Below are 72089 nucleotides of genomic sequence, written 5' to 3'. Positions count from 1 at the left end.
ATTTCCATTCGAAAGCACTCGTAAATAAAGTATAATTACTCAACTTTTTTTGGAACTTTTTAATGTAGTAGTTATGTTTACTTAATAACTAGTAAACCATTCCTACAATGCATTGCTTCTCCTAAAAGTATTAATATTTTGTAAATAAATTGATTCTACTTCTGTAAAAAGATTTTATGCATTTTCACTAATATAATCAAGAGAATTTTGCAGTTTTATAACATAGATGGAAAGAAAGGCAAATGCTATGAGTATTACGGTGACCAAATGCAATATATATCACATCATGTGTTTAGATACGATTTGTTAAGTAATCAGTAATTTACTCCTGGTCAATATATGATGCATATTGATTGCTTATGAATACGAATATAATTTAGCAATTATGCAGTAACAGTTTGAATGCAATCAATTGAGCACCTGATTCCTTTTTTTAAATAGCTATTATTTATTTCATTATTTAGGTTATATTTTCACATGTAAAATAACAACAATAGCATGCCAATCCTCGAACCAACACAACTTCAATTTTTGTTAACTAAACTAATTCTACATTCATAAAAATTAGTCTACAAACTGAAATGTTAATGGCAACAATTGGTAAACAAAATAGCAATCTTTTATTTTTGGGAAAATAAAATATAACTTCCAAAATATTTCACAAATATTTTTTCCAAAAAAATCTCAACTTGTTAATTACATTCGAACTGGTTTTATTATAAAAAATATTCTTCCTGAAATTAACATCAATGATTACACATGAGATACAATATGAGAAAACAAGAGATTAAAATATGGTAAAATACCTCTCATACATATATCATGTATATTGGAGACTTTTGCCAAAAAGTATTTTTTGTTGTTAAAATAATAGGGTATTGTGGTGTGCTAATTATTTTGGGATCATTTTGTACATGAACTAAATTTAACTTATATGTAGTTATAGATTAGATATGCATGACGTTTTTGTTTAGTGGTTGACTCTTACATTCGTGAACAATCTGCAGAGGAAAAAAAAAAAATTCCCGACTATACTAATTTTGTTATACTAACTCTGCTCCACTTTTCCTTCTTCCAAATTATTATCCCCCACACGTGTGAGATTTACATTTATTATTTGTTAAAATTTCGGTACCTTCTTTACGCACATTTTTTGTCGAAGTCATATGCAACATTTTTCCATTGGTAATTGGTGCATTTGCAAATGCATAAATGCCTCTGGTTCTAACCTGCAATTACCCTTCCTAGCCCAACCTACAACATCGTACGGAAGTCCGTGTGATTTTTTGATTGCATCCGCAGAAGGTGCATGCATATTTTCTCTCCACGCGCTCTGTTACAACTTAACGTCTCCGTTTGGACTCCATTCAACTCCAACACGTGTCAATCTCTGCAGCCCTTCCTACCATAGTCACGGTCAAAGCATTCCTACCATAAAGGCTTCCGAGAGAACTTATAAGTGGAGATTTCTTGTCAAAAAGGTTGGCAGCAAAACCACTGCCGTATCCAAGTGTCTTAAACCTTGTCTCCTTTGAGTCCAGAATTGGGGGATAAGCCGAAGTAAAAATTACCAGGTCATTAGTACGCTCATGCCCCGTACTCAATCCAACAAAATTCAGGATATTTCACTAAAGACAATAAATTGAAGTGGTATTCTAAATTGTGCATTATTACACGTTCGTATATCTATTCTCTTCAGTTTCAAAACCTTTATGACAAAATATATTCATCTACTTCTAGATTGCAACACGAAAATGCTCAATTTGCACCTTTAGTTATTCTCTAAAGTATCAATTATCAACGCCATGCAATATAACCTTTCATTATGGACAGTAAAACTACAATTAATAAAGACCTCAATTAAACCATATGAATGGCATCCTCCTATTACACCAATCTAATCTTCCTTCTCAATTCAATATTTGACATCAATCATTAAGAATATGCAAAAAAAAAAAAAAAAGAGCTGATTCATGTATCATTGCCCATCCACACTTAATTTGACCAATTTCAGTAGTATGAAATCTTTTCCTAATTTTATGGGGTAAATTGTCCAAAATAGAAAAATGAATGAAAGCATAGAGGGTTCACAATGAATGAAATTGTCCATGCATATATAAGCAAAAGTATTTTCTCCCACTTAACTTCCAGCCAAATGGTTGGCAAGACCAATAATCCTCAATATCCCAAGGTGCCCGGTCCAAATTTAACATAAAAAGGCAGTAAGTCACGACCAACAAAATTGACCTACAATAACGGAGAACTTCAGCAATCGAATATCTATCAACAGCTTCATGACAGATTCTCAAATTTATCTTATACCGCCCTTACATCTCCATCTAATACATTTTGTTGAGGAGGTTCGCTATCAAGCTTTCTGCGAATGGTTCATTACATGAAATTAGGGATGATGTAAAGGACGATGACCAACGGCAAAGAATCAAATGTGAACCTTGGTATCCTTATCTTGCAAGCAGGGAATTTCTTAGGCATATTTTCTGATTTTGCCGCGGTCTTCAGCTACCTTGAACAAAACACCTAGTAGTATCAGGCACGGCAGAAAATATACAACAAAGCATCCCAATAAGAGCAGACATGTTAATGGGGATTATACAACATATGCAAACAGAGTGTGCAGAAAGGTCTGAAATAATACAACAGATTTTATAACACCATGTTAACATGCAATAACAACTGCAAAATCCCAAGTGATTCGTTTTCCAAGAGATGCAAAAAAACAAATATTACTGACCAAGAACTAATGAGACCAATTAAAGAACTAGATGACCATAATGACATGTAGAATACCTGCAGTTGAATGAGCACTAAATTTTTATGAGAAAAGGAATGGTCAGTTCCTCTGTACATGGTGCCATAGTAAAATCCTAACCATGAATCACCACCAAAAACGTTAAGAATGCTCATCAGCTTCAGTAGCAGAAGCAGCACGAATATGATGGATGTACAGACCCAGTGAAAAGCAATTGCGGTGATTGATCTCTAACATGTAGAATACAATAAGATGCAATTCATAAAACCAACTCATCCCCAACAGCCAAGCAATCAGTGATACCCATTGTCCACTGCTCTTGACAGGTAAAACTGAGTTTCATGAGGCACACCACAGACATATTGGAAGAACTAGGCAAACCTGCAAAATTAAGCCAAAATCTGATATGTTCCAAAATCCAAATCAGCAGATACGATGACCAGCAAAACAATAGTACTGTTGAGGGATAAGTGCCTGGTTAAGGTAAGTTACCTGAACAATATCTGTGCAGTCAACATTACAAAGATGCTCAAAAAGAGATTTCCTCCTGTAAAACCATGAGTAAGGTAATCAGACAGAAGAGATCTTTGAAGCATGCCTGATAGAACATTCAAATTTTGAAGGTAGCAGTATCTAAAATTACATTGGGAAAAAAGAAGCATAAAAATTCTTAAGCTCCGACTGATAACAAATACCACAAACTACCACTCTAATAGCACAAGCAACCATGTATATTAAAGGAAAGGAAGAATTTATGATGAAAGTGTAAGTCCTAGTATGATCCCCATCACAACTAGATCCATTAAAATAACATATTTTCAGCACACAACAGGCTTTAGGATGCCTTCGGCGATAAAACTACTAGTATCTGATTCCTTCCTTTTCAGCTACAAGTCAGCTTTTCATGCACTAGATACTTAACAGCAGATACCATTATTCAATCACAACTCAAACTTTTTATGAACTAGAACAACTCACCATCTTTCATGAATTTAACAACTTTCTTTTGTTCAGCATATATTACAGACAAAAAATCCCCATAGTTGCTGTCTACTCCTAAAGAATCTTCAGTACAATGTTAGGAACTTTTCTTCTACTGATGCATCGCATAAGTATGCACAGGGAACTAATTCTGCCAGTGTATTAGTTGCAAAGTTGAATTCATTGTTTTTGTTTATGTCCTTATGTCTCCCAAATGATATAGTATGTCACATTTCAACCAAAACCAACCATTCTTATTCTAACAATAAGACTGTAAAAATTGTGCATTAGCATAATGAAAATCAGCAGATTTGCTAGACACTTTGCTTGAGCGGGAAAATTGGCAGGTTGCTAGACGTAGCCACTAAGCTGAGCTAATTTGGTGGTGATTATACACACAATGGGATTCAGGAGGGGCTTAGGTAGACAAGCGTCGGACCAAGTTCAGGCTTCCATGAGCCTGAAAGGATGAGTGCCTGCCAGTCACCATCCCTATTATATTCTTGACCAAATGGAATGAAATTCATTAACTGCAACCAATAAGTTTCAGATCTAAGTAGATCAGACTTGAAACAATTGATGTTAGAACAATCCATACATTTTTGTTGAGCTACGTCTGAGTGCAACTCCAAACCCTTGGCATTTTGATGATTGCAACAGTGGATTATAACATAAATGTATGCAAACTAATCCTACATCTTTACATGGATCAAAATCCTAGTGATGCCCCAGGTAAGCCATGAAAACTTAAATCTTAATGCAACTTCCAAAATGATCTCTTCTGGTAAGTGGACGGTATAAACCACTAACAAAGAAAAATTGCTTTATAAAAGTTTTCCATCCTACCCATAATTAGTACAATTAAGTTTATTCTTGATAAACTAAAAAGATCAATGTGGTGCATCACCTTGCATATTCATGCACAACATAAATGGCTCCATGACATTTCCATATTGAGTAGTAAAACACCGAGACAGAAGAACGTAAACTCAGGTAATTATACATTCCAGTAAAACCAAGAGATATATATACAACCGTAAAGCTGGTGTTGCTGAAAAGGAGATTCACAGCCCTGGATGGATTACCTCCTTGAGCTTGAGGACAACTAGCAAAGTTTGAATCTGTATAATGAAATCTCTGTACGTTCCTACAAACGTCAGCAAAGACATACAAATTGAGATAATAGCTCCAAAAGAGAAAGAAAAGGGGAAGATTGCTATTAATAGTGAAAAGACAGTCTACCATAAAATTCTAAACAGATGGTTGACAGAACAACACCTAAGGCCATCAATAGTCTCCTTTAATCAAACGTGGCATGTGTTTCCTGGTCAGCTTCTCCCAGGGACTATAGTCTAAAGGTGAAAGTCAGGCTGCCTGAGTATGAAAATACAGCCATTCCACAATTAAGCAACGATTTTTTCCATGATAAAATGTAAGAAGCTATAACAGATGCAAGCATGAAACTGCTTGTATAGACACTCAAAATATCAACAGAAATTACCTGAGTTTACTGATTCACTATCTAACTGCACTCTGCCTGGTGTTAACAATATAGCTGCCCGGGAAAACAACATTAGCACTAAAGAGTACAGAGAGATAATTAAGCATGCTAAAGGCAACTAAAGCTAAATAGATATGAAAATGTGAAAAAAAATAATAATAACACCCTCAAGGAACAACTGAAATATAAGGGAAAATGGAAACTTAACCTAAAAAGACCAAAGAATTATCTCGTGTGAGGATTATTTCCTATTGCCACATTTAAAATTTTTCCTGCATCATTGAGCGAGAGAGCCACAGGCTGTCTAGGTGCCAAAGACAGATACAACAACTTCCCAAGAACAAATGACAAGTGCCTCAAGATGATGATGACATGATAGTAATATGACAATACTTCTTAGGGAATTAAATCTAGTTACAATATCAATGTCCCACTAGTGGGCAATTGCCATGCAACACAGCCACCAAAAACTACAAAGCTGTAGCTATGAAGCCAAATTCAGCAAATTTTCAATGACTAGGACACTGTGCCAGAGTCAATGACATCTTAAGACCGAGCAAGAACTATGAGGAAATCATGATAAATAACCAAAGTAACTCCATGAAAAGGGGCATCCAACCATATACCACAGGCACCAGCTAATTTATACACCACTTCTAAAGGGCTTTTTCTTTGGGGGGAGGGGGGGGGCATATCTGCAGAAAATAGAATATAAAGAACCTGAGCAGCTCAATCATATGGAAGATCTCATAAATAAGTTTTCAATATCCATTCACCAGTGGTTTACAAGGTTGGTTAGCACAAATGTAATGGGTACACAAGCAAACGAGAAAATCACAAAAAGGATGGCTTCACTTTTAACCCACAATCACATGGTGGCTAGCACGATTACCAACAATGTTATTGCTGTCTTGTTAATCATCCATGAACAAAAGATAAAGTAAATCTAGTAGATGTGATACAAATAGTATACATAACCTGGTTAACCATTGGTTCTTTACGACTTATCATTGTCTGAGAATCCACTTTGTTTTGAATTGGTGCAGTTCAGCTAATTCAATCCATCAACTTTTGATTAATCAATCAAAATCCTTAGGAAGGATAAGCATATAACTGGTATCAAAACACCTGATCAATGAAAACCATATCTCATTTTTCTTTACTATGACATGTGATTGCTTCTACATTTCTTTGCTTTAATCTCATCCACCATCCTGTACAAATTTCACTTATTCTCAGATGAAAATGAGTTAATTACAGGTTTCAGCTCTAGTTCATCTTTAATTAGCAACTCAGACGCCCAAAGAAAAACTGGAAGACTAATTGTCTTTGAAGAGTGTGCATATTTGGATCCATGAACAAAAATGTCTAGCTATCTAGAATATGTTCAAAAAGCTATATATGTAACGCAAGTCAATGGACTGACAGATGCATCAAAAGAAACTGGGTACTAAATGTTGAATTCAAAGCCAAGCCTCAATTGATGACTTTTTCAAGCCAAAATTGAGGACTTTGAATTCTTTGGCCTAAGTTTCTAAATCCCACATCGGTTAAGTTTAACATTTGAGAGGTTGTTTGAGAACTATAAATAGCTCTCAAACAAACCAATTCAAGTACACCAAGCAAGAGCCAATAACTTGCTTTCTTCTCTCTCTTTGTAATATTTCTTCTAGTGAAATATTAAATTGTCGGTAGTGTCCGAGGACGTAGGCAAATTAGCCGAACCTCGTTAAATTCTGGTGTTCTATTTTATTGTCTATTTAGTAGCTATATTTGTAGGTATATTTGTAGTGAGTTATTGTGCAATTAAGTGCATATATAGGTGATTCTGTCTAGGAAATTGGTACTTAAACAGGCCAGTGTGCCTCACCAAATATTTCCTGGGAATTACCATTTTGCAATTTTAGGTACAATAATTTACTCGTTATACCTTAACTTTGGTAGGGCTTCCGCAACAATTGGTATCAGAGCTCGAGGTTTCTTAGTATGCTCTGTGGTTGCAGCATGGTCTGATCTTCCACATCAGAAAAGATTTCTTGGGCTATTGTTACTCTACATTTAGGAGCTACTAAATATAATTTGTAGAGATGGCCGAAAGTAGATCTTCATCTACAATGCAAGCATCAACAAGCTCGTCATTATCTATTATGGCGAGAAATGTTATGACGAATACAAAATTAAATGTGGAGACATTTGATGGTACCGGTCATTTCGGCATGTGGCAAAGTGAGATTCTAGACGCGCTCTTTAATCAAGGTCTAGACATTGCCATCGAAAAAGAGAAACCAGAAGAGATTGAAGAGAAGGAATGGAGGACGCTAAATCGTTTAGCGTGTGGTACAATTCGATCGTGTCTTTCAAGGGAACAAAAATATGTGTTCTCAAAAGAAACCTCTGCAAATAAATTATGGACTGGATTGGAGGAGAAGTTCTTGAAGAAAAATTGTCAGAACAGGCTCAACATGAAGAAGCGTTTATTTCGCTTCACTTATGTTCCTGGCACAACTCTAAGTGATCACATCACTAATTTCAATCAGTTAATCACTGATCTGATGAATTTAGATGTGACATTTGAAGACGAAGATTTGGCTCTCATGTTGTTGGGATCTCTTCCTGAGGAGTTTGAGCATCTTGAAACAACTCTACTCCATGGGAAAGCTGAGGTGTCCCTCAGTGAAGTTAGCTCTGCCCTGTACAGCTATGAGCTCAGAAGAAAAGACAAGCAAAATAGCAGAGATGGAGCAGCAGAAGCTCTGGTAACTAGAGGACGCTCACAAAACCAGAGAAAGGGGACGAGAAGAAGATCCAAGTCAAGAGCCAGACTAAGTAAAGATGAGTGTGCCTTTTGCAGAGAGAAAGGGCACTGGAAGAAGGACTGTCCAAAACTGAAGGGTAGACCTGACAAAGAAAAAGCTGTTGCGGATTCAAATGTATCTGAGTGCATTGATCAAAACTCAGATTTTTCATTAGCTGTCATGCCTACTGGTCATTCTAGTACATGGCTATTGGACTCAGGTTGTAGCCATCATATGACGTCCAATAGAGAATGGTTCTTTGATTTCAAGGAAAAAGAAGGTGGAGTCGTCTACACGGCAGATGAGACCACATTAGCAACAAATGGGGTTGGTTCAATTCGGCTGAGGAATCAGGATGGATCAATTAAGATTCTAACTGATGTCCGATATGTGCCAGAATTGAAAAAGAACCTCATTTCTGTGGGAGTACTAGAATCAATGGGCTACAAGGTGTCGGCATATAATGGAGTGATGAAAATCATTTCAGGTGCATTGGTGCTGGTGAAAGGAATCCGGAAAAATAATAACTTGTATTACTATCAAGGTAATGCAGTTGTTGGAGTAGCGGCCGTGGCTTCCAGTGATGATCGAGAATTGAAAGTAACCAGATTATGGCATATGCGCTTAGGGCATGCCGGAGAAAAATCTTTGAATCTTCTGATGAATCAAGGACTATTAAAAGGAGCCAGTGTTTGCAAGTTAGATTTTTGCGAGCATTGTGTCAAAGGAAAGCAGACAAGGGTAAAATTTGGCACTGCAATTCACGATACCAAGGGTATTTTGGATTATGTGCACTCTGATGTGTGGGGACCTTCCAAAACAACTTCTTTGGGAGGCAAGAATTATTTTGTTACCTTTGTCGATAACTTTTCTCGAAGAGTATGGGTGTATACTATGAAGGCGAAAAGTGAAGTATTGGGAATTTTCATCAAGTGGAAAAAGATGGTGGAAACTCAAACAGAAAGAAAGATCAAACGCCTTCGAACAGACAACGGAGGTGAATACACTAGTGATCCGTTCATGGAGGTCTGTGAAAATGAAGGCATTGTTCGGCACTTCACAGTCAGAGATACACCACAGCAAAACGGGGTGGCAGAGCGTATGAATCGGACATTGGTGGAGAAAGTTCGGTGTATGTTGTCCAATGCTGAGTTGGGCAGACAATTTTGGGCTGAGGCTTTAGCATATGCAAATCACCTCGTTAATCGCTTACCATCAACTGCTATTGGCGGCAAAACGCCATTAGAGAAATGGTCGGGAAAACCTGCTACAGATTATGATTCCTTACATGTGTTTGGTTCTACTGCATATTATCATGTTAAAGAATCAAAGTTGGATCCAAGGGCGAAGAAGGCGCTCTTTATGGGGATCACAACAGGCATTAAAGGTTATCGCCTTTGGTGTCCCGAAACGAAAAAGATAGTTTTCAGCAGGGATGTCACCTTTGATGAATCTACCATGTTAACAAAGGTAGATGTACAGCAGAATGATAGTACTCCCCAACAGGTGGAGAGCACTCCTAAGCAGATGGAGTTTGAAAGAAGCATTATCAGACCAGCAGTGGATATCGGAGTAGATGAAAGGACTCCTATGGTAGAAGAAGAATCAACTGAAGAAAATGTTCCAGTTGAAGAACTTTCACAGCAACATGAATCAATTGCAACCAGTAGGCCAAAGAGGACAATCAGAAAACCTGCTCGTTTTGCTGATATAGTGGCCTATGCATCCCCAACCATAAATGTTGATATTCCTGCCACTTTCAATGAAGCAGCTCAAAGTTCGGATAAAGAAAAGTGGAGGATTGCAATGGATGAAGAAGTACATTCCCTTCATAAGAATCAAACATGGAGGCTAACCAGTCTTCCAAAGGGAAAGAAGGCAATCGGATGCAAGTGGGTATATGCAAAGAAGGAAGGATTTCCTGACAAGTCTGGTGTTCGCTACAAAGCAAGATTGGTGGCTAAAGGCTACGCTCAGAAGGAGGGAATTGATTACAACGAAGTGTTTTCTCCAGTCGTGAAACATTCCTCCATCAGAATTTTATTGGCTTTGGTAGCACAATTGGATCTGGAACTTGTCCAATTAGATGTAAAAACTGCGTTTTTACATGGTGACTTGGAAGAGGAAATCTACATGACTCAGCCAGAAGGATTCAAAGTTGCTGGTAAAGAAAAGATGGTATGCAAGCTTGACAAATCGTTGTATGGATTGAAGCAGTCTCCAAGACAGTGGTATAAGCGATTTGACAAGTTTATGATGGGGCAAAGGTACACAAGAAGCAAATATGATGATTGTGTATATTTGCGCAAGCTACGAGATGGATCCTACATATATCTTCTTCTTTATGTTGATGATATGTTGATAGCTTCCAAGGATCAAGGTGAGATTGAAAAATTGAAATCTCATTTGAGTCGGGAGTTTGAAATGAAGGATCTCGGCGAAGCCAAGAAAATTCTCGGCATGGAGATAAGTAGAGATAGAAGATTGGGGAGGCTTTATTTGACACAGAAAGAGTATCTTAGTAAAGTATTAAAGAGGTTTGGTATGAATGAAAAGACTAAACCTGTTAGTACTCCACTTGCTCCTCATTTCAAGTTTAGTGCATCGTTATCTCCAAAGAATGATGCAGAACGAGAATATATGGCAAAGGTACCGTATGCAAATGCGGTGGGTAGCTTGATGTATGCTATGGTGTGTACAAGGCCCGACATTTCACAAGCAGTTGGAGTTGTGAGCAGGTACATGCATGATCCTGGCAAGGAGCATTGGCAAGCTGTGAAATGGATTTTACGGTATATTTTGAACACCGTAGATGTTGGATTAGTATTTGAGCGGGATGAGAAGATTGGTCAAGGCGTAGTTGGATATTGTGATTCCGACTACGCAGGAGATCAAGATACACGTCGATCAACGACTGGGTATGTTTTTACACTTGCTAAGGCACCAGTCAGTTGGAGGTCTACCTTACAGTCAACAGTTGCTTTGTCTACTACAGAGGCGGAGTATATGGCAGTTACGGAAGCTGTTAAGGAAGCAATTTGGCTTCATGGATTGCTTGATGAATTGGAAATTGGACAGAAGTCTATCAAAGTTCATTGTGATAGTCAGAGTGCTATTCATTTAGCAAAGAACCAAGTTTATCATGCAAGGACGAAGCATATCGACGTACGGTATCATTTTGTGAGGAAGATTTTGGAAGATAGTACGATACTACTTCAAAAGATTCAGACCAAGGAGAATCCTGCTGATATGCTTACGAAGGTTGTGACAACTATCAAATTCCAACATTGTTTGAATTTGATAAATGTTGTGCACGACTTGAAGATTGGCGCTTGACAACGCATTTGAAGACACCACCGAATTTGAGGGAAAAAAAATTTGTATTTTTGGTGGGATTAGAAATTATGCCAAGGTGGAGATTTGTTGAATTCAAAGCCAAGCCTCAATTGATGACTTTTTCAAGCCAAAATTGAGGACTTTGAATTCTTTGGCCTAAGTTTCTAAATCCCACATCGGTTAAGTTTAACATTTGAGAGGTTGTTTGAGAACTATAAATAGCTCTCAAACAAACCAATTCAAGTACACCAAGCAAGAGCCAATAACTTGCTTTCTTCTCTCTCTTTGTAATATTTCTTCTAGTGAAATATTAAATTGTCGGTAGTGTCCGAGGACGTAGGCAAATTAGCCGAACCTCGTTAAATTCTGGTGTTCTATTTTATTGTCTATTTAGTAGCTATATTTGTAGGTATATTTGTAGTGAGTTATTGTGCAATTAAGTGCATATATAGGTGATTCTGTCTAGGAAATTGGTACTTAAGCAGGCCAGTGTGCCTCACCAAATATTTCCTGGGAATTACCATTTTGCAATTTTAGGTACAATAATTTACTCGTTATACCTTAACTTTGGTAGGGCTTCCGCAACACTAAATTCCAACTATGGTACTGACAAACTCTGTGTGAACCCTTAATCAATAAAATAGATGTGAAATGTTCATTTTTTTTTACAGGAAATTCTTTTCCTTCCTCGAAGGAGTTTGTTCTATTGGAGGTTATGGGGAGAATAAAGAGGATGTGGATAATTTGAAAACTAATTTAGAAATGGTTTTGTGGAATAACATTAAATTACAAGAGGAAGTTACACCAAATAAGCCGTAACAAAAAGATAGGAGGGGAATAGGAGATATTTCATCTGCTAAGATAGCTAAATATAAAGGGGAGCAAGGAAAGAAAAAAGAAGCAAAATGGATGGATAGTAAAAGCCTTTAATGATTCAATATTAGTTCTCGCACTATAACTTTCTCATCCATTTTGTCATTCAGCCCAATTATTACTGGTTTATAATTGAACCTCTATCTGCAATGGTGGAATTATTCAAAAATATTCAATTTATGTAAATGAAGTATCTGACTTCAAATTCATGACAAGAAAAACTACAAAAAATGCATTCTTTACTAAATCAATTACTTTCTTGTGCAATATTTTGCAAGAAATTATCACAATATATCATTATTTACATCAAAAACAAAATCTTCAGAATCCTACACCTCCAACTTCACCAATACAAATAGAAAAGTGGTCAAGAAAATCCAGATTAAACACTACTGGACCACATGGAGAAATCACACAAAGGTGCAATACAGAACTGCTAGTCTCTCCGATTAGCTTCATACAATGCCTGAAGGCAACTAAAAAGTCCACAATTACATTCTGACAATTCAAGGACCAAAGTAGTCTAGGTATGTCTAACGCTATCTCCTATTAGTACCTAAAACATTACCAGTTGATAGGATCTGATTCTTTGATTTAAAATGAGTAAATGCCTTCTATCAATAATGTATATTGTTCAATAACATTGATAATATCTATTCCAAATGGCAACTTATGAACTAAGCCAACAACGATCTTCGGCATCAGAAAGATTTTACACCAATAACTCTAAGTCAGCAACCGATTTCTAATTCCATTAAATTCCAGCCTTAACCCATTTAAAGACAAAATTCACAAATAGCTCTGTTGGCGGACTTCAAAAGAATAACTCAATCATACTCATGGTAAATTCTATTCAACAAATATCCATATTTCTGTTGTGCATTGAAACTGATGGACTAAACCAATAATGATCTTCCACATCAGAAAGTTTTTGCATCAGTAACTCCAAGTTGGCAACCAATTTTCTAATTCCACTAAGTGCCATGATACTCATCAAAGACATTATTTGTACTTGCATGAATTTCTTTTTCAGTTGAAAGAAATTTCTTCTGTTTTGGTTTATTTTTCACTTGTGTTCATGGAAAAAACTATTTCTTCATGTCAAAAACAAACTTCAACTATTTGAAACAGCAATATGTTATTTCGACTAACAAATTTTGTCATAGTGCCACACCTTTGAAGCACTAAATATTGAATTTATAACTTTGGAAATTTGGAATTCAAACAGAATTCCACACAAAAAACTGCACAAAAATATGTTAGCGAAGGCATTTCGACCTCATTTAGAAAACCGAAAGGGCCTATGATTTAATTTTTTATTTTATGTATATTTTATTGGAAGATGAAATAACAGAAAATCAGTTTATAGTAACTTTCAACTTCTATAAGAGGCAAGCATATGAGTCAAGGAACTTGAAATTCAGAAGCTGCAATCAAAGAATTTTATGAGTCCAAAAGAAACCAATAATAATTTATACTCAGTCAACAATACAACTAAAAACTTATCAAATTTTATGAGAAAATCAAGTGCAAATGCACTAAAATGAAAGATTATGGAAGAGGAGGTATCTTAAATATCAGAAATATAAGGAGAGGTCACAAAGCACAAACCTTCAAGTGGAGATCATCAACTTGCAGAAGATATCAACCATCCTTCCTTTGAACAGATAATGAATTAATGTAATGCATGAACTGTACTGCCAGCAGGGAGCTGTATTGATCAGAAAAATTTTTGCAGCCCAGAGTACCAATTGATCAATACTAAAGGTATTCTCAACTCTTTCTGAATAACCACTTCTGATAAAGTTCAAATGCTTTGTCTAGCTCCCTCATCTTGCAATACTTTTTCATGAGTATCAGATATGGAACATGGTCAACCTGTAAATCCAAAGCCTGTAACTTTTCCAAGAGTTCTTCTGCCTTCTCTGTATAGCTGACTCGTCTTCCCTTCATTTATGTAATGAATATGGATTTGGTTTGCTTTAAGAGACAACTTATTGATGTACTTTCGCGAGAACCCGAAAATTATTTTTAATTTTCTCCAATTTTTGAAAAATTAATTTATATTTCCTTTTAATTTTACTTTACTTACTTATTTGCTTATCTTAATTTCCTAGATATTTTTATAAGTGAATCAAGTTTTTTAACCATTTTTCTTGTATAAATTAGTACATGTTAAGTTCGTAGTGCATTATGAAAGTAAGACCCACTAGTGAGGTGTGTGCGATAAATTTTTGAAGATTAGGAGGAGTTTTGTGCAAAGGGATATTATTTTATAAGGTGTTAAGAGATAATTAAAAGTTGGTTAGATATTTTAGCATTTGGAAGACAATAGGATGAGGATTAACCTTAGAATGCCACTTGTCACAAAAGCCATAAAGCTTGGACTTTGACTAAGGCCTTTCTTAGCCTTTAATTAAAAGAAAAATTGACCAAAAACCCTTCATTCTTCCCCTTCCCTTGGCCGAACTTCATGAGAGGAAAAGAGAGAGAGAGAGAGAGACTTCATCTTCAACCTTCAATTCTTGCTTAAATCCTTGAGTTTTCACCATAAACTTGCAAACTACTCCATAAAATGTGACCTTTAGGAAGGATTAAGGACTTTAGTGGAGAGATTTGGGAGAAAGAAGCTCTTGGTTTCCATTTCTTCATAGGGTTTCAAAGTAACTACATCAAGAAACCATCTTTTCTTTTATAACTTGCATATGAGTGGATTTAAGGCTTGATTTTGGTAGTTTACATGGAAAATTTCAGGTTTAAGTGGTGATTGGCAAATTTCAACTTTAAGTGAAAAATTTCAGCCTTGACATGATGGTTTGAGTTTGGCTATGATCTAGTAGTTTTGCCATGTGAATTTTCTAGTTTTTATATGTTATTTTGGCTTGATTATAGGAAATTTCAGCTTGTAGTTGAAAATTTCAGCTTAGGGTTTCAAATTTCAGCTTTGTTGTGGTTGATTTTGGGCTAGATAAATTGGCTATTTTGGATGGTTTTGTGGCGTTAAACAAGTGTACTTTATAGCCTATAACTTGTGGTTGTGATTGAGGTTGGATTGCTATGAATATAGGTGTTGAGTTTGAATGGAAAAGTTAAGAAAATAAGGGGAAATGCTGCTGAAATTTTTATTACTTTCTTTTTTGTGTTATGAGTGATGTTAGAGGGGTGCTTTTGGGTTGATGTGGACTTAGGTTACTTGCGTTTGCTTGATTCCACCTTGGTAGTGACATATGAACTGAAATTTTAACAAAAATCATGTGTAAAACAAAAAGAAAAGCAATGAGTGTGTTTGGATTGCATAGTTTTGAAACAAAATAATTTACTTCACAAATTTCAATTACCTTTTTATCTTTCCAATCACCTTTTTATCTCACATACATCACATCACAAAAAGTGCTACAGTAATTATCTCAAATAAATCATCCAAACAAACCCAATGGTTTCTTCTATCATGCTCTCTAGTTTCGTTTGCCCAACTTTAGACTCGAGGTTGGTTGTTTTTTTCTAAAAGTCGTGTGTATATCTTACGTATGTTTTGCTAAACTTCATAAGTTGTAAATATCCAATTTTCCTCTTTTGGTTTCTTACATCTTGTAAGTCTAAGTGCTTTTCATTTTAGACTAATAACTCACTTGAACCAAAGCCCTAGAATGCACTTGGATATTCTTTGATTGGGTTTCAAATTTGTCTTTGAACTTTGTGTTTCGAGAGGCCAAACTTAGATAGGCGTATGGCTCATAATTAAGTCTCAAGTGAGCACTTCATTAACCTAAGTTTTGAATGGTCGGACCATGACACCTTGTCTTGGTTACTTTTAGGGTTTGACGCCGGAAACGAGCACAATCCGGGATCGAACTTTTAGCGTTGCTCTACTTTAAAAAAAGGTGAGTGTTCCTTGCATGTTGTGCTACCAATGACTATGTAGAATGTTGCGAACGTTTGTTTGAATGTTAAATGCTTTTCAATGATTGTTAAATGGATTTTCAATGGGCGAGTGTGTACTTTATCGCACTCGACCTAAGTGAATGTGAATTTTCAATGATCAAGTGATTGAATGTTACTTGTGCATGAATGTAAGCCTTTGACTGAATTGGGCCCTTGCCCTTTGTTGTCAGTCGACTCGAGCCAGAAGCGAACTCAGTCGGACGGCTAGTGACCCTGGGACAGTGTTTGGTATACTCGAGTATGATCATGAAATCTGGTGGAGAACTTGCCAGTAAATACAATGCAATGATTGAAATGAATGAAATGAATACTGAAGGGGTTTTCACTGTTAAATGTTTTCAAATGTCGAAGGAATAAGGGAATTGGTCGGCGACTGAATGATTGAATGAATGGCTCCAAGTAAGCACATATCTTTCCAATGATTGAATGATTGTTTCTTGAATGACTATTTATTACTGTGAAAAATGTGTACATTGTTAAATGTGATACTTTCATGTTTTATCTACCTGATTGCTTGCTTAGGAACCTCACTGCGCTTTTAGCTCATTTATTTAGTTTTGTTTTCCTTACAGGAGTGAAGGCCGGAGCAAGTAAGCATGAACTAGTGTATATAATCTTCATGTACTTGTACTTTTGTAGATGAAATGTATTTGGGATCTTTGGCAATGTACTCCTATGTTACACTTTTGGGTTGTAAATTAAGTTGAAATTCTTGGATGAATGGAACTTCTATGCTTATCTAGAGGCGTGAAAGATTATTTCAAGAATGTAAGTGAGTAAGTCCTAGCGAGAGTTGGGCAGGCGGTCCGCCAAACCCTTGGATTTGTCCTAAGGTGAGGTGGGGTCGTCACAACTTTTGTCGAGCCTTGCATTATTATTTATTATTTATTTGTTCATGTGCAAAAATTGTACAACTACTACGCTAAGTTTTATTATTTTAATGAATTAAATTTATGAAAAATACCACTTCGTTGTAAGGTTAGGTATGTGTACTTTTTTATAATTTATTTCTTTTAGGATTATGAAAAATACCACTTACTGTGGTGATTTTTGGGATTTTCATAATTGTACTTTTAGGATTCTTCTCACCTTTAATTATCTATATAGCAATACATTTTGGAACTTTTGTGCTACCAAAAAATCTAATTTGGCAAACAAGATAAGCTCAATTCAAGATAATGTGTATTTTTACTACAGTTTGCCATTCCATTTGTTGATATTAATTAATAATAATGAGATTACTTAAATGTATCGCGAAAGTTAACTAAACAATATTTATTATGAGATTACTTAATAATGCAAGGAGAAAGTTAATTATGAGATTACTTAATGTATCAAGAAAGTTAATATTGAGATTAGTTATTTACGTGATATAAATTTGCAAATCCGAAGTTTTCAGCCCATAAAAAATTGCACATACAAGAAAATGGCTGCCAGGCAGGGAAATCTTTTGCCATTTTGGAAGGTCCCAATTTGGTAAATAAATAGCTGATTGGGTAACTTGTCATTCATGAAAATATCGGATAATCCTTTTTAAGAAACAAACCCATTGTAAGTGCTCATGCACGTGAATGGTTCGGCCTTTGTTTGGAAATGCAATTTTTCATAACTGATTCACATCCAAATGTTGAAATAATAAATTGGGCGTAAATAAATATCAACCAAATTTAGGGAACAATTTAAGGATGTATCCAGGTTAGCTTCGAACGGGGGGTTCCCCACAACCTTGATGTTGATGATATCCTTATCTCAAGATAGCAGGAATTAATTAAACCCAACGTTTAGCCAAACCACAAACCAAAGGCCTCTGATGCCAGCTAAGATATACTTTGCCAACTTTTTTAACAATCTTCCAAGCTTTATCGGTAAAAAATTGGAGTAAATTGCATAAGCCTATGTCGAATGATTGCCGAAGGATTCTACTCGTAAAACGTTAATTAACTATGGGCTAGACGCATGGCGCTATATAGGGCATGTGACTATGCAACTATTGAGCATAAGTCCCATACGATTTGATGTATCGTGTAGCCTTGCTCGTTTTATCTTTTTGCGAACATCAGCTCTTGTTACTGACACACTGCCTCAAGCAAGGCTGCAAAAATTTGCTGGTACTGACAAAGATGATCTGACTCATAACCTAGTTAATAGTTCCCACAGGGATCACGTGTACCCCAATTTATCTATGTAACGAACAAGTGGCATGGAAGGGTTTTCTTGCCTTTATAAGGATTGGCTGAATGTATCCCTCCATCATATCGACATCTCATTTCTATAGTTAGTAGTATATGATCTACAACTTCTCTCTTGTTTGCCCGAAGGACAAATGGATGCCTTCTATCATGGCCAAGGCACTAGCTCGTCATCGGATGAGGATGATATTCTATTTATAGCTAGTGCCGCCCTATTATTCGGTCCAAATGCAAAACCATACAGGGGGCTTATCCAGAAGGTACCGTGTAGGACATCAGCATTAATTGGTCGATATTGAGTTAAAGAATTAATAACAAGCCACCATACCCGAATTATGGATGCAACAAGGTTAACTGTAGATTCCTTCATGAGATTGTGTCACGTATTATCCAAATGTGGATTTGTCCCACAGAATCATTAGAAATGGGTTACAATAGAGAAGGCACTGGCGATGACTTTGGTCATGATGAGTCACAACATATGAATGCGAATAATTGTTAACCGATTCAACTATTTGACGGAGACAGTATACCAAAATATTCACGAAGTCATTTGGGGGCTATGCACATTCGCTCAGTTCATCATTACTCCAAAACGGCAGGAAGAAGTCCATCCAAAAATTATAAATGACAACAAATTTTATTCGTGGTTTGAAGTACGGTTAGTTAAGACTGTCTAAACAAAATTGATATTAACAAAAATATTCATTTATTTTGTTATACCATGCTTTTGCAGCAGGTTCTAAAATTCAGAAATATCTCTAACTGAAATATTCATTTATAGAAATTCGTTTCTTAAAAATTTAAATATCGCTCACTGAAATATACAAGTTATGGGGACATTTAAATATTCGTGCCCTTCACAAGAATACCAATTAACAAATGAGCTCTACCATTCTAATTAACAACTGTGTGTCTGAAATTTCGTTACGAGATGGCCTATGTTAGGGAAGGGCTGTTTAATTTCTAGGCAAGGGTGGGAACGTGTTCCACCACCCTAGTATTGTCTAAATACATCTAATTTGTGTTTTTTATTTTGATTTTTAAGGATGCAGTTGGAGTCATTGACAAGACGCACATACCTGCTTCTGTCCCAAGCGTACGGCAAGTGGCATACACCAATAGGCATAGGGTTCAGTCACAAAATGTGTTAGCCGTATACGATCATGATATGCGATTGGAGTATGTGCATACTGATTGGGAGGGAAGTGCCTGTGACGCCTGAATTTTGAATAGGATTCTGACGGGCCCAAACTATTTTCCAATGCCATCCCCAGGTATAATTTAAAATCCCTGTATATATATTCAGTAGTAATTTCACACAACTAATTCAAAAGACGAAAACTAATAGACAAATACTACTTGGTGGACTTAGCGTATCGAAACTTGCCCGATTTCTTACCACCTTATAGGGGATGGCAAGCAAATGTAAGTGGACGTAAGCGGGGGAGATTTGTCATTGCCAAGGCACTGTTTAATTACAGGTAGTTGGCTCTATGTAATGTCATAGAACGAACCCTTGGTGTCCTCAAGAGGAGATATCCGATCTTACAAAGAGCTGTGCCTAACTACATGATGACAACTCAAATAAATGTAGTTATTGTCTGTTGTGCCATGCATAACTTCATAAGAGATCAACAGCCGAATGATATGTACTTTGCAAACCCTGATATGGGAGATCCAGATATTCACGGTGCAATTCCTCCTTATCTGAAGATGCAGCCGTTGCATTCTCCCCTCGAAGTTAATGATCAATGGATTGCCATGAGAGATGCAATGGCGGCACATATGTTCAATGCCTATAGAAATATGAGGCATCGTTCATGAAGAGCCAGCACTCCTATCCATAGAAATTCGGGCCAGTTGGTGGATTGTGCTGGGTCGCCCACACAAGTGCCGATTTGGCTTTTAATATTGACAAACATGACTAGCTTTTATTAAGGTTGTTGCGCTTTGCTTGTGACCGGAGCAGTTTAATCTTATAATTAAAATGGGTCGTGGAAGCCAAATTTTGCTCATGGTTGTGGCCACCAATCTAGCTATTTGGAAGACTAATAAATTAAAGATTTTTTGTATCAAAATTCCCACACAATAGTAGAATGTTTTAGGTCTTATCTTGCGTCGACATAAATATGCTTCTAATTACAACTTCAAAACCCAGGTCAATGTATCCATGTGATGACAGAGATTGGTGATAGGGCAAACTATGGGACCTGCATCTGTGTTACAAACTTTAAATGCCAGCTTTGTGTCTATGTTAGTCATAATCTGGCGTATTCAAATTTCAATTCGGCACATATGTTCAAAAAACCCAAATCATGGAAATCTTTTTTTCCAAGAAAATTATCCAAATTTGGGGTCTCCAAACAAATCTAGTGTAAGTAGCTGCTGGAACTTTATGTTGTGTCCTTTGGTAGACACGTGTCCTCATTCAATTAGCTGATAAGAAAAGTAGCAGCTGGAACTTTCTGTTTTGTCCTTTGTGAACACATGTCCTTAGTCAATTGGTTAAGAAGGAAGTTAGTTAGAGCTATATCAACTGCAAGCTCACAATTGTTTTTATCCAGATTCAAGTTATATTTTGTTAAAGATAGAATTTGCTTAGCTAAGCGAATTCCTTCTTCCTTTCTCTCCAGTTTCCTTCATAATTTTTTTCACCTCCTAATCTTATGCAATTTTCTATTTCTCTATGTTTTATGAGTTGATTAATGAGAATTTGAGCTTCCAGTTTAATTATTTCACTGTTACATCAATTCATTTGGTATTTGCTTACACGATGTCCTTTCTCCAAGCCTGTACCATTATAGTGAGAATATATGTTAGCAGTAATGGAGACATAAGAAAAAGGTTAATTGTTGCTTTACATTCTTAGGAATGGCAACGGGGCGGGTTTAGGAGGGGGGACCTTTCCCCCGCCCTCCACCCCATCTTTAGGTAGTTCCCCCCCTCCCGTCCCCGCCCTTGCCCTATCTCCCATCCCCTGCTTTTGCCCCGCCCCACTACTACCACGGATGCCCGCGGGTGATTGAATTATTTCAAATACACAAACATCCCACAATGCAAAACCTAAAAACATGGTACTATCAACAATGGCAACACATTAGGAAAATAGCATCCTTCATTCTTTCTCTTACTGCTGCTTTTTAGCACCTTCTCGTTATCTCAGCCCTCACTCTTTCCTCCATCTTCAAAAAAAAAAAAGGGAAAAACTGTCAAATCAAAAATTTTATAAAGGGAGAGACATCAAATAATAACAAGGCCTTCTCTTTCCATTCATATCCTATTCCTATGTCCTGAATAGAAGGAGAATAGCAGGCAGTCATCTAGAAGGTTTAATTTCATTATCAACTATCATAGGCAGATTTATCCAAGTATGAAAAATAGACAGATTCAAAGGCAAAAAAACTTGAGTCAATGCTTAAATAAAAGAAAAAAGATAAAGAAAACTTCTGCAATGCTTTTTTGCTGAAGAAATTTGGGGCCGACGATGATGGGTCAGCCATCCCTCTGCTTCCTCTTTATTTTCCTGATGCATGAGCGAGAGGAGTTGGTTTTGGGAAAAGTAAAGGTAGTGGCGGCTGCGGGGTAGAAGGGCAACGACTGAAGGAAGCGAAAAAAAAAAGACGAAGAGCACTAGAGCAGCTTTGCAGCTGAGAAGAAGAGACAAGAAGCAAATATTAGGTTTCTCTTGAAGCACTTTGAGTCGTCAAGGGTGATGAATATTGCTCCAAATTAAAATGATATACATAAATAATTAATTATAATTACACATAACCAATTATAGAGTTGTATTCTACTTAAACTAATTTATGATTATTATATTATATATAATTTTATTTATATTAATTAAATGACGTGGGGGACGGGGCAAGGATATCCTCCCCCTCCCCCCTCCCTCCTCCCTATTTAAAATGGGGAGAGAAAAATTCCCCCCGTCCCTACCCCCACTTTGAGAGCTTAAAAATTTATCCATATATTTACATTTATCCAAAAGATCAAATGCATTTCATTTATCTTATTATTGAATGATCTATGTGTTCAACTGTTTCTTTATAATTTAAGTGCATAAGAATGCTTTAAATTATTGCACGATTATCTTTATAGGAACTCTACTAATTAGAACAAATTAATGGGGCAATAGTGTGACCACTAAAATTAGTTTGGCCATAGTTGAATAAAGTTTTGAAACAATATATGCAATTGACAAATGTCCAACTTCTTGCCAAGTGTCAAAAATTTTGTCAAATAACCAAATAGCCAAGGGAATATGCCTAAACTACCATGCAACCAACCTGCCCTTTTTCTTGTCTTGTAACCGAGAGGAGAAGAGAGACTAAGTCATTTTTCTTCTTCACTTCAAGACACAAGAAAGAGAGAGAGAGAGAGAGAGAGAGAGAGCCGAGAGAGAAAACTGAACTGCTTGCATTTTGGAACCGAGAGGAGAGAGAGTCTTAGCCTCATTTTTCTTCTTTACTCCAAAACAAAGAGAGAGAGAGAGAGAGAGAGCGAGAGAGAGAGAGCTAAGGGAGAAGAGTGAATGCATTTTCTAGCTTTGATTTGCGAGGAAAATGGAGGTAACAATTGCTATAAACCATTCATTTTTTCTATTACTATTGAGCACTCTAGGTGTATGTTAATTTTAAGCCAAAATGTAGGAGGTTTGTGAAAGAAAAATTCACTTTCTAAGCTATATGTTGCTGGAATTTCAATTTAGATGCATGTGATGGATAGTTTTGATTTGCATCTTTGTATTTGAAACTTTGATAGATTTCTTACTAAGAACTCATGTCATATGCTTCATCTTATGTTAAAAATGATATATGATATATTTGCCATGGAAATGAGTGAGAAAATTAGTAGCTTGGATGAAAAATTTTGAAAGAACCTGGTTGGAAAATCTGTTGAGCTGACCAAGTGAGAGAGAGAGTTTACTAGCTTTTCTCCATTTATGACTGAAAAATCTCACATTGTTGCTCAATATCCTTTATAACACATTAATCTTAACATGCACGTTGGATTTGAGTGAAAAATAAAGAATTTTAGGGGAGAAATTTTGTTTCTTCAAACTATCCTCTTGTTGGAAATTTTTCCAGCTTTGAACCGTGGAAGAGGCTTGAATTTTCAACTCTTAGATGCAAAATTTCCTTTCTGAGTTTTGCTGGAATGCTTGATTAATACCTTATCTCATGTTACAAGCCTATTATTGTGTGATTTACGGTTGAAAGTGAGTAAGAGAGATGCTATTTTGGTGAGAAAAAGTGAAGAAAGACTTGTTGGAAATTTTCTTGCTTGAACCGAAGGGTGAAGCTGTGTTTTCCAACTTATAGCTTCCATTTTGCTAAAGTTTTTCAAAGAGATTCATGCTTTATAGTCACTTCATGATATATTGCATGATTTATACATCATGAAAGAAAGTTAAGATTTTAATTAGAAATTAGCATGCATGTAACCGTTTTGGATAAAACTTTTCGAACATTGAATCATGGTTAAATTTTAGCCTTGATTTCCAAAAAAATGATGTTATTTTACTGAAAATTGCTGCTTAGGCCGTGATTTGATAGCTCAACTCTAGGTTCGACTCTAATATGTTGGCTGTAAACTTGCACATTTTGACTCATTAAACTTTTAAAGCTTTAATCAGGGCATGCATAAATCAATTCACTGGTTTTTGGAGAATTTGAGTAATCTTAGTAAGAAATTCTGTTAAAAAGGGGCCGAGAGTGAGGGTAAGATTTCCAATCTTATTTTCAAGAATTTGGCTATAAAACTTTATATAATTCAACCTACATGTTTGATAACTCTTCTAAACTAGAAGTTATGTGACATTCCACTTGATTAGACTAAAGAGTTTAGTAGTTGGAAAGAATGTTAGTAATATTGAAAGGTCTATTAAATGTAACTTGGGCATGTTTCAAGAGTCGATGGTAAACTAGAAGGAAACCTCGAAACCGAGGCGTGACTGTGCACTTGATTTGATGAGTGGTCCTTGTATGTATTTATGATTAGACATTAAAGTTGTTGTTGCTTGTTGATTAGTGAATTGTTGCAAATTTCTAAGTGCCTGTGTTCGAGACTTAAACTATTTTTATAAAAGACGAATGTGTACTTTATTGCGCTAGACCTAATTGCTCTTGAGGAGCTATTAATTGTTTAACTGCTACTAAAAACTGTGCATGACCGTTTTGGGCCCAAATCCCATTGACGATCGACCTATTCGGGCTAGCATCGAGCTCTATCGATAGTTTTCGGGTATCGTTTATTAGTATACTCGAGTATGACCCATTGAGGTAATCATCGAACACTAGAAGAAAGAAGAATGTTGGGTACTATTTAATTGGGGAAATCACATTGAATCACTAAACAGGAGTAAGTGTTATGTTTGGAAACGGACAGGAGTCACCTCTACAGCCTATATCAGTACTGTATCCTTTTATTGAACGGGTTACTTGTTTTAGAATGATATTTATTAAATGACATACTTAATGTTAAATTGTGATTGCGATGATGCTTTTGGATGGTTGGATTTATTTGGAACCTCACTGGACTTTGCTTAACCCCTCTAGTTGTTTTTCCTTACAGGAGTAGAAGACGGGTATGGGGGAAGCCGGTAGTATAAGCTCAAAATTTGGAATTCTACCTTGGTGAATGTTTTGTATTTGACGTAAAGTCATACAAATTTATTATTTTGAGGATTGTACATATTAAATCATATAATCTTAGTTGGGGAAGTAAGCATGTATGGATTGTTAGTAGTTAGTCTAAATTAATATTATATCTGAAGTCAATGTGAGTGAGTGAGTCCTGGTGAGAGTCAGGTAGGCGGTCCGCAAAACCCTGGGGTTTGCCCTAAGGAGAAATGGGGTCGTCATACCTCCTACTCGATTACTCGCCCCGCGGGGCGAGCACCCACGAATACCCTTCCCTGTTGCCATCCCTAATCTCAATTCAAGGTCACTCAAGAGTCCAAGCCAGCTATTTGAGGGCCAAACAATTTGTTTATTAGTTAGGAATATATAGGAGCATCAGGGAAGAAGTGTTACAGTGTGATGTATGCAAAAGGTGCAAAAATATGCATGTGCAATATCCTGACCTTCTCTATCCCTTACCAACACCACAACACTTTTGGAGTCACATCACTATGGATTTCATAGAAGGGTTGCCCAAGTCAAAAAATAAAGATACTATCATGGTAATAGTGGGCAGGTACATCTAGTACTCCCACTTCTTTAGCCTTGCCCATCCTTTTACTGTTGTCATAATGGCCAGAATCTTTCTGGCACTCTATGGACTTAAGCCACCACAACTGGCTCTAGGGCCATATTTGCAAACCAATGTGGCTGCTGTGAAAGACTATTTGTAGCAAAGGAAGGAGTTAGACATTCTGCTGAAACAAAACCTGGAATTGGCACACCAAAGAATGAAGATGTATGTAGATAGGAAGAGGAGTGAAAGGGAGTTTGTCGTAGGGGATTGGGTATATCTGAGACTACAGCCTTACAAGGAGAATATAGTGGCTATGAGGGGGACGACTCAATCTTTTTTACTAAGTATTATGGACCATACCAAGTTCTAAGCGAAATTGGGAAGGTAGCTTACAGATTGAGACGGCCAGATCAGTCCTTAATTCATCCAGTTTTCCATGTCTCTTTACTAAAAAGCAACTTGAGTAAGCATGTTGTTCCCATCACGCAACTCCTAATTACTGATGGAGCTAGAAGAATGAGGGTGGAGCCTATTGCAATGATGGATAGAAGGATGGTGAAGAGGAAAAGTGTTGTAGTTGTGCAATGGTTAGTCCAATTGTGGAATTTATCATCTGAAGAAGCCACAGGGAAGATGCTGAGTACATTGAGACAATTTTTCCAAATTTCCAATCTTGAGGACAAGGTCTTGCTAAGAGGGAGGCATTGTCATGGTGAACAGGTCAAAATGGAACCTCGGAACTGGAAGATAGAGATTGGGAAAAGGCATGAAGGTTGGAGGCTAGTTTCCTGGAGGTGTGAGTTTGAACCCTTGTTTAGAAGCACGCTTTTGTGGATCAGAAGAAAGAGTATAAGTAGCAGCTGGAACTTTTTGTTTTGTCATTTATGGAAATGCGTCCTCATTCAATTAGCTAATGGGGAAGGAAGTTAGAGCTACATAGAGCCTACGAGCTCACATTTTTTCATCTAGATTTAAGTTGTATTTTGTTAAATATAGAGTTTGCTTAATTAAGTGAATTCCTTCTTCATTTCTCTTGAAGTTTTCTTCATAATTTTCTTCACCTTTTGATCTTACGCAATTTTCTATTTCTCTGTGTTTCCTGAATTGATTAATGAGAATTTGAGCTTCCAGTTTAATCATTTCACTATTACATCAATTCATTTGGTAGTTGCTTACATGATTTCCATTCTCCTAGCCTGTACCATTACACGATTGTTCTTTCAAAACCATTTCTAGGCAGTCAAATACCCCTCACCCCCTCCCGACATCCTCATGGTAACTTTGCAGAATACATTAACATCTAAGACAAAATGGCAAAATCTAGATCTTAGATAGTGGAATTAGCCCGATCTACCTAGTGGAAACAGTCAGCTGAGAAGAGAAAAACAAGAACACTATCTAGTAAGGACGAGCAAGACCTGTGGACGAGTTAAGAAGAGTGCGCAAGGAGGAAACAACGGAGATGGTGGTGGTTTTGTGGAGTCGTTGTAAGGATGGTAGCAGCGGCGGGTGCACAAAGTCTTTGGCCGGAGAGATAGGTGGTGTGGTTGATGGTAGGTAGAATTAGTCATGAGCTACTTTTGCAATTGAAAATATATGAAATTACTTATTTTCTTGGGGAAAAATTTTCACAAGAAAATTTTTTTACGCCCAATCAAAGATACCATCAATATCTATTTTTTTTCCTTTCTTTAATTAAAAGAATTCGGGTTTTGTTGTGTAGTAGAAAAATGGATATGGATTTTTCTCCATGGATATTTCTATTATTTATATCTAAATCACCTTAACTTGTACGAAATCATCCACCTGTGTCATTAATTTTCTCTATCTAGATCAACATACTAAAAAATATGATTTGTTTAGAACATTTTGGCATCCAATTTACATCAAACATTTGAACGGTGAAAAATGGGTCAAAATTGTGAAAAAAATTGTAATGATTAATCAGATGATGAAACTTTGTCAATTTTGTACCAAATTTTATGTATAACTAACACAAGTAATAGAATATTTTATAAACAATGCTATTAATTTTTGAAAGTAATTATTAAATTAATTTTGTGGGGATGTAATAGGGAGAATTCTTTTCCTGCAGAGGAGACTAGTCCAACATCCTTTTTTATTTTAAGGCAACGGCCCTAGCATAATTTGTCTAAGGGGATCATGCAAATGAATTTAGTGTAACATCGTTGTACCTAGTGTAATTCATTGCAAATTAAGTTGTACAAAGTGTGACAATTGACAAATATGCGATAATTAACTCAACAAATTGCCACAAGGATTTGATAGCTAACTCATGTAATGTTCCTGGACCAACTTTTGGGCTATTTGGACAACACGACCTTAGCGGGGCGATGGTGACCACCTCACTTTTCTCTTGTAGTAATGAAAATAGAAAACAAATTTAAATTTTGGTGGACTTTTACATTAGGAATTGTGATCAACTATAATTTTAAAGTTAGTTTCTTTTTCGTGCATATTCACAGGCACTTTTTGATATTCTATAATTTTTTTGAACAAAAATTATTTAAAAAAATTAAAATGCTATTTTATAAAATTTAATATGCTAATTGTAAGACAAACATTAAAATTAAACATATTGAAAAAGTAAACATATTGAAATTGATTAATTTATAACAACTTAAGAATTAGTTTCAGTCGAATCTTATCCCATAATTGAATTATGTTTACTCTAATTAATGATGGCACGTCAACATATGAATGAAGGAGATATGTTAGAAAATAAGTGCAATTCAATATTTGATTATTTCACAATTAAAAAGAATGTTAGAAGCAAAGTAATAGATGATGGACTTATTATTTGTTTAAATTATTTAAAATTAAAAGAGTCATTTGGTAGAATTTTTACAACCACATGTTTATGTGAATACTACTTTGGCCTAAATTGAATTTGAATGGAGCGAGTATAAAAATTAATAGAATATTTTAGGAAAGAATGACTATTTATACAATCTAAATGGACTTGTTTTTAATTTAAATAGACTTGTACGAGTAATGCTAAAATTGTGTAGTGTGGATTCATTAAAAATTGAAAATCGCCAAAACTTTAGAATTACAAATAAATAATCAAGTATAATAATAGAGATAGAGTGAACATAATTGAAGAAAATTAAGCAAATAAAAAATTATGAGTTGATTGATTGAAAAAATCAAGAAAGATATAATCAATGTAAATTTATAAAGTAGGGAATTAATAAATTGAGATTTACTACAAATAAAGAAGTACAGAATGATAAAAAGAAAAATTTGTCCATATTTTAGTAATGGTAATAAATAATCAATGTAATCATATATAAAGTAGGGAATTAACAAATTGAAATTTACTATAAATAAGAAGTATAGAATAACAGGAAAAAAATGAAAATTTTCCATATTTTAGTAATGGTTAAAAAATACAGCAACTCAACAACTTAATAGAATAGGAAGTGAATAGCAAAGTCATGTATATATGTATGTCTTATGAAGGTGTAGGAAAAACTACTTACGTGAGCATTAATGTGGCATATTTGTTCAAATTTTAGTAATAGTACTAAATAATCAAACCAATATTAGGAATAAAGAACATGATTGAAAATGATTAGAAATGGAAAGATATGGGTTGATTGATAAAAAAAATAAAGAAGTTACAATAAATACAAATTTATATAACGAAGGTCATTAATAGATTTGTTGAAATGACTATAAATACGAAACTATGCTCTAAATAAGGATGAAAAATGGAAGGAAATTAATTGTTACTAAAAAATAGAAGAAGAATAAAAAAATAAAAATACCACTTTGTAATTGATTCTTCTTATTCTTCTAATGTATACTTTGAAACATTTAGAGTCAATCCTCATCAACATAATTGTTTCGCTATGCGCAATGCATTGTGCCCCTCCTAGCATAACAAAAAAGGGAGAAAAGACAAAGGGGTGAGGGATCAGGTGGCGGGCTATTGATATCACGTGATCTAGAATAATTTATTTTTTAAAATTTCAATTGGACAGATGCATTTAGATAATGCGACTGCCTACTTTAAAATCATATAGATGTGTGTGTAAAATAAAATAATGTTCAGTTTCAATTTTAATAGGCTGTTGAATTGGCTACTCTAACCTTCTGCCTAGTGTACGGTGTATTTTTCGCCAAGTAGACGTCTTTAATGTTTGTGGCTCCATTTAGATTAGGTGTTTCGTGGATGTTTTCAAAAGCTTTACTGTAGCAATATATGTGAAAAATTTTTACTGTAATTGTTTTTGAGGATATATTTTAAAGTGTTTTTGAGGATATATTTTAGGGTATTTTTAGGATTTAAAATTTTAGTGGGGTGTCTTTAAAAATTTAAAAAGTTTCACCGCCACCCACTACCACCACCACCATCACCCCTTCCCTTCCCTCCCCCCTTTCTTTCTCACGCCTCTCCCTTTTCCTCTTCTCATCCCCTTCTTTTCTTCCTCCCTTTCCTCCCTGTCCCTTCCCTTCTCCCTCTTCCCCTTCTCTCTCCCACAACTCCCGTCCCCCTCCCCAGCTTTCTAGTCTTAGCTTGCAACCAGATCTGGTTGTGACCCTGCGACTAGAAACTAGTCATTGGCCATCATGATCAAATTTGGTTGCGGGTTACAACTAGAAAGGGGGGAAGAGAAGGGGGATCACAAGAAAGGGAAAGGGAGGAAGAAGGGGAATAAAGAAATAGAAGAAAGAGAGGAGAGAAAAAGGGATGAGGAGGAAGGAGGAAGAAGGAGGGAAAGGAGGAAATAATTAATGAAATATAGAGTATAAACAAAATTTTCCTTAAAATTTGTTGTGAAGAGAAATTCTATCTATGAAATCAATCCCCCTATTTATAATTTGGATAAAGATTTTTGTTCCACTATTATGATAAAGCCCAAAAAGGAGAGAGAATTAATATACTATAAGTATGTTGCTGTATTAATAGCATCATAACTTTAGTTGTAACCAAACCAAAAACAATCATAATGCTTCCAGTACTTTAATAATGAGAAAAAGTTTAGAAAACCACTAAGACCTAGCACAATCTTCAACATCAATATAGCTTATTATAAACTTGCACATTTTTCTTTCTTTTTGATAGAAGAAGCTAGTTCATCTATTTAAATTCCTTCTAAAGGTGACAACATTATCCCGTAACACCAAAATATAAATAGCAAGGTTAGATAAAAATATGAATTGCTACGTTTTCAGATCCACATATACAAATTTGAACCGAACCATTTTTTTTATTGCAAAAACATCTTCCTAATCAAAATTGAATTTTCTAACAATTTTTTGTCAAGTTACACTCTAGGTTGAAAGGCTCAATTCTAACTTCCACCACCAACTGCAATCCTTGTATGCCAACCCAATTGATACTATAGCACTTGAGTAATTAAAAAACAAACAGACATTAACATTAATTTAAATATATACAAAATTTTATTGGATCCTTCAATTAAATTGAATAGACCATAAAGTAATTACAAAAAAGGGGAAGGGGGAGAGGAAAGAAAAAAACAGAGAAAAACAGAGGTCGAAGAATGCGTAATTAGAAATATCTTGGTGAAGCATCACATGATATATCTTTTCTCCTAAAAAATACACAAAAATTGTAGATAATTACAAAATGGAACCAAAAAACAAAGAAAAAGAAAAAAATGTGACGTAAGAAATCAAATCCTAGGAGGAGAAAAGAAAAGAATGAATTTTTGTTTTATTCTTCATAGAAGATGATCACTGGTATAAAATAAATTTTAAGATCTTTTTACATTTTTTAATAATTCACCTTTTATCCATGAAGAAAATAAAAATGTCATCCTATAAATTTAACAAACAAATGCCAATTGGCTATAACATTATGATCGAAGAATAGAGCAAACATGAGAGATTAGAGATGAAGAAAAAAGGAAGAAGAGAAAATGTAAAACAGTATCAAAGAAATAATAAAAACTTTTCTTTGCTAAGTAGCTAATAATCTCGCGGAAAAAAGAAAAATGAATATGGAAATAATCTTAGTTAAATTAGTTTTAAAAAATATAAAATAAAAAAGGTGAGGGATGACAGTAGTTGCTGCAAGAAGAAGAAGAAGAGATGTTGTTGATTTTCTGAAGGAGAAAAAATATTTTAATCCTTTTGGCCCAATTGAATAAAAAAAGGGAAGGAAAAATTTAGGTAAAATGAGCAAGATTCCACTTGTCAAAAATATAGGCAAAATATGTGTCAAAAAGATGAGATATATAGTAACTTGGCTTTCTTCTTATATACAAGGTAGATAGCATTGTTTGTGAAAATCTAATTTATAAAAAACAGCCCAATCCAAACGGAGGAATCTACTTGGGAGGGGTGTCTTTTAGGAGTTTTTAATAGCAATTTTTTTTACAATTTTATTTACAACTTTTAAAATATCCCAAATTTTAAAATACATACTTCAAAATATTCCAAAATGCCACAAATTTTTTTCTTATTGTCTTTCTTTTCGCTCCTCCTACTCCCTCTCCTGTGTCGACGCTAGCACCACTCTCTTCCTCCCTTCCCAAATTTTTTTTTCTCCTTCCCTCTTTTCCTTTCTCCTTTCTCCCTCCCTCCTCCTCCTCCTTCCCCCCTTCTCTTGCCACCCCCTCTCTCCCTTCACCCTTCTTGCAGGGTGAAGGGAGGAGGGGAAGAGTGGGTGGCAAGAGAAGGGGGAAAGGAGAGGAGGAGGAGGGAGAGAAGACAGAGGAGGGAGGGAGGAGAAGGGAAAAGAAGGAGGAAGGAGGAAGAGCAGGTGTGGGGAAGAAGGAGAAAGGGAAAAAAGAAAAAAAGAGAGAGAAAAGGAAAAAAAATAAAAGAAAAGTTTTTCAATTTTTTTAAACCCTAAATATACAAAAGTTTTTCTGCAATTGCTATTGTAAGTTACAGTAAAATTATATGTAAACACCAAAAAACACACCTTTCAAATGAAATGGACCCTTAGTTTACACGATAAAAAAGCAATACGGAGAAAATGCTTATATCATGTATAAACGGCACTTTAACAAGGCAAAATTAGGTGCTACGCGAAGCAAGGAAAGAACTACTTCTATGTTGAATGCACTCTAGTGCTTTAGTTTTGGCTTTAGTAAAATATTATGGCTGTTAATCAGCTTTAAGCCAATGTATTGGAAAAACTGCTCAAGTTTTTGTAGTGAAACATGGAGCAGTTTTTTTTTTTATTTTTATTTTGCATGTTTTTCCCAGTTAGAATGCCAGAAGTATTCTGCCATCGGTTTTTAAATTAGTTTCGGTTTGTTTAATTTGACATCTTCAAGAAACTAAAGAACAGATCATCTATTCTTCTACTTAAATGTTGGTTTGTAGTCCCATTTTGTTCATTTAAGATTTAGAAGAAGTACATTAATTTATGTACTTATCTGGTATGTGGAATTTCAAATCCAATAATGACATTTGGCCGAGAATTCATGATATTAGTTTCTAATTTCCTGCTCAAGTCAAGTGAAGATTGCTTTAATGGAATTTTGTAACTGCTTGATATGCATTGAATATCATGACAAAGTTAGAGTCATTAAAAGTGCTTAAAGAATTAGCAAGTTGTGGACCAAGGTGGATAGTTAATAGTGGACCAAATTTTCATGATTCAGCATCACAAATTAAATGATTGCTGCCGTAAGATTCACGTTTAAACCCGTGGCAATGCAGCAACTCTAGATTTGTTTGGATTTCTTGCAGCCATGTACAGTTTGATTTGCACAGCAAAACTTTAGAATCCTAAGAATCCAACAAATTTAATTAAATAAGCTAAGGAAAAAGGTGATTAATATTGTTTACCCCTTAGGCTTTCCACCGACACAGCATAACTGCATAACAAAATTAATGAAAAAAAGAGCAACAAAGTTAACTCCTCTCCTTAGGTTACTTGTCCTGTTGGCAAACTTGAGGAAACCAAAGGTCCAAAACAAGATTCGTTGAAGATTAATCTCAACTTATTCTTAGTTTATATCAAAAACCTATTGATTGCTAAACTTGATTATTTTTTTGAGTTAATTTTATATATATACTGATGGTGTATATATTATCACGACTGGATATATGATACATATGTAAATTCAAATTCAAATTATTTATCATGCATCCAATAGTAAAAATGTATATATTGTCAGTGTATAGAAAATTAATTCTTTCTTTTTTTTCATGTTGTCCTAAACTTTGCCAACCAAAATTGTCCCTTTTATTCTGAAAAGCAAAGATGCATTCCGATTGTGTACTTTTAAGTGATGATTTTGGTGCACGCATACTACTATTCTTTTACTCGTACTATTATCTATTCAACACGTGTCAATTAAAGTGTGAACAATGACAGCGGAAAAAAAAAAGGAAGAATGAGATAACAATATATGAAAATTTGTTTTAAAGAAAATATGAAAGTACAAATGATACAATTGGGCATTTATTATTCGGCACTTGAAAGTTTGCAATTAAAAAGATTAAAACTAAAAAAAAAAAAAGAAAAGAAAAGAGAGGCCGCGAAGACAAATTTTAGATGGGCTGTAGATGGGGTTTTATCATTTTATTCCTTTAATGTTTAATGCACCTTTCCCTTCACATTATTATTTGATCACGTTATTTCTGGACTAAGGATCAAAGCGCCCTTCAATTAAGAAAGAGTTTTTTAACATTTGACTCCTATTTTTTAATGCCTCTCTGATGTTATTTATTATTGGTGGGCTAAAACCAAGAAATCGAGAAAACCATTAGGAAGAAATATATAATTTATTCAGAGGAGTTTAAAACCAAAATCAATATACCACTGGAATCCTTGCATCGGAGAAATCATTTTGACGTTTAAAATCTTCAAAAATAGGTAATAAAATTGACTTTGATGTAGAAACTCATATTTAGCCTACATTTGCGATTTTCAAATTAACTGTTAATGGTTTGGCTATATGTGATTGTGGTATTTATTCATGTTTCTTGTGCAAAAATGATATTGTAAGAAAATGGTTTCATTCAAGAGTTGATATACACTACTTAACCCAATCATATGGCTTGAATTTAGTTTTTGTGGATATCTTGTTAATTGTGGGTAGTTTCATATTTGCACTGACCATGAGGATCATTTCGATATTTACGTTCTTGAAATTTCATGTGATTTTGGTAAGGGAAAATAAAAAAGCAAGTAAGAAAAAGTAAGTAGCAGCAGCATATGATGAGGCTGCAACACTTCTAGAGAATGTTTTTGGTTTAAAATTCTTTGTTGTATAAATGCACATTTCCCTTTTCAGCAAAACCTGTGGGTACAATTAGCCATCAATTAGCAAGAAATAGGGTGTGAAAGAATTTAAATTGCTTAATCCCAATGTGGCTAAAGGAACTTTTCGTCCGTTGAAATTGCAAGCAAATATGATCTACTACTAATTGCACTAGTTTTTTTTTTTTTGTCTTTCCCTAAATCAATAGCTAATGGTTTTTTGGCTTTTCCATTTTTTACTGAGGGACCTTTATTGTTGTCCATTTTTCCCCCTTCCCTCTCGATGTTTTTGGCACTCCTCCCAGCCATAGTATTCTTGCTCAGTCAAACCAGAAAAGAATCGTTATTAAAAAATTTAATAATGTGTTTGTTTGATAATAAATGATATGTCACATTTCTAAGTAATCAAAATATTATTATTGTGTACTTGATGAGCCACTAATTCAAAGGTGGAAAACCGTTGGTCCATTCATTAATGATATTAGACTTTCTACGGTAGCTTCTTGTCTTTACTAAAGTTAATTGGATTCCAAGGAAAATCGAATAAAGCAACTGGTGAGTTAACTTATTTTGCTACGTCAGGAACTTCGATTGATTCTCTTTGACATCCTCTTTCAGATTTTGTAAAGCAATTGGTACTGAATGATTTTCAACAAATTTAGTAATTATAGTTCTACCCTCATTTATCAAAAAAAAAAAAAAAATCAAAGGTGGAAAAGATTCAAATCACAACCCTCAGAATAAGAAATTTCAATTTCGAGATTTAAAATTTGAGTAAATCTTATATACACTGACAGTGTATACACTTTTAGCGTTGGATGAATGATAACTATACAAAATTTGAAAAAAAAAATTCGAAGGTGGAAAAGATTCAAATCACAACTCTCAGAGTAAGAGAGTAAGAGAGTAAGAGATTTCAATTTCGAGATTTAAAATTTGAGTAAATCTTATATATACTAACAGTATATACACTATCACTATTAGATTCATGACACATGTATAAAAATTGGATTTCAAATTCAAATTTTAAATAGTTGTCATTCATTCAACATTGAAATTATATATATTGTTAGTGTAGAAAAGATTAATCCTTAAAATTTTATAAATGTGAATTATATGCTCAAACTTTATTCTTATTTCTTGCGTGTTACATAGTACCATGACATGTAAGTCATTGTAATGGCATTATACTTGACTTGTGATTCTACAAATAAGAAAAAGTGCCGTGCAAACTCTTTCATTGTACAACCTCCAACACTTGTAGAATCCTATGGATTGCCGGTCGTTTCTGAAAAAGTCAGCATTTGCCCTTAACCGCTTAGATTTAACTTTTCTGCTAATTTTCCCATGAACTAATTCAAAATGCACACGTATATAAAGAATTTGCCATTTCAAAGCCCAATTAGTAATTTCTTTTGACCAAAAATCGCATTCATACGAAAGTACTGAAACAGCTGAATCACCAAAGGTGCAAGGCAAGATTCATTGAAGATTTATCAATTTCAATTTAGTCTTGGTTCATAGTTTAAACCTATTGATCACTGATAATGATTGTTTATCCTTTTAATCGTACTACTACTATCTGCTCGGCGCGTATCAATAAAAGCGTGAACACTGATAGTTTTTTTTTTTTTTTTTTTAAAAAAGGGCAGAATGGATTATTAAAATAAGTAATTATTTGTCCAAAAATATAAAAGTAAATATGATACAATTCGGCATTTATTATTAAATTCGACACTTGAAAGTTTGCACAAAGCTAGCACTATATTCAACCAAAAAGCCAAAAACAAGAGAGAAAAAAAACAAAGGCCGTAAAGTCCAATTTTAGATGGGTTTTTTTTTATCACTTTTTTCCTTTTATTGTTTAACGTGTCTATCATTTTAGTACCTAACATTATTATTTGATCAAATTATCTCCTGATGATCAAAATTGACTGTGTAGAATTTTCAAATAAAAAGCCAAATATGCCCTTCAATTAAGAAAGAGTTTTTTGACACTTCACTCTTAATTTTTAATGCCTTTGTCACTTTATCCCCTAATGTTATTATTAATCAGCAAAAATCAAGAAAGCAAGAAACTACGAGGAAGAAATAGAAAATTTCATCGGATGAGTTTAAAACCAAAAGCAGTATATCAATGGAATCCTTACATCATGAGGAGTCATTTGATGTTTAAATCCTCAAAAATGGGTAATAAAATTGACTTTGATTTAGAAACTCACATTGAGCCTGCATTTGCAATTTTTAAATTCATTCTCAATGGTTTAGCTATATTAGATTGTGGTATTTAATCATTGTTAATGGATATATTGTTAATTTCTAAGTTAATTGTGAGCTTCATTTTCCACTCATTATAAAGATCATTTCAATATAGGGGCAGAATTAGAAAATACATTGTGAGGGCCGACTTTCACACTCATGCATACTTTGAAGTCAAGAAAAAGATTTTTAAAAAATTTTGTGGAGGTGAAGTTTATTTTATGAAGGAGATATTTTTTAATTTTGAAAATTTTAAGGAGAAAAATTATAAATTTCAAGGACTGAGCCCCGCCCCCTTTCGTCCATCCTTGTTTCAATGTAGTATTTGTGCAATTTCACGTGATGTTGGTAAGAGAAGAAAACCAAGGAAAAGTAAATAGCAGCTGTATATGGATTATTTTTTCATTTTTTTCTAGCAGGGAAAAGATAGAATTTAAGAAGTGGGGAGGGAGACGGGAGAACACAGAATATGGACTGTTGTGTAAGAGGGATGGAAAAATCTTTTTACAATTTTGGAACAAAAATAAGTGCCAAAACAAGTGTATTTCGATACAAATATTGTTTTTAAATAATATTTTATTTGTATCATAAACACTTTCAATTACTATTTTATAATCACAATTCTCTTTTTATTTTACATTCATCACATTATAAAAAAAATATTACAATAATCAATTCAAATAATATTCTATCCAAATATAACATTGGGGATTTAATTAATGGAAACAGTGGAAAAGATTCAAATCACAGGTCTCAGAGGGAGAGATTCCACTCTCGAGGTTCAATGTATCATGGATGAGGGTTACATGCTCAAAATTTTAGTCTTGTTTTTTGCGTGTTACATGGAACCAACATATGTAAATCATTATAATGGCATTATACATTCCTTGTGATTCTACAAATAAAAAAAAAAAAAAAAAAAAAAAAGTGATGTGCAAACTCTTTCATTGTACAACTTCCAACACTTGTAGAAAACCTATGGATTGCCTGTCGTTTCTGAAAAAATCAGCTACATTTAACTTCTCTACTAATTTTCCTATGAGCTAATTCAAAATGTGTATGTATATATAGAATTTGCCATTTCAAAGCCCAATTAATGTCCTTTAAATTAACAAAAAATCGTATTCATACGAAGGTACTGAAGCAGCTGAATCACCAAAGATCCAAAGCAAGATTCCTTGAAGATTTATCAATCTTAATTTAGTCTTCGTTGATATATATATATATATATATATTGGTTTTCGCCCCTACTTTGGCCACCAGAATTGCCCCTTTTATTCTGAAAGGCAAAGATGCATTATGTAAACTGTGTTCTTTAAGGGTAATGGTTTCGGTGCATGCAGTTTACTATCCTTTTACTAGAACTACTATCTGTTCGCACACGTATCAACAAAAGTGTGAACAATGATAGTTTAAAAAAAAGGCAGGATGGGTTATTAATATAAGTAAATATGTGTGCAAATATAATCAAGGATTAATCTTGTATACACTGTCAGTATATATACTATTACGTTAGATATATGACACATGTGTAAAATTTGAATTTGAAATTCAAATTTTGCTCATGTATCATTTATCCAACCATAATAGTATATATACTGATAGTGTATATAAGATTTACTCATATATAAAAGTAAAAATTATATAATTTTGCATTTATTATTAAATTTGACAATTGAAAGTTTGCACAAAGCTAGTACTATATTCAATAGGAAAACGAAAAGCGAAAGAGAAAAAAGAAAACAAAAGGCTGCAAAGACCAATTTTAGATGGATTTTTATGACTTTATTCCTTTAATGTTTAATGCGTCGTCTGTCATTTTAGTCTGTATTAACATTTCTCTAATCTTGTAGAAGGTGATTTTTATAGAATTAATTCTTAAATTTTTTGGATGAGAGATTATTTGCAAAAAATTATTTGATTGCATTATAAACACGATTTTCAATGTGTTTTTTTATCTTTTCAATAATTTTCTTATCTCATGTATATCACATCAAAAAAAATATTACATTAATCATTTCAAATAATATCTCAAATAATACTCAATCCAAACAAACTTCTAGTTACTTGTTTTCTAACCCATCTTACACAACGGTCCATATGCTGCAATTTCCTCTTCTTCCCTCCTACTTTTTAAATTTTTCTCCTCCTATGCTCCCAAAAAAAAAAAAAAACCGATGTGCTGTTGTTACATACTTTTCCTCACTTGTATCTCTTCTCTTCCAAAATCACGTGAAATGGCATAAATACTATATTCAAACAAGGATGGATGAGAGGGGACGAGGCTCAATCTTTGAAATTTATATTTTTTTGTTTCCAAAATTTTAGAAAAATCTCTAGGCTCCTTTGGATAGTGTGTTTTTCAGAATTTTGTTTTAAATTTTACTATAAAATTTTTACAAAAATTTCTGTGTATTTGAAATGTTTGGAGAATATTTGTAAAACTCCGCCACCCACTCTTGCCACCACACCCACAACCAAACATTCTCCAACTCGGGCTTACCCTCCCACTCATGCCTCTCCTTTTCGATGACCAGATGTGGTTGTGAACAGAGGGAGAGGGCAAATGGGAGTTGGAGAAGAAGGGGAGGGGGCTAGGGTTGGGAGAGGTGGGGCAAAGGCAGGGAATGATGGGAGAAGAAATGGAAGGGAAGGAGAGGGAAGAGAAGGATGGCGGTGGCCGGTGATGGGGACAATGGGGTAAAGAGGGGTAGGGGTAGGTGGACGAGGTAGCAGCGGCAACAATGAAAGTGGAAATGGTTAGGGAGAGTGATGGTAGAAAAGAGGAATGGATGTGTGTTTATGAATATTATAGTGTATTTTTTTAATAAAATTTAAGGTGTTTTAACATGTTCATTTAAGTTGAAAAAAAACTTTTGTCTATTAAAATTATGCAAAAAGCAGGAGTGCCAACTTCACCTCCAAAAATTTTTTATATATATTTTCAAAATATGCATAAGCATGAAAGCCCATCAAAGTGTATATAATAATATATATATATCCCTGCTCATAATGAGTGGAAATATGAAGCTATATCAACAATTAACTAAGAAATTAACAATATATCCATTAATAATGATTAAATACCACAATCACATATAGCTAAACCATTAAGAATGAATTTGAAAATCGCAAATGCAGGCTAAATGTAAGTTTCTAAATCAAAGTCAATTTTATTACCTTTTTTTTTTGAAGATTTAAACAACAAAATACTCCTCATGATGTAAGGATTCCAATGGTATATTGCTTTGGGTTTTAACTCTCTCAAAGAAATTTTTTATTTCTTCCTCGTAGTTTCTCGCTTTCTTGGTTTTTGTTGATAACATTAGGGAATAAAGTGAGAGAGGTGTTAAAAATTAGGAGTGAAGTGTTAAAAAAACTCTTTCTTAATTGAAGGGCACATTTGGCATTTTTGCTTGAAAATTACACACCATCAACTTAATCCTTATGGAGAGATAAATGATCAAATAATGTTAAGTGTGTTTGGATACAAATGTTTTTAAATAATATTTTACTTATATCATCAACACGTTTTCAATACTTTTTGATAATGCCAGCTCTTTCTTTTTTTTTTTTTACATCATTGTATAAGGTGATTGTGGATTTCCATCAACAAAATTATGGTATGTTTTTGTTGGAGATGTGTCCATGTATAAAAGAATATATTCTTTTTCCTTTTACTTTTTGTTTCGATTTTTATTTTTATTTTTTTTGTTTTTATTTTTCTAGAATTATCTTTTTTAAATAGGACCAACACTAGTTCCCCGAATCACTTACTTGAACTCGTGACTTATTAATGATAGATGCAGCGTCTTATTAATTAGGTTGTGCCTTGTTGTTGAGAATTTTATTTTTTGTTTTTCACTTTCATTTTTTCTGTTGTTATTTTGCAAAAGTCGTGATACCTTTGACGCCCATATGAGTATGCATGGAAGCATTAAGTTACTATAAAAAACCAATTTTAGACTGATTTGTCTGAATGGAATTCCAAATTGGCAAAATGACCACTGTATGAGCACGTGATCCGCGCCCTTCTGTTCCCCCAAATGGAAAGAAAAACTGTGGACGGTTAATCTTTGTCAGGTTACACCACAACCAGCTGGTTTCCCTCATTCTTGCGGGCGGGAAACATCAAGAAAACTGCCCCTGTTCTCTAGTCAATTTTTTCCACGAAACAAATGATTATAAAACTTCGCATTCCAACTCTTGCCATTCAAACTCCCCCCATGGCCGCCCCTGGTTTTCTCCCACCTCTTTCTATACATATTCCTGTAGTCGTATACTTTGTATACATATTACAACCGTTTTTCTTCCACTTATTGTCAATTCCATGCACCAAAATCTTACGGTTTTACGCTAATTTAATTCTGACCCATTTATATTTAGCCAACACCCACCTGAAATCTGCAAACAGATTTGAATTTGACAAAGGAAGTCAGTCAATATATATACCCCTTACAGGGTTAGAGTTAGTCTAGTTCTGTAAGAGGGGAAGAAGATAAGATGACCATGGAGGCAGAGGCCGCAGGGCTGGTGAGAAAACCGGGAGATTTGATTGGGAAGGTACAGGATAAGATCATAAGGAAGAAGAGATGTAGTAATAGTAGTAGGAGGAAGGTAATTATAAGGAGGTCATTGCGGCCGATTTTGGGTCTCCAACAGCTATTTTTATCGTGTCAGCAAGTGTTTAAAGGTCCTGGTACCGTGCCTTCACCCAATGATGTTCAAATGCTCTGCCACATTCTTGGTGAGTCTTTGATCTATTCGTTTGTCCTGCCATTCTCGTTTTGTTTTGTTCTTTTTCAGAATTGAAGTGGTTTTTTGGCTTTTTGTATCATCAATGTTCTGATTTAATTGGCATGTTACATCTTAGACAATACTGGTAGTGGAATCTTGTCTTTGGTCCTAGTTTTTGGCTTCTTCAACTTGCTATTGGTGAAATGTTTGAGCTGTTTTTCTTTTCTTGTCTGTTTTTTAATTTGTTTCTGTATTGATGGCTGATTCATCCAAAATCATGGACTTCAATAGGAATGAAGATTTTCTTTGTGCCACTTATCAGTCCTAATCATGTTACTTTGGCAAAGGGAGAATAAAATATATGTGTTTAGCTGGGGGGAAAAAACTGTTAGGCCTAATGTGGTTTACTGGGGAGGGATGTGTGTACAGATTGTAATTTTTTGGAACTTCAATAATGATATTATCAATTATGAAGATGATTCTGTCAGATTTTTTTGGATAATTTCAGAATATTTGCCTGAAAGATTTGCGCAGTTGAAAGTTGGGTTCAAAACATTGCAGTTGACAAATAAATACGCTTTCTTTAGGGATTGTAAATAATGACATATAGTATGAGGTATAGAATTCTTGATTTATTTTAGATTGCTATGAGGGATTGGAATTGTGACTTGAAACTTTACAAATAATGTTGTATTCACTTTAGTTTTTTGTAAACCACATTGCGTTGGATTTTGCCGTGGACTATTTCTGTTTTTTTGGAAGGGAAATTGTCAAAGTGCAAGGGGGACTTCTTAAATATGTTAAGTGATCACAAATAGTCTAACCGATTTTGTTCTTTACGTTATTTATTTGATCCTAAAGAGCACTTTTATTTTTTTGGTATTGTGATAACTGAACTTCATTCTTTCAGTATCTTTCGAATGAAAGAAATGATTTAATTAATGCATGTTTTATTGCAAACTTGTAGCAGATTATAGACTATCAAATTCAGTTAAAATCTGGATGAGGATTTGAAAGTTTTGCTTCATTAGTTGTGTACATAATTGCTTACTAGTTGCTGGATCTAAATGTGCTGCATTCTGTAGCTTTAGAAAACTAAATAAATAGTGAACACGCAAAAGAAACTTGAACAAATCCTAGTCATATATTGCTCTATCTCTGTTACATGAATTTGACCTTATGAACAAACTGTCAAGTTATGCTGACAACATATAAGCCCATTAAATGAGATAAAAGGTATTATACATGCTCTAACTCAATATAAAAGAGTTAAATAATATTCATTTTAGTTAACAAAAAGTGTCATTGATCTCAACTAATGGCAGCATGATTGGATTACATGAATTTTGTGCTTTCCACTGATGCACCGACTTGATCATTGAGCAGAATGTGTAAAACGTGAATCACACGTTTGTGAGCTTTGTTAATGAGCAGTGGTAATTAGCAAACATGAACTTTGTCAACACAATTAAGACATGGACGTTCTGAACATTAACTTGGCTGACCCTGTGAACACAATGTAAAGTACTTATAGGCATAGTTGTTACTATTCCTAAGGAGCCTTGTAGCATTATAAGAATATGAATTGAGAGGAAACATGGATCTTGAGTACTTTTATTCTTCTTTAGATTTTGTCTTTGAGATTGCAAAATTCTTGGAGATATACATGTTTATGTATGTTTATATATGTAGATATGTCCTTCTCTATATTTCATGTCCCTAAGTCAATCTTAAGCTACATATTTAGTGCTATTTTATTATTTGCTGAACCTGTTGCTACAATCTAGATCAAATGACGCCACAGGACGTTGGGCTAAGTAGTGATCTCCATTTCTTTAAGCCCAACACTGATGTGAAGGCCCATGAACGAGTAGCATATGCAACAATTCACCAATGCAAGAAGTTCTCGGTAAGACTGCCTCTGTTTATTTGTGCTTTTGTTAAATTTGATGAGCAAGTGATGAGTGCATGATTTTAGTGAACACAAGTTTGATGTATTTATGCACCAAGCATTGTCATAAAGTCATTATTTGCTCTCTAGTGTGTGGACAAAAGTTCTTGGCATGGGATTACTGCATAATTATTCAAAACAAGGCAGTAAATAATTCAGAGTTTGATATTTATCTGAGTGCTTTCGAGCATTTTGTATCGAGTCAATAACTTGAACTGTATAGCTGTGCAAGCACAGGTGCTTTTAGAATTTCTGTTTTACAGAATTATTTGTGATACTTGAATCCAAATGAAATGGGTAAAAAAGCTGGTGCCTTCTTTTCAAACTTTAGTTCTTTGGTGATCCATAGTCAAGTGTTCATGATCTAGTGCAAGTTAATGACCGTTATTCTTGAATCATCTTTTGAACTACACTGCAATATATAGGCATATCATTTTGAAGCTCAAGGGCAAGCTTGGGTTGATTAACCTTGTGAATTGCTTTCTGCAGTTGTGCATCTTCTTTCTTCCAGCAAATTCAGTCATACCGCTTCACAATCACCCAGGAATGACTGTTTTCAGCAAGCTTTTACTGGGGTCGATGCACATTAAATCTTATGATTGGCTTGATAATTCAAGTTCAGATAACCATGAATCAGATCCTAAATGTATGTGGTTGGTGTCTCTCTGTCTGTCTCTCTACATTTATCCATCCATGTATCGATGTATCCAACTCTCTTCATTCCTTCCACTCTATAACCTACATATATTGGTTCATAATTTATCAACTTTCTCTGACAAATAAAGATGATTATTTCAGTGAAGAGATTGGCACGACTGAGAGCGAATAGGATCTTTACAGCTCCATGTGACACTTCTGTGCTATATCCTACATCGGGAGGCAATATTCATGAATTTACAGCAATAACACCTTGTGCAGTACTTGATGTGCTTGGACCTCCCTACTCAAAAGATGATGGCCGTGACTGCTCATATTACAAGGATAGTCCCTATGATGCTACGCTAGGTAAGCCTTTTGTTCTCCCTGTACAAGTTTCGTTATTGTATTTGTTAATTCAGTATGGTGAACTTTCTTGAATTAATTTCATCCATGTGTGAAAGAAAAAAAGTAATTGCAAGAGCTATATTACTTTATGCTAAGTAGCCCTTTTATTTAAATACTTTTGCCTTCTCCTGATGCCATTGTTGGAGATCTTTCGCTCCACATCTTTTTTGTTTTTTGGGCTAACTGTTCTGGAGATTGAAGTGGAAAAACTTTTTATTGATCATACACTGGTTAAATTTGCAGTATAAGATTGTTATGAATAGAACTTCCACAGTTTTCCCCTGGAGGCTATACAATTTGCCTTGTGATAGCCAATGGGAGATTAAGCCTTCAGAAAGTTTGTAGTGAACTTATCAAAGCAATTGGAATTTGGAAAAGATTAAATGTGAAGAGGAAATATATAGTCAAAGCATGGTTGAATTTTTGTTATAATTGAGAAGGTACGCTGTCAACAAGAAAAAAGAACTTGAATATTTGCTATAATTGCATGGATTTTTCCTATTTCTTCAAAAGAATCAGCCTGCATTAACACTTGTAGTTCAGGGAATCGTTGTTACGATTATATTGAGGAGTATTTTACTTGAAATGTTGGGGAATATTGTCATTTCTTCAACTTGGAGTTTCTTAGCCACTAAACCAGTTAAGTTTTGAAGTGAGGCAGAGTGTCCATGCTATCATGAGATTACATTGGACATTCTGAGCTTAATTTGACATTCAACATTAGTTTTACAGTCGATCTTCTTCTCATTTTGTTGTGTTTTTAGCTGCCATATTGATTATATGCTTTCACTGGATGTAGATGTAGAAGTTAAAGAGGCAAAACAAGATGAGTGCTATGGGTGGTTGGAGGAGATTGATTTGCCAAATGACTCAGAGATGGATCTGATTCCATACTTGGGTCCACAGGTTTCTGTGGCTAGTTAGTCATCTAATCCAGTGGATATAACTCTTTTTTTTTTCCCTGTATTCACTTGTTTCCTTGCCTTGATTGGTTTCTTTGTACCTTTTCTTTGATTTGGTGTTTCTTTACCACCGCCCTTAATGTATAGATGGTCCCCTGGATAGGTTGTGAAGCGTCTTGTGAACCCGGATTCATAACACACCTGTTACTGTATAAAAGTACCACTTCTACTCTTAGCAGTTTGTTGGACAAGTTCAAGTTTCATAAAGTACACAAAAACTTTCCTAGTACAAGTTTCATAAAACGCAGTAAAACTTTCCTTTCGGTCTTAATCATAAATGCAAGATTCAATGCGAACGCATCCTATTCTATCAAATTTTAGGTTCCTAAACTATTTACTGTATCAGTTATCTCCAATCTTAGTAACCGCCAAATCAAACATTCACTGCTTTTGGTTCCTTAAAAATGTGGAAAGCACTGAAATCTCAATGATTCAAGATTTCGAGTTACATTAGATTAATATACAAGCTTAGAAATTTCCCGCAGAGAATAAGTCTTGCTATGGCATCCAGACAACCCCTTAGGAATCAATTTCAATCTAGATTTGCTGATAATCATTGTGAATGAAAATGCATTATCAACTGCAAGAAAGATAAGACATTCATACTTAATAATAAACAATCCCAGTATTTTGAGGTATTCCTAGGCACATACCATAAAGTTTTAGAATAACTGTTTACCTCTGTTGAATTTGAACGACGACTTATGCTGGCAGCTCAGGAAATGACGGATATATTCACTTTATCAATATCCGAGACGACTCTGGCAGCTCAAGAAATGACAGATCTATTCACTTTATCAATAATCGAGACGAATCTGGTGTATCATAAGAGTATCCACAGCAATGTATAATGGGGGTATAATGCCTCCCATTACACCGCTCCATGACACGTCTCCCATTCATAAGAGCATCCACAGCAATGTATAATGGGGTATAATGCCTCCCATTACACCGCTTCATGACACGGTCTCCCATTGGAGCCGTGTCATGGAGATTACACGCACAATACTAATGATGTGCGTCATGGAAGATGTTGTGGGGTCCAAACGGCATTACAACACCAGCAAACGTCCAAATAGCCAAGATAAGACATTTTTTTGAAATGAGACAGCCTTTTACTTGGTCATTTTTTGAAACATTTTACAATGGTCATTTTTGGAGCCAGCCATTTTACAACGGCCTTTTTTTACAACGGCTATATTTAGCAACGGATAATTTATTTTACTTCCTATAAATACACAAAGTAATTTTTTTATTTCACCTCACAATCTTCTACTCCATTATCTCTCCTACTCCCTTATTCAATATTTTCAATCTATTTACATAATTTGATAAATTTCAGTATTTTATCATTATGGATGAGAATCTTAGTAGTTTTAGAAATATGTTAAATAGTTCAAATATAGAAAATTCATCCTCTTCACAAAATCAAAACCACCAAAATTTTCAAAATTATCCAAATTTGCCAAATTATCCATTTCCAATTCCAAATTTACCCAATTCCAATCATCCATCAAATTTCCAAAATCCACCACATTTTCCATATCAAATTCCCATGTATCCGTCACCTAATTATTTTAATCCTTCAACGGGAAATCACTATACACCAAGGTATTATAACCTTGATATGGGTTGTGGAGGCTCAACAACTCCCGGTCACCGGTCAACAAGATCAACGGAGTCAAGGTAGTATTCAACACAACGTGAGGTAGAAAATATAAATCTTTGACTTGACGGTAAATGTGTTCCATGGAGTGTGGATGATGACAAATTACTTGCAAGTGCTTGGCTCACAATTTCAAATTGCAGCATTGTGGGTAACTCTCAAAATGAAGAGAGTTTTTGGAAACGAGTTATTGACTACTTCAATGAGAATCGAAAATCTGGACCACCACGAAAATATAAAGCAGTGAAATCACATTGTGATACGAGTCAAGCTATGCCATCAGATAAGGTTCAAGTCCCACTAGGACTGGTTACACGAGATCGAGCAGTTCATTCAGCTTCACCACAGCAAAGACGTTATAAGGCACAGACACGCTTTATAAGGATACGTCTTCTGCCATTTAATCGATTCACCATAGCAAAGTCATTATAAGGTGTGGGCACGCTTTATAAGCTCAAGTCGTCTGCCCATCTAGTCACATTTGCTATTTTAGTTAAGTCGTTTGTAATAAGGGCTTAATGGTCCATAGTCTTGCTTTAATTACCTAAGCGATGACCTCATAAGGTTATTTACCTAAGCGATGACCTCATAAGGTTGTTTACCTAAGGGATGACCTCATAAGGTTTGGTCAAGCCCACAATTCTTAGTCTTATGGAAATAGTCAAGCCTACAATTGTTAGTCTTAGTCAAGACCACAACTCTAGACTAGTTCCACATTTAGTTGTTCATCTCTATGTAAGGCTATAAATAGCCCACACTTCCAATGGTTTTAGGCATTCAATCAATAAATCAGATTTTGAGAGTTTTCTTGGTTTCTCCAAGGCTTCTTGAATACCTTAGAATTTCTCTAGGTGTTCGTGACTTATCAATCTAGAATCGCACTAGGTTGTGGCGTCTTCTACCATTATACCAAGGTTCGTTAACCACGTGATTAACGGGTTGAGGTCATCCGCTCCAAACTTGGTGTCCTCTTGTCGATCCTGAATCTAATCTTTTACGGGTTTCGTCACAAGGTTGGCGACGTTCGTATCAGTTGGTATCAGAGCTAGTTAAGAGGTATCACGTTATATCCCTTTATTTATTTCCTTTCGAGTCAAGTTGTCCAAAATTCTGTTTTCATGTTCTAAGTTTGCTATCCGCAATTTCCAGATTTGTTGCATCGTGTTCTTGCGTTATTTTTCCAGATTTGTTGCATCATAAACTTGCGTCTAGTTGTTGTTAATTGCTGTGGTTAGCCTTGTTTGGTCCAGCCTTTCTTTTGTGTCTTATTCTAGATTCTTTGTTTGTGTTTGTGTCTTGTTTCTATCCTGTTATATCCATTTAATTCCAGTCTTTTGTTCTATTTGATCATCCGAGGTTACTGTTCATCCGAAAAAAAAAAATATAGCTGGCTGACCTTACAAAATTCTTGAAAATCTGTCTTGATCAAAACTTGGGTTTCTTGAAGTTCTTGATTGTTTAAAACCACAATCTTGAAGTTCTTGGAACTTTAGTTGGGATTCTTGAAGCCAACCAAAATCTGTCTTGATCAAATCGTGAAATCTTGGATTGTTTTGGGAGGAAATCATCTTCAATTTCGTGTGTCTTGAATTCTAGAAATTAACATCTTGAATTCTTGAAAGAATCTTGAAGTTTCTGGGTTTTGGGAACCAAATTTTGGTAAACAACAAGGCTGCAAAATTCCAGCAGCCAAAATCCTTGTCGTTCTTTCTTTCTTGATCAATCTTCTTTATTGATCACCACAACAATCTTCTTTCTTGATCAAGAACATTTAAGCCACAAAATTTGACTCTTGAAAGCCTCCAGAATTGCCACGAAATTTGACTCTTGAAAGCTTCCAAATTTGACCATTGATTGTGATAAATGCCTTCCTAAAAGCTGACCATCAAAAAAAAAAGAAGAGCACCAAAACAACCACCAACCCTACTCCAATTCCAAGTTGGATTTGATTAGTTTAGTCCAACTTGAATAAGGCTGTCCAGATTTACTTCAATTTCGTTTTTACAGCCTGTTAAATCCTTTTTGGGATAGGAAAAGGGGATTAGTTCCGGAATAATCCAAAAATTTCCACTATCCATTATTTCCTAAATTGCTGCAACAAGAGCAAGTGTTGGTGCACTCTTTAGGCAGTTGTTATTGAGTCAAATCTTTATAGCTTTCTTGAATCAGTTGTTCTGATTATTTTTTCCAGTAATTTCCAGCCAGAGTAGTGTCCAAATTTCCAGCTCTTGTATAGCTAGTTTTTGTGTTGCATAACTAGTAGTCCTTTTGTCGTGCATCTGCGCATTTTTTTCCAACAAATTCCAGCAGATTATTTTTTCCAGTTCTTTTGAGTCATTTTTGTCTTATACCTCCTCAAATTTCCAGCTTATAACGAGCCACATTTGAGTAGATTCTTGTGCGAAGCTAGTTGAACTTTTCAGGGAAATTTTCTACTTTCTTCAAGGAAGCAAGCAGAACCTTGAGAACATTAGAGTGTTTTAAACACTTGAGTGATACACGAGTGACGAGTGTAAACATGTGAGCTTGTGTGGTAAGGAAAAATATCTTTTGTTTCACTAAATTTTTGCAGGTTTCCTCAATACATCATGGCGAATACGAGGCATTTAAAAGCTAGCTTACAACATCTTCTTCCTGATCCTAAGGGAGTCGAAGAAGTGGCATTACGTGGTGTAAATGAGCAGTTGGACATCGTCAAATCTCAGTTGCATTGTTGGTTTTATACTCGTTGTGGTGTCAAAGATAAAACATGCAGCTTGGCCATTGATAGGAGTTGTGAAGTCAATCTTGCAAGCGCTATCATGGTTCACAAATTAAATCTTCCAACCATTGATCATCTTCAACCGTATAAGTTGTCGAGTGCTCATGGTGATGTTTGGGTTACTAAACACACGCTTGTACCTATTCAAATTGGCAAATATGTGGATGAGGTGTTGTGTGATGTAGTCCCAATTCAAGTGACACATGTGTTGTTGGGCAAAGCATGGATGTCGAGGCGAGAAATTAAATATGACGGACATACTAATAAGTATTCCTTCTTATTTAATAGTCGTCGTCTTGCACTTGTATCACTTACTTATGACCAACTTTGTATTGATCTAGCATGCATGAAAAGTGAGCTTGAGCGTTATAGAATGGAGAAAAAGCTAGATGAGGGAATTGTGCCTGAAGAGGTAAAACCCGAGGGAGTTGAAAGTAATGAGATGAAAGGGTCAGCTGTTGAACTAGAAAAAGAGATAGAAAAATCTAATGAGATGGGTGGTAAAAAGGAAGAAAAGAGAGAAAGTGGGCTGATCTTGAGCAACCCGGTAAAGGCCTATTATTTTCCTAACGAACTTACCTTCGCTTTGTTTAGTGTTTCTACTTTTATACAGATCAAGCAAAGGCAAGTTGAGTTGATCTTGGTGTGTTCCATTCCAAAATCAATTGTAGACTTTGCAAGCCTCCATGGAGTTGGCACTCCAAGAGTTAAACCCCGTTGGTATCCGTTCATGGAACAATGTCAACTCAAATCAGTCCACACCAAAGGGGAGTTGATTCGAGCTCGTCTTGAAGGGAACACTCCACATCTTAGGGATCGTTGTGTACCAAGGGTTCGTTTAAAGAACACGTACCTCAATGACCATTATGATTTTCGTCTTGCTCTTAGTCCACATGAAGCTCCAACATCACCAAATCCGCCTTGGTACCTTGCAAGTGTGTTCGAGCCGGATTATGATTTCATAGGATCTACATCGCATCACTTTGAGGATCCTTACCTCATGATCACAAGCGATCAAGTTGGGCATACATTGAAACTGGTTCGTGAGATTCAAGGTTCAACAATGTTTACTTTCCAGCTTAGCAAGTGGTTTATGCATTGGATGAAAATTGTGGTAATCATAACAAAATTGACTCGACGGCATGTAACTCTTCTTATCATCATTCATGCTTCAATTTGTGGGCAAATTGCTTTCAAGAGAAGGGGAATGATACGAGTCAAGCTATGCCATCAGATAAGGTTCAAGTCCCACTAGGACTGGTTACACGAGATCGAGCAGTTCATTCAGCTTCACCACAGCAAAGACATTATAAGGCACAGACACGCTTTATAAGGATACGTCTTCTGCCATTTAATCGATTCACCATAGCAAAGTCATTATAAGGTGTGGGCACGCTTTATAAGCTCAAGTCGTCTGCCCATCTAGTCACATTTGCTATTTTAGTTAAGTCGTTTGTAATAAGGGCTTAATGGTCCATAGTCTTGCTTTAATTACCTAAGCGATGACCTCATAAGGTTATTTACCTAAGCGATGACCTCATAAGGTTGTTTACCTAAGGGATGACCTCATAAGGTTTGGTCAAGCCACCATCTTCAAAAGACATACCTTCAGTAATTTCTTGGTTACCTCTGTTGAAGGAGTTTCGCACTTGGTAACCATCCATTGCCAATCTTTCATTTCTCAAGCTTTGTCCTCCCAATTCACCTACCCTCCTCATTATCTAAAATTACTTTTAAACAATCTCAAAAGTAAGATCAGTTAAGAAGGATAGATTCCAAGACACAAACTAAAACAAAAAATAATAATAATAATAATAATCATGGTACTTATAGTGATTCTTCATATTTTTATAATTACCAACCTGAATGTGTCCAATATGAATCAAAACCATCTTGGGAGTTGGCAATTGAAATGGTAGCTAATGATTCTAAGCCATCTTGGGAGTTAGCTATAGAAAAATTAGCTAATGTGACTTTCGACCGTTTTGATAGGATTGAGGAAATGATAGATGAATTGGCTTCTCACTTTGGTAGAATACAAGATCAATTACATGTATTGTGTGAAGTTATTTCTTCTAATAATTTGCAAAATGATCCTAGCATGAATGGTGGGAATGTTGAATGTGAAAATGGGTTACATTTTGATGAAAATGATGAATCTCAATTGTGTTTCAATGAGCAAATATCCATTTCACATGATAATATCTTTGGAACTAACTTTGAGCCTCAAGAGGTGAGTTTTAATGACTCATTTTTCACCCCTCTTGAGGAGTGCATTGAAAGTATAGGTTCTAAGGGTATTGCTGCCCAAGATACTCTCATGGCATCCCTGTTGGTAAGTTCTCAAGTGGTGCATATTCAAGGTAATATCTATGAAACACTTGGAATATGTAAGTCACTTCCATCTCTCATATCATTAGATCATGTGGCTTTTTCTATTAAGTCACCTTACAATGATCCACCAAGGCATAAAATGGTGGATTATTCGTTAACAAAACCTCCTTGAAAAATGAGGTGAAATAGTCAAGCTATTGACTTTAAAAAAGCGCTTATTGGGAGGCAACCCAATGTTTTGGTTATTTATGTTATTTTCGTGTGATTTTATGTTTAAAATATGTGTTTGAGTTATTTTGTTATTTTTCATTTGTAGGTATTGGAAATGGAAGCAAAAGTGACCAAATGAGGTGAAAAAGGCGAAATTTGATCAAGGAACTCAACCCCTCAATTTGAGTAATTGTTGTTTTTGATTTGTTAGAAGGGGTTAAAATGCATATTTTGATCATTTTACATGTGCATGTATTGAGTATTTTAACAAACAAATGATCTATGATGCATTTTGAGTGATTGGGGTATCATTTGTAATTTTTCAAAGTTGGCTTTCTGCAAAAATTTCGCAGAAGAAAACGCATTTTGGCTGAAAACGCGCCTTAGAATCGCGTTTTCCATAATCGCGTTTTCAATTCTGCGCCTATACTGAAGAAAACGCGCCTTCAAAACGCGACAGGAAGTCGCGTTTTCTACCAAGTCGCGTTTTACAGCCTGATCAAAAATTGAAAACGCGACTTTAAATACGCGACTCCAAGTCGCGTTTTATAACACAGTCGCGTTTTAGATCCTGCAAGATATGTGAAGAAACGCGACTTCACAAAACGCGGCTTGATGGCGCGTTTTGATGAGTCGCGTTTTCGGAGCAAAAAAAAAAAATGCACATTCCTTGATTCTCTTTTTTCTTCTTTTCCTCATATATTTTCTTGTACCTTGAGTTTCTTATTGTGTATTTTTTTATAGGTACATCACCAAAACAAGGGCTTGAAGTTACGGATCGCCGTTTTGATGTCTTGAGCCTTTGTTATCACTTTTGTTTCTCATTTTCCATTTGTAGGTTTATATCACTAATGGTTATCAAATGGAACTCATGAAGCGATGATGACAAGCGAACAACGTACCTTGAAGCTTCATATTCAATCACATCATAGGGGAGTATTACTTTCTTTATCTTGATTTTCCTTTTTACACATTGAGGACAATGTGTATGTTAAGTGTGGGGGGAGAATTGAGATTATATATATTGTATGTGATTGACTTATTAGTTGCAAATATTGGACTTGTGTTAAAATTCAAAATTTTTCCAAAATCTTGTCCAAAATTGCAAATTTGCCCCAAAAATTTTAAATTTTAAATTTCATCCAAAGGGGTAACAAAGTTCCATACCATTAGTAGTTCAAATTCCTTCTACATTTGAGATAAATATATGTGGTTTAAGCACTTCTTTTCTCATTTAATTTGGAAATGACTATTATGTGATTATAATTTTTGCATTTGTAGGAAAGTATATCTTTTAAAGTGGAGAAAATTATGCATATATTTTTTTGCATATTTGATGAAATTTCTTCTCTTTATTGGATTTTATAAGTTAAGTGATAAATATGGTCAATAATTGCAATACTCTTCTCATGATTATGCTTTCGAGGGAATGTTATTATCTTTACTTAAAAAAAAAATAAATAAATAAATGAAAAAAAAGAAGAAAAAAAAGATCTATTCTACTCCAATGATTCTTGTACTTAGTAACCGGGAGTCTTCATCTACAAATGTCGACTTTCGCGTAAAACGGTACTTGAATTAAGAGTATGCAAAGCAACTTGAGTATGTGAAGTGTTGAGTAACCGGTGATCTTCATCTAAAAATGTCGATTCTCGCGTCAAAAGGCATTCTCACGTCTTAAGTAATATTTAGATATGTAATATTAATAAATATCTTTTTAAACAGAATTAAAAGATGATCATGAGTTTAGGAAGCATTATTATTGACCATATGAGTTGCTTGCTTGTGAAATCAGGTAAGGATGAAAAATCGATTTGAATTTGTTATAATGATGGTATAATTGGCTCTCCTTTACTTGATATTATGAGTACTTGAACTTAATTGAATAATTGCATAATGGTTATTTACTCTGTTTTGAGGAAATGAAGTTGAAATGCTACATATGCTTATTTTCAAATTTTGGATCATTGTCGGTTTGTATTTCTTATTGCTTGAGGACAAGCAATGGTTCAAGTGTGGGGGTATTTGATAAGAGTATATTTTACGTATTTTTAGTGTGTTTTATTAGTTAATTTTGGTTTGATTATTTAGTTTAATAACTAAAATAACTAAGGTTTTGGTAAAAAACTACATTTTATGTTAAAATGGCTAAACATTGCATTTTATGGATTTTTATGGGAAAAACTTCATATTTTGTAGGTTTAATGATTCAATCATCAAATGAAGTGCATTGAGAAGATATTTGGATGATTGAAGATGGATTAAAGTGGTGAAAATAAAATATGAAGTGTAAAAAGGAAAAATGCAATTTGAATCAAGAAAAGTCAGGTTTTGACAACTCTGACACGTTTTGGTATTTTGACTATATATGGAGCTACACTGATCGGATCAAGGTGATCTTAGTACCATTTTGAAGCTAAGAGATATATCTACATTTGGTATGAAGACATCAAAGTCCAATTCAGCCGTTTTCATAGTCCAAAAGTTGAAATACCGAAATTCAACTCAGCTGTCCAAAGTGGAAAACAGAGTTCTGACCAGTCTTTAGTATTTTGGTCATATCTCAGGCTAAAAAGCTCCGATCTGGATGATTTTTAGAGCATTGGAAAGCTAACTCAAAGGGCTACAACTTTGATGTTTTTCACAAAAGCCAGTTCAGCCTTTATGATAGAGAAAATTGCAGTTGAAGTAAGGACAAAGTGAATACGCGAGTACACAAAACGTGACTTGTAACCGCGTTTTGTGTAGGCGCGTTTTCTGGCCGCAATTCTGCAATTTTGCTTAGTCAATTCTCTTGTGCTCTGACTACTTTCCAGCTATAAGTTGCAAGAGAATTCGGTGCACATGCTTTAGAAGACAAAAGGGCAAGAAAGTTGGCATATTTTCAAGTCAAAAAACAATGGCTATTGACTATCTTAACAATTTCAGATTTGGAAATCAAATGCAGCAAATTTGGACCAATGGAAAAGGAGCTTTTGGAGCAATTTTATATAGGGAGCAACCAGGACATAGAAAATCATACGGGAGAAGCTTGAAGAGTGCAGAAATGTAGTTCTTCCATTTCCTTTGTGTAGGATAGTTTAGCTAGTGTAGTTCATCCATTCTTGTATATTGCTAGACTAGGATTAAGATGGAGATGAAGAAGGCAAGGTGATGAGCTCAAGTGACATGGGTTACATTCCTTTCCAACTCTTTATCTTTTGTACTTGATTCCAAATTTAGTTAATATGCAAGTTCTGGAATTTATGTCTATTATGTGTTTCTAAAGTTTATGCCTTGGGTTTGGTTGAACTTTCTATGATTGTTAGTGTTTATCATTTGGCTATTTAACTGCTATGATTAGAGCAAGTTATTTAGCACTTTAGCTCTTTAAATCATGATTAATCTGGTACCATTAATTGTGATTATCTAAGGTGTTATTTCTGCAATGAAAATTGAGATTTAACATTAGTTCAAGAAGTGCTAAACATAGGGAGTACACTCACGAGAGTAGAGGTGCACCTATGTGGTTTTTAGTGATTCATTCATGTAATTTCATTGAAGAAATGAACTTGTAACTAATTTCATAACCATGAGAATAGGTATGGATTAGTTTATAAGTATAATTGATTCACTACGAAAGTAGGAATCAAATGCATAAGGAAATTACACCATAATTAGCACTAGATGTAGTAATTAATGATCCAAATATAGCACTTGCATGAGTAGTTGGGGATACCACAACCTAAGGAGCTTTTATTTGTTATTTTGTATAATTTCAGTAGATTAAATTTGTTATAATTCATTGATAGTCTAAATAATAGAGAAGCTTTAGTAATACCGGTAATTGTTCACTCTTCCCTGTGGGATCGACCCGATATATACCCTAAACTACTAGTTGATCTGTATAATTGCAGTGAACGGGTGTAATTCGGTATTTTTTAGCTTGCACATATGTAAAATACCCGTCAATTATTACTTGAAAAATTGAATCGAGTTTTGAGAGTAATTTTGAGGGAAAGTCTCATAGTTTAGATTTGTAAGTTGTTGTAAGCGAAAAGTTACAATTTGATATTGCTATGATTGAGTTTTGAGTTAATAAATAGTTAAATGTTTGTTTGTATATTTATTCTCCTTCTCTTCCCACATACTTTTATATGTGTTAAAATTGCTTTTGTTTTCTTATTTGTGCCCTATTATCAAAAAAAAAAAAAAAAGTCTTCCCCTACTTATCTAAATGGGGCCAATGGGTGATAGAAAAGGCCCATGGCCTAGGTTGGCCACCTCTAGGGGTGTCAATGGGTCGGGTTTGGATCCGAACTCGGCTCAGACCCGATAATTTTTTCCGAATATGGGTTGAGAAATAATTCTGATACCCGGATCTGTTTACTCTAACAAAAAATAGGTTGGATACGGAATATAGGATTCCGACCCAGACCCAAACAATATATTAATAATTATAAAATATAAATATTTCTAAATACATTCTTTTACCAAATTAATAATTTAGTAATGATTTTGTAGATTGATTTGTGGTTAGTTTTGTATTGACTATTGTGTTATTTGTGATTTAGTTTTGTAATTTGATTTGTTTAATTTTGGAGATGGATTTATGATTGGTTTTGGATTTAATTTTGAAATGTTTAAATTTGGATTTTTTTTTTCCGAATAGACCTAGATTCGACCCACAGCCCGTCGAACCTTATTCCAAAACTCTAAGATCAAGACCCGTTGGGTATACAGGTCGGGTTTGGATTTACTACATAAAAACGGGTTGGGTTCAGAATTTTCAGTTTCGATCAGAACCCCGACCCGTTGACAAGCCTAGCCACCTCCATTGCACTTGGGAGGGATACCTGCCTAAGGTCTGTCTAAGTGGCAGGGTCTATGTAACAATTTGTGATAGCGAGGGTTTCCACTCACAAACAAAAAAAATAGAAGAGATTAAAAAAAAAACTCTTGCCAAGTCAGCATACTACATGTCTTTTGACTTAAGCCATTATTAAAATCACTAAAATGATGTCCAATGATTCATTCAACTTTTCTTTTTTTTTTGAGGGTAATGACATTCAACTTGAATATTCCATCTATGTGGCAATACGAAAAGACAATTTCAGTTCCCAATCTTAGTTTAATTTAGCCCAAAATGCAACGAAGCCCTATTATGATATATTTCTAATACACTTGTCCAACCTCATCCAGTCCATGGACCAAATGAGCTAGACCTTTGAAGTATCACTTCTAAGACCATTATCTCTTCGTGTGTTTTTCATCTATATCTTTAAACTTGGACTGGCAATATGAAAAGACAATCTCAGTTCCCAATCTTAGTTTAATATAGCCCAAAATGCAACGAAGCCCTATTATGATATATTCCGAATACACTCGTCCAACCTCATCCAGTCCATGGACCAAATGAGCTAGACCTTTAAAGTATCACTTCTAAGAGCATTATCTCTTCGTGTGTTTTTCATCTATGTCTTTAAACTTGGACCGGACCTGTTGGTTCGATCGATCGAACCGAAAATCGGCCAAGTGTCTAGTCTGAGTTATCCAAAAAAATCGAATAGATAGAAATTCGGTCAAATCAAGTCAAAAATCGGATTTGACTGAGTTTGACCAGAAAACTGGAAGAATCTATTGGTGTCAAAGTTTTTTTTTTTTTTTTTTGAAAAAGTTAAAGCATTTTTAGTATTATGTTTTGACCCCTAGGTTGTTAAAAATTATTAATATACCTCAAATATTTCATACTTTATAAATATTGTCCTAAAGTTTGGTGTTATTTTTCAATTAAGTCCATAATTTTAATTCTAAACTTGTTAATGTTCATTAAATAATATAAATTACTACTTGATCATTCTAATTTCTTTGTATTTTCCTGTTAAATATATTTGAAACATCAAATATATATGAATATACATTTATTAATATTAACATGTGCTTAAGTATTTTACATACAATATTTAAATTTTTAAATAATTTTTATTTATGATGTTATCAGATTTAACCCCCATCGAACCCATTAACCCCTGACTCTTGAATTCGACCGAGTTGATACTCAGTCCGAGTCTAAAAACATAGTTTTTCATGTGTTGACATCCACATGATGGCATCTATTTGTGGGATTACATGGCGTTCAAAACAATTGAGGGTTTCCTATAGTTATTGATCCAATTGAATTAGTGAGGAGAAAATGTATTATTTGGTCTTGTGTGGACTTTGGAGCAAAATATTGAATTTTACCCTTTTATGCTTGCTCGCATGCGCATTCACACATACACACACATCCCTCAAGTATAATAAAAAGAGAAGGGAAGTTACTGTAGCAGTCCCAATGGTTGCCACATGGCTCCTCTTCTTTTTGACAAGTGGCATACTCTTTTTGAGGAAGGTGATTTAATTTTTTTTAAAAAAAATTTTTTCCTTATTTTCTCTTTCCATTTTTACGATGAAAAAAACCTACACAAATCTTAATGTACCACTGTTTCGTCCTTCATTCCTTTCCACCCTTTATCTCTCTAACTGTTCCCATGCTTTAAACCTTTCTCTTTCATTTTTCTTTTTCTAAACGAGACGAATTTGCTAACATAACTCATATTGTTAATTTTCTTTCTAAATGAGGTCAATGTATTCCCATTTATACTTTTCAGTTGGGGACATTATATGTTAAATGATACTTTTTAGACTCTAAGTTGCGAGTGAATGAGTTATTTTTTTCTAACCGAAATATCGACACAGTTTTCATTGCTATATATAGTTTCAAATAGGACATGTGAAGGTATATGTATTTGTTAGAATTAATTTTACAAAAAAAAAAATTCATGCTTTATTTTTTTAGTTAATTTTTAACTTAGGACTATCTTATTTTTGGGCTAATGTTTCGAATTAACAATGCTAAACAAAAGCGCTATCATGTTGAAACTATATTTGCCATATATTTAATTCTTATATTGCTGCTATTTTTCTATATATATTTTAAACAACATTTCAGGTGGGCCCAAGCTGTGCCTTGCACAGCATGGTTTCCTAGTTTATTTATAAACACACTAGCCTCTCTCTTTTACCCTTTTATGCCTGCTGGCCCGTACACATGCACATACACATGTTCGCATGAGTATTGAGTACGCAAAGAGAGAGATTGGTATACTAAGACTATTGCTTTGTATAAGGCATGAGAGTGGGAAGGGACAACTTTTAGCAAACGCAAAATAATTGTTATGTTTCTAAAGATTGTAGCCTTTGTGTGTAGAAAAAAAAAAAGCCTTTGTGTGTAGAATTAGTACTTGTAATTGACTTGAACTATTGATGCCAGTTAAGTAACTATCCATTCGCTATTGTCATTCGGAAATTAGTTTACAATTATCCCTTTTTCCTCAAAACAAAAAATTCCTACATGAAAATCTTTTGAAAGTTACAAACAAGTGCATTATGTCTTATACGAAGTATGGATACTAAACTATTGAACAACAGGTAATCTGTCTAGCTTATTTACAATAATAGTTAGACTTACAAACCTTTTGCTTTGGTATGAAAGCAATTCTTGATTATTTTGTGTCGTCAACTTGGCAGATTATAACCAATGGAGCTTACAAGAGTGTGGAGCATCGAGCAATTGTAAACTCACAAAAGGAAAGACTTTCTATTGCTACGTTTACTTTCCCAAAATTGGATGGTGATCTAGGTCCAGCACCAAGTCTCATCACTCCTGAAAATCCAGCAAAGTTTAGCAGAGTCCTCATGGTGGACTATTTGAAAAGACTATTTTCTCGTGAATTAGATGGGAAATCATATATCGATACCATGCGAATTTAAGCGAAGATAATGTCTACTGTGTTGTAGGTGTGAATGAAAGATGTGGTTATGTATATGCTCCTTAAAAAAACTGTTGTTTGGTGGTTATCTGATCTTTGTTGGATAAAATAACTAATCACTGTCATAAAAAACAATTATCAATTTGTTGGAGTCTCTCTAAGCAAGATCTTGTTTGCCTATTCGTTTTTTCTCTTTTAGTTTCTTTTTCCTCTGTTAATTATGCAAAGACATATTAGTTCAATTTTCCAGTCCAATCGCTTCATTTCTTTGCACACAATAAAATACTAGTTCGTTTCCTCTGAGTCATTTTCCCCAAGAAATGAGAGCGCTTTCCAATCTGATGCTATCTAACGGCCAAACTGATTTTTTTTTGAGGATTTTATTTGATTACTGGGTTCAAACTTGTACACATGGGCAATCATCCCTCATCATACTACTATAGCTACAGTCCACTACCCAGTTATCAAAAAACAAAACTGAATCTAATCAAGCACGCAATCTCTGCTCCAAAAACAGCGGCACCTTATACCATTCTTTCCAATTCATATCACAACTCCTCGCAAACCATTTCCTCTTCCTTCTTAATACCGAGATACCGCCACTTTTCACCATTCCATTTCCTCTGCACGATTCCACCGCAGCCACTACACTTCCTCTCCACAACCGCATCTCAGCTCTTCCTCTGCCTTGGACCGAGAGTAAAGGAGAGAGAGTTACCTTGTGAGCTGCATCCGAGAGCAAGGGAGGAGGGAACGCAAGCTGCCATTTCTTTCTTTCTGTTCTGACCGTAAGCTGAGGGAAGATACCAGGAGACCATCGCACCCTTTCCTCTCCTAGCTGTGGTCATTTCCAACTCCAACCAACCGAACTCAACCTCACCACAACCCCACTCAAGCCGCAACTCAGGAACCAGGACCAACCGACCTGCGCTTGAAGCCGAGAGGAAGGAAAGAAAATTCTGGAATTTTCGTGTGTGAGCTTAGCTAATATCTGAGGTAATTTTCTGGACTAATTAAATTGATTACTAGTAGAGGAAGCTATATCAGAGCTTGCATGTTTGGATTGTGCATTCGGTTCTTGAAATCAAGCCATTAGAAAATTTCTGTTTTGGCTATATGGCTCTGCCGAGGAACTGGTTTGGAAATGTAGCATCATTTCTGATTCCCTGCGACAATCTGAGCTCAATTAAATGTTTAACCAACTAAAAACAAGACGGTTAAGTCATCTAGGAACATGCATGTGAGTTTAAGCAGTCGGATTTGGAATTAAGAAAAGAAGAATTTCTGTTATGCGCAAGTGATGGAACTGCCGAGAGCTTAACTTGATTAATGCAGCTTGATTTGGTTTAATTTTGTTGTTTGAGCTTATAATCACAATTAGATGGTTAATAACAAGTTAATTAGGCTCTGCAGGCAGTTAATTAATTAGTTTAAACCAGAAAAATAAAATCAAAATGCAACCTACCTCATGCAAGTTCATCCGAGCCAAGCTGGAATAATTTTTAGGAATTTTGATGTTAATGGCTGTTATTTGAACTCGATTTCTAAACTGGAAATGTTCATTGTTTAGCTAAGTAATTGCATGAGGAAGTTGAGAGTTTAATAGCATGTTTTAACCAAGAAAATAAAATGAAAACTGAAAGTTTCTTCAGGCATGATTCATCCGTAGCTTGCTGGACAGATTTCTGGAATTTTTGGGATGTTTGAACCTGTTATTCGAATTCGATTTTGAACCAGAAATGTTAATTAGTTAGCCAAAGGTTCACATGATGAATTTGAGAATCTAAAACCATGCTTTAGCCAAGGAAAAGTTGGACTTATAAACCTCTAAGTGCTGGAAAATCTTGATAGCCGAGAGGCTTGTTTTTTTGGAAATTATGATTGGTTTCTGGATTTTATCTTATTTCCCTTGGAATGCGATGAAAAATTCGATACATTGAAAGATTGAACCAAAAATTTTGGAATATAAATGCTGGAAATTTTTCTTGTGGTAGCCAAAGGTTGAGTTGGAATTTCAGCTTGGTTGTGAAATTTTCCTTTGAAACATAATGGTTGGAAATGCCTGGAATATGTTGTTTTGGGGTTCTATAAGAAATGTATGGATGGTTTGAATAAAAACCTTATGGTGTTAAAAGAGAAAAAGGAGTTTTTCACAAGTGAAAAATGAGATTTCAGATTTTCGGATTTCACTGACCAGTCTCAGTAAAATGCTTATATCTTGGTGTAGGAAAATACGTTTAAGGTGCCGTCAGTGGCATTTGAAACTAGAATCATGGGCCTTTGTTCTGTAGAAATTTCATATTTTTCCTCCATGTGTACCGCTGTCCGTGACTCCTCAAAGTAGACTGTCCTGCTTGAATGTCCTGTTTCTTTATGAAACTGAATTCTTGACTTTGGAACGAACATTTAGCGTATTTGTGGTTTGAATTCTTGATTGAATTGTGGTTGGAAGCGATTGATGTTGTCAAGGGCTAATGATTGATGAAGCCCTTGGCCATTTGAATGATTTTATACAAGTATTAAAGGGTGATGAAAGTTAATTTCTGTAATTGCTTGGAGGCCTTACATTCATTTTGATTTAGTTGAGACGTAATATGAGCTTGCCAAAACCAAGTGCTAATGATTGATGAAGCCTTGGTCATTTATTTTATTCTTGATCAGAAATGAATCTATTGAAACCTAGGGCTAATGATTGACGAAGCCCTAGTGACTTGCTATTGAAATGTGATTTTGATGTGTTGGCAAACCTGAGTTACAATGTGATTTCGAAGTGGAATCGAAATTGTGAAATTCATTTCGACCCTGTGAATTCGAGAATGTTTCAGGGGAATTACTTAAACATAGCTTGTGCTTGGCATTAAACGATAAAACTTAGTATCGTACTTTTAAGTAGAAACTCTTGCGTAAGGATTTTCTAAACTTTGCCGACTCGACGATTCCTTCTTAAGCTTAAATTAGCTTTAGTACTTTTCTTAGAAAATGATTTCATTTGTTTTAAAATCCTAGGTACTAGCTTACTTTTCTTTTCATTCCTTAAAAGCTGCCCCTGACTAGTTGTTTTGAGAAACTCGTTAAAAACGCGAGATTTCAATAGTTTTAAACAAAAGGCGTAGAAGACTTGTTCGGTAAGCAAACATATTCAAGTAAAGCAGCTCTAGCTACATCTTTAGAAAGAAAAGTAATATAAAGAAACTATACGAAATATTTTATTACTTTTACCAGTTTTAATCCTTAGTGGATTATCGACTTATTTCAAGAAAATAATACTAGTTACCCTTCTATAAGGAAAAATATCTCAAGGAAAACTATAAGAAACATTTTCTCTACTTTTGTCAAGTCTCAACCTAAGTAGATTTTTGTAATTACTTTGAGGAAGTAAACTAGTAATATATTAGATAATCCTCTATACGAATAAGCTTAAAAATTGAATAGAGAACTTATAGTTTCAAATTTTGGTTTTTAGGATATTGCGAGGACGCGGAATTCGATTCCCGGCTTGACCTTTGAACTTCACTCTTGGTGAGTGTCCCTGCTTGTTCTATGCTTACCTGATTAATGCGCTTTCTTGGCTTGATATGTGACATTTGGAAATATGGTTTTGATCCATCGAAGTGAGCTATGTGTACTTTACCACATTAGCCGTTCGAGTGGTGACTTGCTTGAAATGTTTTCGTGAATATCCTGCTTGCACTATCTACATGCTGGACGCAACGTCGCTGGGTGAATCCCTCGACTAGTCTATAATAACCTCATGCTGGACGCAACATCGCTGGGTGAATCCCTCGACCAGTCTATACTAATCTCATGTCTATACTAATCTCATGCTGGACGCAACGTCGCTGGGTGAATCCCTCGACCAGTCTATACTAATCTCTTGCTGGACGCAACGTCGTTGGGGAAATCCATCGACCAGTCCCAGGTATACTCGAGTACTACCGCTCTCATTTATTTTGTCGTGCGGGCCCGGAGCTGGGGTATGTTCGGTGGCCGGAGCTAAGAAAAATAAGAGTATCTACATGGACTTTAAGTAGTGAGAGTTGACGGAGGGTCGACTTCGGTAATTTCTGATCAAGCAAGGAGAATGGTTCCTGAGAGCCCCTGTATCCTACCTTGTGCTGTTACACGTTTTCCTATTTGTTTACTTTAATTAAAATCGATACGTGATATTTGTTTTATTTGATTGCATGTTTTGGGGCACCACTGAGCTTTAGCTCACCCCACGTTTATTTGTTTTCCTTGACAGGTTCTGGAAATTGAAGGCTTTGAAACTTATCCATGTTTCGTTTTGGGATGTATTTGTATACTATGACTATTTGTGTGGGCTGTAGTGTGTTAAATTTGGATAATGTACTTTTTATTTTGGATTGCCACTTGAAGCTGGAAAATGTGTAAAACTTAATTTGGATGCTTGGCTTGATTGTTGTATTTTGTTGTATGAATTTTTTTTAGTTGGGACGGTACGATTCTATTCCGCAGTTCGCAACGCGTGAAATGTTTAGGAGCCGTCGTTTGGCTATTTTAAATCGCTGCTATCTCTGAAGTTAATGTGGTTTTAGTGACGGTCTTCTTCGGAGGAATTGTTTTGTAATAGATTAGGTTATTCTTCGAAAGGTTTTGGGTTAGAATGCTTGCGTGAGTCCTGGCGAGAGCTGGGCAGACGGCCCGCCAACCCTTTGGTTCGCCTTAGGGGGAAGTGGGGTCGCCACGAGATACTACCTGCACCAAGGCTCACCAAGAATGTTAGAACAGGGTAAATTAATTTTGGCATTCAAGTAATTTTAATACTCTACACGAACTACTTTCTTTGCATTTGGTTGAGTCTTCTATGATTCCTTAGTCAAAGTTTAGCATTATCAAATTTCTATTCAAGATCTATTGCCATGCCATAAGATAGACTAATATGTTTGATTATCGGAAATATTTCAAGCAAAGTCGTCTTATGATTCACATAGCACTTTCACAATTTTTCAGTTCAACTTGGATCAAGAAGAAGAAATAAAAGCAGAGTAAGTTTCATTTAGAACCCAGAAAGGCATAATATTGTTGACGGCCCCACTCCCTAAGGCCGAACCAAAGGGGTTCGGCGGGCCGCCTGCCAACTCCGCGGGACTCAAAATTTTAAAACAGATAAATGTAATACGCCTACAAGCATATATTTCACAAGATAGTCTACCCCCAAAAGACGTCTATTTACCCATCTTCAAAGTATCGAGTCAAACACTTACAATTAAGGGAATTAAACAACCAAGCAGAGGAGCCTTTGGAGGGTTCTTGATACACCACCAAACCAAAAAACAAAACATCCTAACTGTCCCGACTACAATCCAAACCTAACTGATACTAGGTGTAGTTGTCAAAAAGTCCCCGCGTCGCCCCTGCCTAAGGAAAACAAAAGGGAAAGGGGTAAGCTAATGAGTGCTTAGTAAGTAAACAGGGGGCAAAAGCAGTAAATCTCCACGTAACAAAACAATTGCACAGTAAGCAGTAAGCAAAAGCAAGAAAAGTAACATCACCTTAATAAGGATACAGGGTGGCTCCAAAGGCCAAGTTCATTTGCCATGCGTGATCTCCTGGCACAAAACAAAACAATCCGTCGATCATAAATAGGTTCGCGGTAGAAACTTCACTTGTACACCCACGAACACTTACACCTTCTCACTGGCCAGGTCACCTCACAAACTTCCTGGGTTTGGAACGAAAATCACAAATTGAGCTTGGTCCACAAGCTCGGGTCACCAAACTTGCGTCCACATTTCTCGGTGGAACCGGATCACAAACTGGTGACCTCAGACTAAGTTGGACTGGCTTCGACCAAGCCCTGACCGGCTCGAACTAGTCCATCTCCAGGTCGGAAGATCAACCCCAAAAACTCACAAACTTCACAAAATTATTCAAAAGTCACCCGAAGCCACCGAGCTCAAGGGGTTTAGTTCCAAAGGATTCATACATATGCCATATTACAAATGGCTGCGTAAATTAGGGTTAGCGTCGAGCTGGCGATTTTTAAAGTACACCCTGCGCCTAGGTTACCTTCTTCATACATATCAAAAATATATAAGCAACTAATACATAAGAGCGGCCTGAATACTTACACAACGAACAAAAGAGCAAAAGTATGAAATTCGTGCCGCGAGGAGTAGCTAGTAGGCCCCACCGGCTCCACCTAGCTCACCAACGTCTGAAATTGAAGATTGTGTCACAATATATCACAAACGGCTACTAACATACTTAAAACAAGCAAAACGGCAAAATCGGCACATGCAAGTGCGGAAACGGCAAAACGGGTGCACGCGCCCGCGCGGAACGGCAAACGGAAATGGTCAAATCTGCCTTCTCAAACCGTTTTGATCAAAAGTTAGCCTAGGAATGTCGGATCAAGCTACATGAGGTACCGTTGCGAAGCTAAGAGGAAGGGATACTATTTTCATAAAGACACCTAAGTCCGGATCTGAACAAAAATAGGTCGAAAGTATGGAAAATCGTTCAAGAAATTCGCACTTTAGAGTGACGAACAGGGTATGTTGGCTGGACCATAACTCCCAGCTCACAAATCGAAATAAGGAAATTCCAAAGGCATTTGAAATCTGAGACATAAGGCTAATACTTTGATGTTTGGGTCAAGACCTGAATCCATTCAGAACAGAACGAAAATTGAGTGCCAAAGTACCTGTCAGAACTGTCCAGATCAAAGGCAGTTCTGACGATCAATCTTGTTTTGGTCATAACGGAAGCTATGGAACTCGGAATTCGACGAACTTTACACCGTTTCGAAGCTAAAACCAAGATCTACATTTCTTATGAAGGAGTCAACACCCAGATCGTACAGGATCAAAACCGAAAAATGCACGGTCCAGAGGCTGAAATTCAAAACGTACACAATTTCAGGGTACAAAACAGGTGCGAGTGTTTTTGGTATATAACTCGAAGCTACACAGATCCGTTTGACCGGAAATGTTTCATATATATTCAGACATAGAGGTTACAATATTGGAAGAAGGCCACTCAGTCCAGTTTCGAGGATAACTAGGTCAAACATGCAAGAAACTACACCAGAACCGGAAAACAGATTCACAAAACGCATTCTAGCGGAAACATCATAAATCAGGCTATCCCCAAGTCTAAATCCAGAAATTCCAAACCAAATGAAAGCTATAGAAACAGGGTTACATTCATCAGAAGACTCCACAACCAATTCGGAAGAAATCCTGACAAAACAACCAATTACAGGCGCAATTCTTATATTCGGGTAAAAACCAGAACAGCAATAGTAATTTCGACTTTTCTCATTCCACACTACTCCGATTGACCTGAAATTTTTTGGAAACCTTTAAAATGCCCCGAAAGAATGAGTGTGAGAACCCGAAAATTTTTATATATTTTCTAGACATTATTTTGTTTCCTTGTCATCAATTTTATGCCTTTCTCCAATATATTAATTTCCTATACATTTTTATAAAGGAATATTGTTTTCAAATCATTTCCTTGATACAAGTTAGTCCACGTTAAATTTGAAGTGTAAAATGGACGTGGGACCCGCTAGTGCGGTAAATGCAATATATTTTTGACAACTTGTTGGAGGTTTGTATTAAGTGATATTATTTTACAAGGTGCTAAGAGATTAGTATAAGAGAGACAAAAAGATAAGCTTTAAGCTAAAAGGTGACAACTGTCTCCATTCAATTCACCCTTGGACTTTTGACCAAGATATTTTTACCATCTTAAAGCTAATTTTGGCCATTTTATTTCTTCATTTGAAGCTCTCTTGGCTGAACTCGTTAGGGAGAGAAAAGAAAGAAACCTCCAACTTCTTTCTTCAATTTCTTGCCTTGATCTCACAAACCAACCGCTAAAACTTTGATTTGCTCCATAAAAACCTTTCTCTTGGTAGGATTAAGGTGAGTGGTGAAGTGGTTTGAGAAACAAAGGTGCTAAGTTGCTTGTTGTCTTGAGGTTACAAGGTGAGTTGTTAAGAATCTTTCCCTTTAGCTTTGATAATGTTCAATTGGTGGCTTTAGTGGTTTAATATGATGACATATGGTGTGATTATGGTTTGTTTATGGTTGGAAGTGAAGGTTTGATGAATTCCAGGTTTAGGGTTCGCTTTTGTCCTGTTCTGATCGGATTTATTTGGGCATGTTAGAGGCCGAATCAGGCTTAGGGTAAAACATGAAAGTTGTAGCAAATGGTGTTAAATAGGCGCCTACAAAATTTCAGCCCGATCGGAGTACTGTATCATGTAAAATAACCAAAATACCCTTGACTACCCATGAACCCTGTTCCGCGCCCAGATTTCTGTTTTCGTGGAGTTTTTCGTTTTTGACCATGAAAATGCATGATTTGGCTTTGAGGTCTTCATAAGAATTGTAGGTTTATGTCTTGGCTTCAAAACTCCATAAGATTCGTTTTAATCCGATAAGAGTAGCTTCAGTTATGGATATTGTGCCGAAAGGTGTTAAACGGAACTTCTATGCGTTAATTGCGATCGTTGCGGAAAATTTACGCTTGAGGGAATGAATTCCGGTTTCTGGGGTTTAATTGGGGGTTTTTCTAATGGTGGCTCTTAAGCTTCTAATTAGCTTTGATTGAGGGATATTGTGGACTAATTGGATGTATTTGATTGCTTATTAACCGTATGTGTGATTGGTGATATATTGTAGGTTGGAAATGAAGCTTTTGTGGGGACATGCTGTCCGAACTTTGAGAATGTATGATTGCTTTGAGTTTGTGATTTAGGGCTTGGACTCGGGCAAGGTAATGATATATGATGGATGGTTTCTGAGCCGTGGAGGTGAGTGACCCTAAACTGTTTCCAAAGTATTTGTGAAATATTTCTTGCATTATTTACTCGATTGCATATCATGCGTGCTTGCATGTGGGTTCATGACATGATTTGGCTTCAAGAAGTTCTTGGGGAGTCTTGTGCTGAACACCAACGTCTCCACCCTGTTTATTGTTCGTGACATGATCTGGAGCACCAACGTTGCTCCCCTTTATTGTTTAACGTTAAGTGATCTATTTGAGCGTTGGGTGTTTAGGTGCAATGATTTCACTGGCTCACGAGAGCAAAAATACGTACATTTGATTTTGGAATCATGACATCATCGAAATGCATTATTGTGAAATATATTTGATTACTGATTTTATTGGTTACTCACTGAGCTTTTAGCTCACCCCAAAAGTATTTTATTCCCTTTCACAGGGCTCGTGGCGAAGGAAGGCTTGTAGTACTTATTCACATGACTGGATGGCATATATCTTGTACAGTTTGGATTTGGAATCATTTTCTGTATAGTTTGGGGAATTGTTTCCGCTTCTCTTATGACATGTAATCATTGGAGAATTTGATGTAATATTTGGAATTTATATTGTAATCTATTTGAGGACTGTAGTGAACGACTGAGTCCCGGCGAGAGCCGAGCAGGCGCCCCGCCGAACCCTCTGGTTCGCCTTAGGGGGAGGTGGGGCTGTCACAGTTGGTATCAGAGCTTAGGCTTCAGATCTCTGTAGTGTATCCGGGGCTTGAAGTTTAGGATGCCAGACTGTGGGTTTGGTTTGAAATATCAGTGATTCTTGAAGGACTGAAAGGCGGACAAGTAGGTGTTATTTGACTCTTAGTGTTTACTTGGAATGCTTGAGTGATTCTTGCGGGATGTCTTGACTTGATTGATACAAGATGGAATATCGAGGACGACATTCTTTTAAGGAGGGAAGTTTGTGATGCCCCGAAAGAATGAGTGTGAGAACCCGAAAATTTTTATATATTTTCTAGACATTATTTTGTTTCCTTGTCTTCAATTTTATGCCTTTCTCCAATATATTAATTTCCTATACATTTTTATAAAGGAATATTGTTTTCAAATCATTTCCTTGATACAAGTTAGTCCACGTTAAATTTGAAGTGTAAAATGGACGTGGGACCCGCTAGTGCGGTAAATGCAATATATTTTTGACAACTTGTTGGAGGTTTGTATTAAGTGATATTATTTTACAAGGTGCTAAGAGATTAGTATAAGAGAGACAAAAAGATAAGCTTTAAGCTAAAAGGTGACAAGTGTCTCCATTCAATTCACCCTTGGACTTTTGACCAAGATATTTTTACCATCTTAAAGCTAATTTTGGCCATTTTATTTCTTCATTTGAAGCTCTCTTGGCTGAACTCGTTAGGGAGAGAAAAGAAAGAAACCTCCAACTTCTTTCTTCAATTTCTTGCCTTGATCTCACAAACCAACCGCTAAAACTTTGATTTGCTCCATAAAAACCTTTCTCTTGGTAGGATTAAGGTGAGTGGTGAAGTGGTTTGAGAAACAAAGGTGCTAAGTTGCTTGTTGTCTTGAGGTTACAAGGTGAGTTGTTAAGAATCTTTCCCTTTAGCTTTGATAATGTTCAATTGGTGGCTTTAGTGGTTTAATATGATGACATATGGTGTGATTATGGTTTGTTTATGGTTGGAAGTGAAGGTTTGATGAATTCCAGGTTTAGGGTTCGTTTTTGCCCTGTTCTGATCGGATTTATTTGGGCATGTTAGAGGCCGAATCAGGCATAGGGTAAAACATGAACGTTGTAGTAAATGGTGTTAAGCTAGGTGCCTACAAAATTTCAGCCCGATCGGAGGACTGTATCATATGAAATGACCGAAATACCCTTGACTGCCCATGAACCATGTTCCGCGCCCAGATTTCTGTTTTCGTGGAGTTTTCCGTTTTTGACCATGAAAATGCATGATTTGGCTTTTGAAGTCTTCATAAGAATTGTAGGTTTATGTCTTGGCTTCGAAACTCCATAAGATTGGTTTCAATCCGATAAGGGTAGCTTCAGTTATGGATATTGTGCCGAAAGGTGTTAAACGGAACTTTTATACGTTAATTACGATCGTTGCGGAAAATTTACGCTTGAGGGAATGAATTCCGGTTTCTGGGGTTTAATTGGGGGTTTTTCTAATGGTGGCTCTTAAGCTTCTAATTAGCTTTGATTGAGGGATATTGTGGACTAATTGGATGTATTTGATTGCTTATTAACCGTATGTGTGATTGGTGATATATTGTAGGTTGGAAATGAAGCTTTTATGGGGACATGCTGTCCGAACTTTGAGAATGTATGATTGCTTTGAGTTTGTGATTTAGGGCTTGGACTCGGGCAAGGTAATGATATATGATGGATGGTTTCTGAGCCGTGGAGGTGAGTGACCCTAAATTGTTTCCAAAGTATTTGTGAAATATTTCTTGCATTATTTACTCGATTGCATATCATGCGTGCTTGCATGTGGGTTCATGACATGATTTGGCTTCAAGAAGTTCTTGGGGAGTCTTGTGCTGAACACCAACGTCTCCACCCTGTTTATTGTTCGTGACATGATCTGGAGCACCAACGTTGCTCCCCTTTATTGTTTAACGTTAAGTGATCTATTTGAGCGTTGGGTGTTTAGGTGCAATGATTTCACTGGCTCACGAGAGCAAAAATACGTACATTTGATTTTGGAATCATGACATCATCGAAATGCATTATTGTGAAATATATTTGATTACTGATTTTATTGGTTACTCACTGAGCTTTTAGCTCACCCCAAAA

General features: G+C 35.4%; 1 protein-coding gene and 1 long non-coding RNA gene across 2 annotated transcripts; one reads left to right on the top strand and one right to left on the bottom strand.

Annotated features, from left to right (window-relative positions):
- Positions 1-2088: 2088 nt before the first annotated feature.
- LOC113773284 lies at positions 2089-5378 on the bottom strand. Its single transcript, XR_003468799.1, has 6 exons — positions 5253-5378; positions 4994-5125; positions 4837-4898; positions 3263-3317; positions 2809-3151; positions 2089-2524 (listed from the first exon to the last, which is right to left on the bottom strand). It is a non-coding gene; the product is annotated as an uncharacterized LOC113773284 (long non-coding RNA).
- Positions 5379-41404: 36026 nt separating this feature from the next.
- Positions 41405-45929, top strand: LOC113776231 (plant cysteine oxidase 2-like). Its single transcript, XM_027321345.1, has 5 exons — positions 41405-41816; positions 43594-43715; positions 44247-44403; positions 44556-44762; positions 45601-45929. The coding sequence occupies exons 1-5, from the start codon at positions 41573-41575 to the stop codon at positions 45723-45725; spliced, it is 855 nt and encodes a 284-aa protein (XP_027177146.1). The 5' UTR covers positions 41405-41572; the 3' UTR covers positions 45726-45929.
- The last annotated feature ends 26160 nt before the right edge of the window (positions 45930-72089 follow it).

This window comes from Coffea eugenioides, chromosome 6 (genome assembly GCF_003713205.1).
Source record: "Coffea eugenioides isolate CCC68of chromosome 6, Ceug_1.0, whole genome shotgun sequence".
Taxonomy (NCBI): domain Eukaryota; kingdom Viridiplantae; phylum Streptophyta; class Magnoliopsida; order Gentianales; family Rubiaceae; genus Coffea; species Coffea eugenioides.
This window is presented reverse-complemented; position numbering and strand designations above follow the sequence as displayed.

Bases quoted from the DNA above. Each gene is read 5' to 3' on its own strand.
- LOC113776231 (XM_027321345.1), top strand. From the start codon at position 41,573: ATGACCATGGAGGCAGAGGCCGCAGGGCTGGTGAGAAAACCGGGAGAT. The intron at 43,716-44,246 runs GTAAGACTGCCT...TGCTTTCTGCAG, and splicing joins ACCAATGCAAGAAGTTCTCG to TTGTGCATCTTCTTTCTTCC. The intron at 44,763-45,600 runs GTAAGCCTTTTG...CACTGGATGTAG, and splicing joins TCCCTATGATGCTACGCTAG to ATGTAGAAGTTAAAGAGGCA.